We start from the raw sequence: 72,089 nt of genomic DNA on the forward strand, positions 1-72,089 counted from the left end.
ATTTATCTTGATACAGCCTGGTTCCCCACAGAGCTGGTCCCGACTCTCTGGGTGGAGTGAAGAATACACAGAAGGGCATATTCAAGCCATGCAGATAGGCTTACTGAACCCACATTAACAACAGTATACTGCCTTTCGCTCACATAACATGACAGAGGATCCTCTACATCCAGGAGATGGACTAAGTTCAACCAGGTGTGTCTTGTACCAATTAGCAATGACAACAACTAATGTTTGTTGAGCACTACATTTTGCTAAGCATTTTACAATCACTGTTTCATTTGTTATTCACAAAATTCTATAGGGTGAGGATTTTTCTCTGCTTTTTCAATTCTCTAGTCCAGGGTGTGGCATATATTGGGTGAACAATAAATATTGTTAAAGAATAGTATATACACTGTATTATAACCCTCATTTTACTGATAAATTGAGATGTAAAGAAGTTAAATAACTTATTCGAGAGCTATGGACTGAATTATATTCCTCTAAAATTCATAGACTGAAGCCCTAACCTCTAATATGACTGAATTTGAAGATAGGGTTTTTAGGAGGTTATTAAGGTTAAATGAGGTCATAAGAGTCCAATAGGATTGGTGGCCTTATAAGAAGAGGGAGAGAGAGAGAGAGAGCTCTCTCTGTGTGCACATACACAAGAAAAGGCCATCTAAGAACACAGCCATAAAGCAGCCATTTGTAAGCCAGGAAGAGAGTTCTCAACCATGCTAGGGCCCTGATCTCAGATTTCCTCCAGAAAGGTGAGAAAATAAATTTCCATTGTTTAAGCCACCCAATCTATGATATTTTGCTATGGCAGCCCACATTGACTAATACATCAAGTTACACAGGACGATTAGGAAATGGAAGAATCAAGCTTTGAACCTGGATTAACAGATTCCAAAACCTTTACTCAGCTGCTTTGCAACACTTATCAAACTATATGTTGTGATCCTCTAGTTGGCCCTGAATTCAATCTAATGGTTCACGATCAACATTTTTAGGAAATTGAATGGGCAAGTACAGAATAGCGTATAATTGAATAGAATAGAAAAATACCAGAGTGTATCACACGTAAGAAGAATAAGTATTACTTTATAAAACTTTTGTTCCAGGAGTGTTTGGGAAAGTGTGAAGGGGTATATGAATCCCAGTATAAAATGTATTTCTTACTGTGAGTTACAGTCAAAAAATATTTTTTAAAACACCATAGTTTTTGCTATACTACTTCAAAAACAGCCCATTTATCCTATCTCCAGCCAAACCTTCTGATATAAGCACCATGGATGAACCCCAATATTCATATTGTCTATACAATGCTTTAGTCACAGCTCACCCCAGCACAGTATGGTTTGTCACTTAAGCTCTACACATCAGATATATATGTGTCTTTACTCATTTTGTGCCATGGTTTTTCCTTACAATAGGGCATGGAAGCTGGGCCACAGAGTTGACTGTCCATTCTTGCTCCCTGTTTCCTATGTATCTTAACTCACTCCGTATCCTTATGGCTCACTCATCCCAGGGCTTATCCATTATACATGCACACTAAATATATATAAAATAAATTCAATCAATTGATCCCATCAAGTAGATTATATCCATTGGAGAGTCTTCATAGCAGGCACCAGTGACCCATAAAAACCTGGAGACTACAGCAGAAAATTCAGTCTCTAAGGAGTCTAGACTCAGTTACAGAGAGAGAAAGCAAGCACTAGCTCCATTCCTGGAAAACTTGGCTTTTCGAGCCAAGAACCACTCCATCAGTGCATTTGTAAATACCCAAATTTTCTTTCAAGCTCTGTTTTGATCTCTACATGGTGGTCAGGCCCATCGACTATGGTGGGGGAAAAGTGTGGGATGTCCACCCCAGTGAGACAGGCTTGGTAGCACAGATCACAGTCCCCTCAGGGACCATATCTGGGTATGGGCCAGATGGGTAAAACTATTGCCACAGAATGATCTGTCTGGATTCCGAGTAGGGAAGCCAGATATGCTCCAGAAGGAAAGATGTAGGGCGTGCCGTCCATTGGTCAGCACTGTGGACTGTTCTAAAGTGCACCTGTCTGACTTCAGAAAAGCAGAAATCCCTTTGATCTGGAGTCTGTGGCAGCATACCCGGCTTGCTGACTCTCTGGGGTACAGCCAACTCCACAAAGGGTGCCTCAAACTGAGACTGTGCATTCCAGTGTCAGAGACCATCTGACTCTCCACCAAGGAGTTCCCTCTTCCAATTTCTGGAGTTAATGCCTCTTCCTCTGGGTGGATATGATCTCTCATGGGGATGGGGGTGAGGGAGTAGAAGATGAGTTCAGCTTTCCCCCCACTCGTTGATTCAGCACCATCCTTTTCCAAGGTCCTATACCTTCTGTGACCCAGATCTGAACCTAACACAGGTTGGAATTAGGGGAGAGAGTCCCTGGTCTACCTTATGCTAATGTAAAGTGTTTTTGTTAGTTTTCTGACTGCTCAGCATCTATTCCAGCTTAATTTAGTAATAGATCCTAATTTTTGACAAACTACTTCTCTCCCAGTATATTATGTCTATTAGTCAAGAGGCTCCATCATTCCCAGCCAAAGGGGCAGTCATGTGACCCTAACTGGCCAATCAAGTGCTCCCTTCCTAGAGTTTGAATCATGAGAATAATAGTCAAATAGTTAGAACTCTTTAATTACTGGGGCAGCCCTTCACCCTGACAAGACAGTTGGGTAGTTGTTTTTATCCAGAACTTCTGGAGCTACATGCTTCCTGTGTATTCCAAACCTGGTTTTTAGATCTCATGAACAACTTCCATACCTTTCTATAAATAATCCCTTTTGCTTAAATTAGCCAGCATTTCTTTCTATTGCTTATAACCAAAATTGCTAACAGTTTCATGTCATAAGAACAAAGATCAGGTCTGGACTCTTGGGATCAGGAGACAGAGAGTGAGGAAGGTAATAAACCTACAATTGGCAGATAACCAAGCCCAACCAAGAGACCATGAGCCCAGACTCTGTACTACTTATTTCTAAATCCTTACACACTCAGCACACACTTTATACATAGCTGACACTTACTGAAACACAGATAAAACTTACAATACCATGAATATGACTAGGAGAAAGAAAGAAATGGTGCTGAAACATTATTCTGAACAGTAGAAATTTTGGAGGAAAGAAACAGCTCTCAAAAAAGTCTTCGCCTCTCCCTCTCCCTCTATCTCGCTTCCATTCCATGTTCCCCCCACTTTCAACAACAAATAAAAATTTCAAAGCTTCATCCTGGCCCTCTCATTTGTTACGGCAGAAAATGCAGTGTCTGTTATACCATGGAGTAAAGCATCGAAGCAATGTAAAATAAAGCCAATGTAAAATAAAGGCTTTCAAAGAATTCCTAAATTTTGATCCTTTCTGATATTCCCCTGACTCCAGTTAATAAAAATAGCTACAGTTAATAAAACATTCTATCCACTCCTTTTCAATGCTGCCTATTATTCTTGAATGCTCAAAAGCCCCAGGCTCCCAGCCAGGTCAAAAGGTTTCACAAAACATCCACAAATTATTTCGAAGCAGAGAGACTCCCACAGCATGTCTCCCCGGAAGCTGTAAGGCAAGAAAATCCATCCTCTCTTTCTGATCGAAAGCCAGAATTCACTGGAGGAGATATAAAGAAACCACCAGATAAAGGTTTCTTCTCATTTTGCACCTTCAACCTATAATCCCAGGTACACCCCTCACCTAAGTAGGAGCATTCTCTCCCAGGAGAAGAATCCCAACGTACCTTCTACGACAATATATTTTCAACTTCTTTTTATAACAGCTACAAATTTGATTTAAAAAAAAAAAATTCCATTCTCCAGTATGCTGGAGGGCACGAGTAGTTTTTTCTCCCAAGCACTGAAGGGAGAAAATTCTCCCACCTTAGCCCTGTTGCTTTTTCTCTTTCAATCAGACTTTAGCAGTTTCAAGTTGAGCCGGCTAAAGAAGAGCCACTGTTCACTCCCCTGTCAAACCAAACCTTTATGTACAGCCCTTTGGCTTTGCTGGATGTGTCATAATACTGTGGTCCCTGCAAGCAACACAGTATTTACAGCCTGAGAGCCATCTACATTTGATTCCATATCCCAAACCCCATTTCTTCATGGGTGGATTGTGACTTTAGGGTAAGACCCTTAAACCACAAATGCCAGTAGCTGCTAATATATATATTTCTACCCTGATTCAGTCCTGATCCACTGCCAAAATTTGATCCAAGATTGGACCTTATAAATCCTACCAACATTGTCAACAGCAAAAAGGCTTTGAAACTCAGAAAGGTAATACGTTCCAGGGAAGGCCAACAGTGAGATGCAAATCACTCTGCTGTAACATTTGCATTTTTAAAATCAAATTGAACTTTTTGGTAACCAGAATCCACCCCCTCCTAATGAACTCAAAACGTATTAGTATCTTGTCTTTGCTTCTTGCTATGATGTCTTCAACAAATTTATGATAATTTTGCCAGAATCAAGTGTCAGAATCTATTTGTTTTATGGATTCTTATGCAAGTTATTCCTCATCCTGGTCTAGAGAACCTCAAAAGTTGGAGGAGATGGTGGAGTATTTTTGTTTTATTTTATTTCTACTGCATAGTCTTAGTACGTGACAATAAAAAAATAAGTGTAAGCCAAGTAAATATTATAAGTACCACTTCCCAAGCCCGTAACAGTTCACATTTGTTCATTCAAGAAACATCCCTTGAGCACCTATTAGGTCAGGTTTGGTCCTAGGCACAATACAGGAAACAGTAAAGTGGTGATGGATTTTTATATTTTAGCATTTTCAATGTGCCACTGGCCATCTTCACCTTGTAAAACAATCTCCTTCATTAGCTTAAAGTCTCTTTTGTAGAGATTGCTTTGCTGTCCTATTTCTGGGCAAAATTAGAACTTCTGTTAGAGCCTGTATTTCTACTTAGGCTTCTATCAGGCTTGGGTTTTTACAAATTGCGACATTTTATTGCAGCAAAATTGAGTCCTCAGGCCAGATCTTTCTACAGCAATTACAACAAAAAGTTCATTATAACAAGAAAATATTCCAAAGTCCTGCTGATGGCAAATAGAGGCAGGGTTCTATTGACTTCTAAGTGTCCTCCCTCTGGCATAAGAACCACATTAGGTAGCGGGTTTCCATGGCAGATTTTGTTGCTGCTGTCCCCTCTCCCCACGGTTACTATTTGCAGGATTCTCTTCCAGGAGAGGTTTTTACTGTAACTATCATCCTCTATAAGCCCTGCCCCAATTTCTTCCTCAGGGTGATCTAAGACCTCAGGGAACTAAAAATTAGCTCCTTCTTGCCAAAAATAAAGGAGGGCAGTGGTTCTCAACTCTCCACACCCAGCCCAGTTTCCTTCACTGGGTAATCAGCATTCAACTAAATCCTGCCCTAAGCTAGCTTTCTACCTCCCCTTCCTTAATGGGAAATTCTGCTCAACCGCTCAGCTTAGCACCTTCCAAATGGGCCCTGTGCTTCCTCATCATGATTCCTTCACTCAAAACATCCGCCCCACCTAGAATAGCCTTCAAAAATTCTGACTATTCTTGAATACCTAATTCAAACATCACCCCCTCAAAAAAGGCTTCCCTATAACTGATCCAGACTGAAGTCATCATACCCACCTTTTCTCCAGTTACAGTAATTAGGCAGCTGAAAGATACTGAGGGCCTGAGTTAGGACAAGGGCAGCAGGAATGCACAAATAGAATAGATTCAAAATCCCTAAGGGTGATCAAATGGTCAGGGCTACATGGCTGATGGTGGATGTAATTATCAATGCTTCTTTGCCAGAAAATTGATTGGGAATGAGGCCAAGGCCATGGAGAGGACATGAACCTTTTCCCAGACATACAATTTCTACTAAGGTACAATATTTAGAACCTGAGGCAGAAATGACCACTGGTCTGATCTAATGGGAAAATTCTTAAGGTTTTGTATTTTCTCAAAGGAAGAAGAAAGTAAAGAAATATCTCTATACCACAGAGATCTGCTGCTGACTCTAACTACAATAATCTCTCATGGTGAAATTACTCCCCCCCCACCAACTGGTTCTTTCATCACAGACACCCAATTTGAAATCAAAGATGACTGACGTCACTTCTGAGCTTTTATTACTTGAAGTACTGGAAATGAAGGTTATAGCTCTCATGGCCCTTAAGATACATGTGTGTGTCTCAGTCTGTCGTGCCTAAAATAAATTTGCTACAATCACTGTTTTACAATATGCTAAAGATATATTACCAAAATAAGCTTGCTTCTCCACAGACTAAGTGAGCCAAAGGCATTGTGTTCCATCTTTACAATGAAATGCAGATTTCTCATTGAAAGACTAATCTTCAGTTTCAAAAGATTGAACAAAATGGTGCTTAAAAAGAATTATAGCTGGTTAAATATAAGCTGCTAAAAACATCTAAGACAAGAATATTCTTTGAGTATCAAAGCATTTTCATCTGCTTGTGATTTAAACAATTTTTTTTTCAACAGAAGACCTTGTCCTAGTATTTTCTTCTGAGATCAGCAAACAAAAATCAGTAAGTATGCTGACCCAGAGCCTTCTTTATCTAAATGATCTTTTTTCTCCCTTACTGTGTCAATGAGATTACTTCATACTGGGAAGACTGGCCCCTCCCCCAGCCTTGACATCTCACTAGCAGGACTGAAGAGTTAAAATTCCTCTCCCCTGGCCTGGACCTACTTACAGCAGGATTGAGGTGAGCGCTGGTGGGACACTCATGCACCACTTCCTCTCCAGACCACTGCTCATTGACAGAGCGGCCAGTTCAAGGAGACTCTGCTTAAAATTAATTATCCACCCCTTCTTGAGTCTTCTTGGCCCAATAGAGTAGCCTCTATCCCCCAATATAACCCATTCTCCTTTCCCCTCACCACTCTCCAGACTCTTCCCTTGGGTCTTCTAGAACTCATGGCTTGTCAGGACTAACCTCTCTGAATACATTACTTTCTCACTCCAGCTGCTATCTCAAGTAGATCCCAAAGGCACTGCTTTCTCTGCAGCTCCCTCAAGTGGTGGTTGTCTGTTCTCTGATACCATTTGTCTTGAAGGAAGGGGTAGATCTCATTTCTCATTGCCACAGCCAGATGAATACTCCTGATTCTGCCCTGCAAACTTCAGCTTTACCACCCTGCACTTTTCATTTCAATGATCTACTTTCCTCTCTGCCAACTGCAAGAATTTTTCCCTTGCTCACTCTCTTTCTCTCCACTTCTAGTTCTGTAATATTTTTTGGTGGTTTCGATAGCCACATAGATCCTTAATTTTTTTTTTTTGCCGGCCGTTGTAATATTCCATATTCCACCCCAACCACTCACTTTCATGAACACAGCCTCTCTCTTCTCATCACCAATAACTTTCACTTCAAATTTCTGGTTTCAGGTATCTCTTTCGCTAATTATAACCCATGATGTTTTCAGCTCAATTCTTCTTTTACTTCAACCCCAACGCTGTGGCTCCCTTAGGCTATCCAAATCATTGGTCTCACTGCTCTTGTACTGTCCATCAGATTCTCACTTCCCCCCATGCCCCAGCTTAAATTCCATGGTCCATGTCTAAAATCACCCCCTCATAAACTCTCCTGGCTTTCCTGCTCATCTTTCCCACCAGAGACTCAGCTGACAAAATGGCAATCCTGACTAAATTCAGCTTTCTGCCTACTCCAGGCCTACACCCAAACCAACACTAAATGTCAGAGAAAAACCTATAACCCTTCTAACTAAGCCCACTTTAAATCCATGACCACAAACTTCAACTATGTCCTCCACAGTAACCAGGAATTCCAGCATACTGTCCTAGTCAATTCATTCTTCTGCCCTCTGAGACAAGTATATCTCACATGCTCTTCTTCACTTAGAACTCCAACACATCCTGTACATTCTTCTCTCAGGTGGTAACTTCTTATTTTACTGAAAAAAAAAGAAACACTCAAAAGAGAACCTTCTCAACCTGCAGCCAATTGTACATCCTATCTCCTGCTGTGCACACATTTCACCTGCCCTCCTATAACGGTGACTGAACTCTATGTCCTTTCTGAGGCCTCTCCCTCCCCTTAGGCAATGGACCCATCCCCTCTTGCCTGCTCAAGGACTTTGGCACAGCAATTATCTCCAGTCTCTCCTGAGTAAGCATGTTTGGCCGCCTACCAGGTCACACACATCAGCAAACATACTGTAGTACTTTCCTTTTGAAAAAAAGAAGCCCTCCCTTGGCCCTGCATCTTCCCCCTGGTCCTATTAATGCCACTCTCCATTTCTTGGCTCCCATCCACAACAAAATTATTTAAAAGAGTGTGCATGCTCTCTATACCCAATTTCTCACTTCCCATTCTTTCTCGAACCCCTTCCACTCGGGTTAACATCTCCTCTGTGTCACTAAATAAACTCCTTTTAAGGCCCCTAATGAGCTCTGTATTGCCAAACTTGGAAGTCTTTTCTTGGTCTTCATCTAATTTGGCTTTCCAGCATCCTTTGATAGTTTATCACTCTCTCTTTCTTGGAACACTTTTTTTTCCCCTTATACTTGGAACATGATGTTTCTGGTTTTCTTCTTACCTCCCCGTCTGTTACCTCCCACTTTCATTTACTGGATTCCTCACTCTTACCCAAGGCTCAGTCCTCAGACCTCTTCTCTATCAACACTCATACCTCTCAAATGATCTTCTCTTTTCTATTGCTTTCAGTACTATCTATGTGTTATGGCCCCAAATGCATATCTGCATCCTCTGGCTTCTCCCATAAATTCCACATACATCCAACTCTGTACATGACATCTACACTTAGATGTCTAACAGAAATCTCTGCTGACTTCAGAACAATCAAAGAATCTGTGCCATTGAGGACCAATAACCATGAGAAGGTGCTTAACATCACTAGGAATCAGGTTGTGCCAAACAAAAAATAAAACACATTTTTCCCATCACATCATTATTACCAATTATGCTGCCATGAATATTTATGTGCATGCCTTCAGTGCACATGTGCGTGCAATTCTGTTGGGAATTATGGGGTCACAGGGTCTGTAGAAGTTCAACTTGAGATAAAACCAAACTCTTCTAAAGTATTTATATATATATTCTCAGCCGTGTTTCAATTTCCTGTCTTTAACTTCCCTGTGGCCACTGCCAGTCATTTTTGTTTTCAACAGCCTGCTGTGTGTGTAGTGTTGTGACATCATGTTTTTAATTTGCATTTTCTTGATTACTGGTGAGGTTCAACACCTTTTCCCTAGAGGCCAAGCAAACTCAACTGTGATATTTAGGGATGCAAGCTCAGGTGGCTGAACTATAAAGAAAACCAACCGGGCAATTATCATAAAAATCAGGGGGATGGTTACCGTTGAGGGGAATGGAAGATAAACAACTAGAAGAGGGCGTGTAGCAGGTGAGGGGCCTTCAGAACGCTGGGGGTACTGGATCTCTCACCCTGTGCAGTAGTGACATGGAGTTCACTCTGTGATCAGACATTGGCCTATAAAGTCGTGTCTTGTACACTCTTCTGTATTGGTTTTATTTCACAGTAAAAATTTCAAGTAAAAGGTTAAGTAAAAAAATTAATATTATTTGAGTACCTACTATGTGTAGGGTCATATGACAAATATTGGGGATTCAGCGATTAATGAGGAAGGTTCTTTCCCTCGAGGTGACTGTGAATCACACAACTAATAGGTGGGCAGCATGAACTGCTCCTAGAGGACTGAGAACCTGTGAAAGATGTCGAAGAGGAGGGGGATTTGTCATGGGCTGTCAAATGTGAGTAGGATTAGATAAGCAAAGAATAGGAGGCATGATGGACACCTTTCGATTTACGACTGGAGTCAACTCTCGATCTACACACATGCGCACACACACATGCGCACACGCGCACACACACACCGATACTGAGATGCCCGTAGTCATACACGACTCTCTGTTTGCTAGGGCTGCCATAACAAAATCCCACAGACCGGGTGGCTTAAACAACGGAAACATATTGTCCAAAGTTGTGGAAGCTAGAATTTGGAAATCAAGGTGTGGGAAGGGTTGGTTCTTTCTGAGATCTGAGAGGTAGAATCTGTCCTGGCCTGGAGATAGCCATCTTCCCCTTGGATCTCTTCACATTATCTTCCTTCTTTGAGTGTCACTGAGTCAAAAAGCTTCCCATTCATAAGGATACTAGTCATATTGGATTAGGGCCCACCCTAATTACCTTATTTTAATTTGATTACCTCTCTAAAGACCCTATCTCCAAATAAGGTCACATTTAATTGGGACACAATTAAACCCATAACACTTACGTATACATATATACTCACAAATTCATATATACATGTACTCCCATACACACACACAATCACACATACACAAACTCCCATTCACACAGACTCATACACATACCCTTACACACACACGTGTATGAATTGCTCCAGGAGAGCAAACTCTCCAACTTACTCATACACACACCCACATATTCACAAAATACACTGACACACACATACACACCCAGATTATACTTTCCCACACATCCTCATACACACTCACGTGTGAGCATCACATACACACACATACACATGTCATATCTGTAGGGGAGATGCTCTTTCTCCCACTCTGCTCCTCATGGCACCCTGTCTCCTTGGAGAAATCTACCTAAGCCAAGAAAAGCAGAGCCTTCTCCACGGGTAACTCAAATTGGAAGTAAGAGAAGACCACCTCTCTGGTGGCAAATTTGGGAAGGGTACAAGTAGGTACTCCCAGGCTGCTATTGGAAACACTACTTCCGGGTCATCTGTGGAATAAGCCTGTCCACTGGAAGGAAATGAAGGAGACCCATGTGAGAGAAGAAGAAAGGGAGCCTCAATGACCCTTATCCCCAGGTTCCAGTCACCCATCTTGGAGTGAGCTGCATCCTGACTTGCTAACAATTCAGTAACTCCCCTTTACCCCCCAAGTTAGTTTGGGTTGGGTTTCTGTCATTTGTAATGTAAAGAAACCAGATTCCCTATAAGGGCTTTCCAATGGAAGCCTAGGGAGTATGAAGGGTACTTGACGATGGGTGAGTAACCAAAATGGAACTTGTGGCCATAGTTGGATTTTCTTTTCTTTTTGTTCCATTTTGTTTAACTGTTCCAGAGGCATACAGTTCTCCAACCATACTGCCTTCTTTCAATACTTCACCAACCTCTCCCCCAGCAGACTTTGCAAATCTCCCTCTTGCCTTACAGCACGTCTGTTTGTATGTCAGTCTCTCCAAAAGCATAGCCCGCCCACTCTCTGAAAGTCATGTACTTTCATGGGACCCCTAAATCAGAATTTCAATTGTTTTCTCCATAGCACTTTATCACGCTTTGGAATTATTTTGGGTGTTATTTACTTGGGCCTACCTTTCTTCTCCCTTACACTATAAGGCCCCTAAGGAGAGGAATTGGGGGAGTGTTGGTCCCCCTTTTATTTGTGGAACACAGCATCCAGTGTGGTGCACTGCTGGGTGATCCAAGGCCAGTGGGAGAAACAAGGATGAGGCTGATGGATTCTCCATCACTGCAGTAACTGTGGTCTCCAATCCAGGCATTTTGAAAACACTATTTTCAATTGGCAGTTTCACCTTGGATTCCTACGCCTCTTGCTCACTGAGGTTGTACTGCTTTCAACTCCTCCATGACTCTTTCCCTTAGTCTCCCAGGCTTCACCCCACAGAAATCTGCCGCATGACCTGTTTGCTTAAAGGGTGTAGTGCCTGGGCCCCTTATTTTTAGCACGGCCACCACTGGTTCACTTTGTTTTGGTTTTGGCCAAATGAGAAAACATGTTGAGAATTTTAAAGTGACTGGACAAGTTTTAATGTTTTAATTCCGATCCCCCACCTCCATTTTTTTAATTTCTTAACCCCTAAGGCTTCCTTAGAGGGCATGCCACAGGCAATGCTGGATTTCTTGGTACGGAACAGTGAAAAGCAATGTCTTGCTGAGAAACGCGCATGGTGACGTGCAGGCAACTTTCTGTCTGGAGAGCCCTCTTTGGGGCTAGGGAGAGACGACTGCTCTAGAGTCCCTATTCACAAAATCCTGTTCGAGGGAAAACAACTGTTTTTCAAAGTAACACCCCTACGAGAAGTGACCATGGTTTATTAACATTCCAGAGTGTTAGATACCAGAACTCTCATTTACCACAGAGAGTACTCCAGGGGAAAAAATAATTAACTGTGGTGTATTTAACACACCTGAAATCCACATTTCCTCCTCCCTTTCCTTTCAGACACTCCATCTCTGGAAAACCAAACTGACAAGTTATTGGCAATTCAGTACCGTGTTATCGCGTGTCAGAAATCAGTATGGAATGTTACACTTGCTTTGCCTGTAACTTTTTACAGCCTTCATATTGCCATCTCTCTAACTACATTTCTTCAAACAATATTGCCATTTGAGTGGTATCAATCAGACAGGATTGCCCTTGGACATCAAAACTCTCAGAGTCAGCCCTCGTGAATAAATTCTGATTACTCCTGTATTCCAAAGAGAAAATGTATTTTTTCAGATGGCTGTGAGCTGTGAGTGGGCATTTAATAAAAAAAAGTAATATTGACTTCTCATCTGTAGATGTCTGATGCTCAAATTAGGGAATTTTTCTACCACAACCACCCCAGGCCTAGCTCCTTCTTAGCCACGGCCTTAACACTCCGTTGCTTTGCCTAATTCCTAATTCTAAGGAACTCTCATGACCTAGTTTGTTTTGTTGATTAAAAAAACACGTCGGTTTAAACTTCACATTTCAAGTTTGATTGCTGTGGGACGAACTGGCTCATAAATCTTTGCTAGGCTACTAGTAACTAGGGAGAAGTCGCTTTCTTCAGTAAACATCCCCTGCTTCTCAGTAATAGGGTGCCTTCCATCACCCAGAGGTTTTTTCCTTTTAATTGAGTGTTTGTTGAAGCATGACTCTGAGATAGGAGGCCTATTCAGGAATAGAAATTGCAGCCCAAAGTGCCCATTACTTACCTGAGACAGGGCCTGAGACCAGCTACACCCCACAGGGCCAGGATGCCTGGGCCTGCGGATTTGGGCGGCAGGGCCAAACAGCAACATTGACAAACACTGTGGAGGCGCAGGGAGATCAGGGCAGCCTGGGTCTGGGTAGTCTCTCCACCTCCTGCAAAGCTGAGGGTTAAAAAATAATAATGCAATCACTCTATGTTCACTTCCTCCTCACCTCCCACCCCACCCCCCCCAAAAAATTCCTCTCTCCAAATGGAAAATTCAACTTCTCTGCACACCAGAACCACACATCTGTGTTTTTCCCACCCATTTTTCCTCTCTAGAAGTCCGGAGTCTGCTTTCAAAGCTTCCCCTACTCTTTGAAAGGAGAAGAGAATGAATGCTTTTCGAATCTCCATTTTGCTCCCGGCATTCTATTAGCTGCTTTCCAACAAGGCAATTCGCTTGGTCCACAAGTTACAGCTACTGAGAAGACATTTGCTCTCTCTTAGCTCTCCCAGTGTTGATCTCATGGGCCCCATTTTTCATAACCCAGAGTTTTTCTTACACATCAATATGGATAAGGTTTTACTTTAAACTGTTCATTCTTCCAGGAATGACAGATGTCAGATTAAACTGCAAAACTCCCAACTTTACATTCCCTGCATTCACCTCCAATCAATAAATGCATCCTGGTGCTTCTCAGCGGGAAGAACTCCTCATTATGGCCCTCCTCAGCAATGCCAGGGAACTGCTCCTCCAGCCCTTCAGAGCTTACACTATTTTGCTCATACACTTCTCACCCCTGATGTGAAGCTGTATAGTGTCTTCAAATGTGATTATTTGAATTCTAGCAGAAACATTTGAGGTATATCTGGGTAGCCCCCTGTCCTGAGCTGAACCTTGCCGTGCTACAGAAATGGGTTGTTACGGATACCTAAGAATAGCTACAGCTTTTCTCTTGGCTGGGATAAATTACAGTGTGACCCCTCCCTGGTATCCAGCATGTTGTGAGCCCTTCGCCTTCAGACAAAATGGCACCAAAATCACAAATATTTATCTCACAGAAATAACCTGAAGGTTATTCTTCTCTCTACTCTCCAACATAGCAAAATCTCGGCTTTGATACTTGCTTGTCCTCGCTGCCCTATTCCTTAGCCCACACCTTCTCTGTCACTGGGCTCCTCAGAGTCTCTGTTTTCCCTCCCTATCAACTATCCACTCCTCAATAACAGCCTAAAACCCTTCCAAAGAAGGGGACTGGCTGCTGAGCTGGGTTTTCAGAGAACAGGAACATGCAGAGCACTGCAGGTGGGAGAAGCACGTGCGTGCGAATGAGTATATTTAAATACTCATTGGAGATTGAGTCTTTGGGCATCTATGACAATAAAATGTTAACATTTTATTACAATTCAATAAACAACCATCTATGACATGTGTTGGCCACCGTAGTTGTGGTCACAAATTGCAGAAACCAACCTAAACTAACTTAGGCAACAAGTGAGAATGTGTTGGGAATATATTAGAGGATACCTCATCTAAATCATGGAAAGGATAGAGATGTAAGGTGGACAAAAGTCAAGAGGATTCACAGACTCCAAAAGAAGTCTCTCTCATTTTCTCTCCACCTCCCTCCCTATCCGTCTCCCCCTCGCCCTCTTCTTCCCTCTGGCTTTCTCTGTGTTGGTTTTCCCTCACATTTACTCCTGATGGTTTTGACTTAACATCTTTCATCTTGCACCACTAGAGAAGACCTGACTATCTCTCTTGGTTTGACTTCTTAAATCCTGGGATAGGATACTAGTTGACTCAGTTTAGGTCAGATGCCACCTTTGAATCAATAAAGTATCTGGGGATGGGGATGAGCTGTGGAGTTTAAGAACATGGCCTTGCCTACATGTGTGGAGAAGAAAAGCACTTCCTAAAAAAGAAGATATTTAAGTTAGGGTAATGCTAATTACTGGCAACTGATAAACCCCTATATCTCTGTGGTTTAACATGATGAAAGTTTATTTCTTGCTCATGACACAGTTCTGGTCAGATGACTCTTCTCTGCAAGGCGAACAGGAGGAAGAGGAAATGGGTTTTGGTGAAATCGTCCAGTCTCTACTATAAGACGTGTACTATCCCCTAGAAAGGGGGATCGAGGAAATGGTATTCTCGGTCTCCCAAACAATAGGTGTCCATTGTGCTGGACATAACATATCGGTGTGTAACATAGTTGCCAAGGAACAACTATTTATGAAAAAAAACTACAAACAGACAAAAAAGATACAAATACACAACAAAACTGAACATGACATTATGAGAAACCTCAAGGGAAACAGGAAAAATGGAGGTTTTAAGAAAACGTGTCATACTTTCAGATGGACCTTCATGAGGAATGTTCTTGTTTGATTATCCTATGGTCTTACAGAGTACCAGGTTTCTGTTTCCTCCTCCACCGCCCCAGAAAACAATGAAGTCATTTTATTTGTATATATATCCCCACCAGAGATCTTCATTAGTGTCAGAGATTACAATGAGCTAACATAGTAAAAGCTGGAATCAAGACCTTTCCTTGTTCCAATTCCTTGATCCTAGGCTTAACTGCGTTTCCTCATAGGATCTTTATTTGCCACAAAGAGACTGCAGCTGAGTCTTTCCTTTTCCCAGCCCTGACCTCATCATTTCAATTAAGCAGCCTCTTGGAACAAAGCATACTGCAATCTTCATCAGTCTCTTAGTTATGTCCAGGTCAAGAAGCTGCCTTTGACTCCCACCTGCAGTTTTCTATGATGCCTTTGGGCCCTGCTCCCCTTCGTTTTCCTCTTTTCCTTCTCTTCCTCCTGACAGAACATCCACCAGGTCTACCATTTCCCTATGTCACTGGTGAGATCCATCCATACCGTACCCAGGCAGGTGCCTATGGCCGCCTTTATCACCTTCTTTCTCATACCTACGCCAAAGTAATTGTTGGGACAGTCCTTGGGGAGGGGGCAGAGTAAACAGGGCAATCATGGAGGAAGCTAAAAATTGCAGGACAGAAAGAAAATCTACCTAAGCACAATGATAGCTCCAAGGAAGTCTTCAAGATGGGTGAATGGGTCCAAATCTTTGTAATTCAGGGAGAACCTCAAGTCAAACTTTAAACTCACAAAAGCATCCCAAATGAATGCTTCTAAGTCATGGTTCATTTTTAGGACTCAGAACTTGAGTCCAACCTGAAATAGGGCACAACAAGCATCAAATCAGTGTTCCTCCTTTAATCTTCCACATTCCCACAATGCCTTCCCAAAAGAACCTGCCAGATACGTCATCCGCTTGCCTCTCTTTGATTGGAAACATTGAAGCAAGGCAAAGAGTGGAGTGAACCAACTACCACATGACAGAATAGTAGAGAGAGTTCAGGAAATAAAACTGAGGATTTCCTCCCTGGCACCTACCTTAGCATGCAGCCATTCTGCTGCACATGTTTTTCATAATGGACCTCAGGGGTTTGAATTATTGCTGGGTTTTGCTTTTTTAGGTGGATAGGGAGAATTCAGGTGGAGAACACCAGTAAAATGCAAGAAGTTAAAGCATTATCGGTATAACAAATAGAGAATGTTTTGTTCCAGTTGAAAGAGCTCCAATATTTCATCCCAAAGTCATCTTCTGGGAAAACCGAAATGTAAGGAGTCTGACACACACTGAATAAGATTTAGTAGGCACATTTCCAGGGTATGCACAGAGCCCATGTTTTGCTGATTTTACACTTCCTCCTTAACCTTAGGTCTACCTGGCCAAATATCTATAGTGCCTCATGCGAGCAAACTTTCAGGCAATGTAGTCAATAGAGCACAACATTTTTATTATATATTAGTTTCTCTTTTCACATGCTTGTATTTGCAAGACATAAGCCCTGATCATAGTCAACTTTCTCCTCAAATTATACAAAAACAGTTTCAAAGGTATTTTGTTCTATAGGAAAAAGGACTGGAAGAAAAAATTGCCCACATATTAATAACGATTGCTAGATGAAGGTATTATTAGGTGTGGGGTTTTTTTCCACTTCTATTTTCTATTATTTCTGAAATCTCTGCCAGGAGTTTAGATTGCTTTTTATTTATTTATTTATTTTTAAGATTTATTTATTTCGAGAGAGAGAGAGCGAGCACACAAGCGGGGGCAGAGGCAGAGGGAGAGAGAAAAACAAGCAGACTCCGTGCTGAGCCCAATAGGGGGCTGGATCCCACAACTCTGAGATCACGACCTGGGCCAAAGTCAAGAGTCCCACACTCAACCGACTGAACCACCCAGGGTTCCCCAGATTGTTTTTTTAATCAGAAATGAAACAGGGGTGCCTCAGTGGCTCAGTCGGTTGAGCATGGGACTCTTGACTTCCGCTCAGGTCAGGACCTCAGGGTCATGGGATCGAGCCCCTAGTCAGCTCCGCACTCAGCACGGAATCTGCTTGAGATTCTCTTTCTCTCTCCCTCTGCCCCTCCCCTTGCTCACACTCTCTAAATAAATAAATAAATAATAAAATCTAAATTTAAAAAAAAAGACTGGGGCACCTGGGTAGCTCAGATGGTTGAGCATCTGCCTTCGGCTCAGGTCATGATCCCAGGGTCCTGGGATCGAGCCCCGCATCGGGCTCCCTGCTCAGCGGGAAGCCTGCTTCTCCCTCTCCCACTCCCCCTGCTTTGTTCCCTCTCTCACTGCGTCTTGCTCTCTGTCAAATAAATAAAATCTTAAAAAAAAATAAAAAATAAAAAATAAAAAATAAATGAAACGAAGTTACCAGCTATGAAGGAAATGTACAGTTCCAAGTTTGCCCGTGTCACCTCCAAGGACAGGCCCAAGCCCTCGAGCGGCAGGTGAGGAGCTGTTGGAGGCTGCCAGAAGAGGCACGGTGACATAGGGTCAACCTGAGCGCCTGGCTTTGTAGCCCAGCGCAGCTTCTAGCTAGTTGTTTGGCCTTGGACTGATTGCATCATACCTCGGTGCTTCACGTTTCTCCTTGCTCATCTGGAAATCCATTAGAGCAGGCAGTTAGGTTCTGACAGGGTACCCGGAGGTCAGCATGAGGAAGTCAGGCCAGCTATGGGGAAGGTCAGGGGTCTGTCCTGGCTGCACTTGACAAGAAGCCGCGTCAAACCAGACAGGACCAAGTTGGTGGATGCCACGCCGGGAAACCCCTGACCAAATTAGGAAGAAAAAGCGCGAAAGCCAGCTTCCCGCCCCAAGCAATGAATATTCTGCTGCCTACTTAGCAACTGTCAATAAAAGATAGAAACCAAGCCCCAGGGCGCTGGGCTCTCTCAAGCTTACGGGTTCTCACATCTCCTGAGAGTGTAGTTTTCGCTTTAATAAACTTTCCCGCTTGTGTCACTTGTCCACGGTGCTGCGTGTCTATCCTTGAATTCGTTCTCGTCACAAGACCAAGAACCTTCCACGACTCCTTTGGGTTTGGCTGGGTCAAGGCCCCAGGGCCCATGGTCTCCCCAGTTCACCCGGCAACAAATCAGGCTAAATAATCATAATAACTATGAAAGGGAGAAGCCAAAGGGACCTCGTGAGAGAAAAAGCTGTGTTTGGGGGTTGGTTTGTTTGTTTCCCTTCGCTTCTTATCCGGCTTCTCTTCTTGCTAGGACCTGCACCTGCCCTCCACTCTACACATGCCTCCGAATGCAAATAGTGTCTGTCCTTGTCAGCGACAAGGAGTTAATGGTTTCTCCAGAATAGACAACATCTGAGGAAGGACCAGGTGAGAATGACCGGTGAAGCTATCGTACGTGTATTGCAGCCCACTGTTAAACATCTCGAGGCCAAGACCCCTGGCTTCAGGGAATAAATGACTTATGGTGGACAGCTGGACCTTGTCCTCGTTCTGACCAGTTCCTGGAAGCCCAAGAGGACACATGCACCAGATCACAATCGTCAGTAAAAACCCTCAATCCTGGAACAAAGCCAAGACCCATGCTCCTTTCCTTTCCGAGTCTCCCAGATGATGGTCCATCTGTATCTGCTCTCTGTGTCTTTAATAAACTCTGCTTTCACCTCCTGCTGGCTTGCTTTTGATTTCCATCCAGTGTGAAGCCAAGGACCCTCTTGGCTGGTCCTGCAGGACCCCCTCTGGGTATTCGGAACCGGCCTGCCTGCATCAAAATCTCTTTATAAGCTAAAAGGCACAGGAGCCAGCAAGATGTAGTTTCCTCCAATGTAGGTCAGGGCTTAGAAGGGCAGGGAATAAAGTTGAAAGCAAATGGGCAAATGATTGGCATAGCTCTTATCCTTATTGCCAAGAAATAGCTCTTCAAATGCACTTCAAATTTGCTTAAAACCACATTAGGTAGTATTCCATACTGTTACCTTTTTTAGCTTCATCCAAAGCAAACTTCGGGAATACACTAACCTCAGGGTCAGGTCCGGTGACTAGCCCCAGAGAATAGTCTTCCATCCCACACCAAGACTCAAGCCTGTGATTCTCTTGAAGTGCTGCAAAGGACACTGACTCACTTCTGGGAGAGTGTTCATAATGGGTTCCTGATTTCTTCCAGTGCCCTTCAAGGCATGAGCAACACAGACATTCTTATGCATATGGAGACTTCCTGTACTTCAGTTTCCATATCTTTGGCATGGAATGCTATTACCTATCATATCCTGAAGCCCAATTTTCGCAAAGTACCTTATAAGCTGTGAAGTGCTTTACACAAATGACTTCATTATCTTTTGATTCCTGTTCTTTTTTGCTACCCCATGCCACTCCTTTTACCAGGGACAACTTGGTCCTCCTGACATGTTAAAAGACATCCTGAACATGTATCAAAAAAAGCAGTCACCTGGGGTGCCTGGGTGGCTCAGCCGGTTAAGCGACTGCCTTCGGCTCAGGTCATGATCCTGGAGTCCCGGGATCGAGTCCCACATCGGGCTCCCTGCTCAGCGGGGAGTCTGCTTCTCCCTCTGACCCTCCTCCCTCTCGTGCTCTCTCTCATTCTCTCTCTCGCAAATAAATAAATAAATAAATAAAAATTAAAAAAAAAAAAAGCAGTCACCAAATAGAATAGCTTCTGCTAAATTTCCATGTGATCCCAAACCAAATCAGCCTTAGGCATGCTGATACAGAAAATGAACTTGCTCACATATTAGAGTTCTCAGCCAGCCTGACGACACAGATGCATACACGTTCAGGGTCATCTTCCCAAATATGACAATTGATGGATCTACAAGCATGCTCTTGTTATCTCAAAAGCATATTTGAGCACATTTTAAAACACAAGGTATTGAGCAAACAGAAAATCTAAGTCAGCCCTGAAACAGAGTCACAAACACTGCCGCCTTATGGAATGTCTGCTCCATGGTAGGCATAGCACAGACGTCATTTCATTTTATCCTCCCAGCATCCTGCAGGATGAGCATTATTATCCCCATTTTACTGATGGGGAAACTGAGGTTCAGAGATCTAAAGCATCTTTCACAAGGCCATTCGGCTAAAAGTTGGACCAATAATAATGCCCTGGCATTCTACCCACTCACAGCATTGCATCCTAACAATAGAATGTGTATGTCTTCAGAGATCTCTGTTTTCCCTTCATTTCCCTTTTGGCCATGCCAAATGCAGACTATGACCCTGGCAGCTCCGCTCCACACCATGTGGCCCGCACACAGGAAGAGCTCCAAGCGGGCTTCCCTGACCACGACAATGCGCCCCTCAGATCTCTGCTGCTGCGGGCAAGGTGCAAAAATGAGCAATGGTCTAGCGGCTGCTCTCAGAAATCCATCACCGCATTCACACGGAAGCCATGCTTCCCACTGCCTGCTCCCAGCTCCCAGCGGACCACAGCAGGTAAAGCAGGCCATTCCTGGAAGAGAGGGCACTCCTCTGAGAGGTTCCCCAGTGGCCTAAGATTCTTCCACCGAACTTTCCTTCCCTCTCTCATTCACTCAGGTCAGACCAGGCTCACGGTCTGCTGGCTCTCCTGCGTGCCCTCATAAACATTTCCTCTAGTCAGTCTCTGGTTTGTCCAATCCAGTCTGGGGTCTGTTCCTAAGAGGACCCAGACTAAACAGCATCTCTTACTTAGTTCTAGTTCTTTCTCTCCCCTTATGCCTCCCGGTCTCCTGTTCCAGGCCTCAGGGCCCCAGCATCCAACTTCGGCATCAGCGCACCCAGCCAATCCATCCATCCCACCCACACCACTACTCCCAGGCCCCAAACTGGGGGAGGGACTAAACGTTTTCCCCATTTTCAATACCTCTCACCGCAAGCATCAATTCAATCCTCCTTTGCTGCTTGAATGGCCCCTCATCAGACAAGAAGAAGAATGTTATAAATCTACTGCCGCTAAGGTGTAAATATTAACAGCTTAATGTGCTATCTCCCCAGGGAGTCTGCATTTTAAAGAGGCCAAATGAGAGGGCAATCACTTAACCCAAAGAAATGAATAAATCTACAGATATTTCTTGAGTAGCCAAGTCAGGGAGCTCAAGAGAAGCTGAATTCAAATTTAAAGAGTGTAGCTCCTGCATGGAATTTAAATAATGCTGCCCCTTGGCTGGGAGACCTTTTTCTCACCAGAGCAACTTACCCTGCTCCACAACACTTCGAAGATCATCCTAGATAAAACCTTCTCTCCTCCAAAGTGTTTTTCTCTTAAAGGTCAACCTGGACAAGATCTTGTTCCTACAGGGGATAGAGGAGTTTCAGTCCAGCCCGAGACTATCCAAACTCCAGCAGGTGAGGAGAGTCAGGATAATTTTCTACTCTTGTCTTCCCCTGGTTCCTTCAAGTTACAGCCTTTTAGTTACAACAAGCTGGAGAACTCTACCATGACATGTTTTATCACAGAGGGGACGCCATCCTGGGTCTTACAAAGCACTAGCCAGGCTCTTCACTGAGCACCGGGGGCAGGCTGTTTCATTTACAAAGGCTTGCTCCCCTGAACATAATAAGCAACACCGTCACCTTCCTTAAAGCTGAGAGTGAAGAATAAGTTAATACTTTCGAATACTTTAAGATATATGACACAGTAAATAACTTCTTTTGTTGGCTAGAAAGTGTCATGGGTGCTTGAATATTAAAACAAAATAAATACCCTCAAAGCACTTAATAGGGTGAGTAATTATGCAGTCATTCAAATGAATGCCCTCAGTGTAGAGTCTCCAAGTCAAGCATATTACATGCACACAGACCTCTTTTTGCACTCAAAAAAAAAAAACCTCACACACACATGCACATACATATAAAAGCAACAAAAAAACATGTAATGCAAATTAATGCATCATTATTTTTTCTGCATGTTAAACACAGAAGTCTAGAAACTTGCAGTTATTATAAGTCAAGGTCTTTGGCTCCAGGCCAGCTAGCACAGGGTAATGAACAATGACCCCCAAGTTGTTAATCTGCAGATCTGCTCCCACTTCAGTCATCAGCTTACCATGGGACACTAGCAAAGCATTTACCCAACCTGTGTCTCCATTTTCCCATCTATAAAAGTAGAACAATACATTTAAATGATTTCAAGTTGGCTATTAGCTTCACAGGAAGGTTGTGAATATTCAAGAGATGTGGCTCAAAATTCTTTTTTACCCTTAGAACAAAAATCTCACTGGGAACTGAAGACATTCCAAAACTATAGGGATGCCATGTCCCCTGAAATAATTCTCCCTGAGTTATTGGAGTCAGACTGCTGAAGAACATTGGTTGAATAGAAAAGGACATTCCAACCAGGAAAGAAAGAACTGAGCCAAGAAAGGGCTTAGGCTGATGACCACGACCCTCCCAGTAATGGGACCCAGGGCTACAGCAGCCTGAGCTGCTCACAAGGGCCTTTGACAGTTTTAAGTAGGCTTATTCAAAAGCAAAGAGGCTGCACCTTCCCTCCCCCACCCACACCCCTACACTATAGGAGAGTTACCTTAAAATATGATCTCAATAAGAGAGAATTCTCCAGTGGACTCTCAGTGCAGTTCAATCATCACCTCCTCCTGAGAGTCTTCCCTGATCACAACTGTCCCTTTTCTAGTTCCCCCATTAGATAGCCTATGTTCCAATGATACCTTTTGTGCTGTAAATACTGGCTTTGCTATGTATCTTCCTGTAACTGATGAGTTCCTTGACAGTAAAAGGTTATAGGGAAGGAAAAATAATTTTCCCTCTACCTCTGAGTTTTTGGCTGAAACCCCTCCAATAAAAAACAGATTAATAACAGAAAACAAGTAGACACTGATTAACAGCTATACCCCATGTTCACATGGGAGACACATAGGGGAAAATGAATAACTCAAAGAAGTGGCTTAGAATTCAGGCCTAAAAACCATCTTAATATGGAAAGGGGAGGGGAGCTTATAGGCAATTTAGAGGACAGTGAATGGTTTTTAGGGAAGATGAACAGGCCTTCAGAAAAATAATTAGAAGGTGTGGTAGTTTGTGACAAAGTTTGTCTGGGTGTGGTGTTAACTTCCAGTCTCCTCTCCTGTGACAAGAGGCAATCTTCCCTGGTTGATGAAACTCTTAAGAGGCCATTAATGACAATTGAGCTCTTTTTGGAGGAACTATCTTTGGGCAGATAAGGGATGTTCAGAGAAAGGCCCTCCCTGCATTTGCGACTTTTCAAGTATCTACAGCTCAGTATAATCAATATGCCAAAGTAGCATACTTTGGGGTAGCATATTTTGGGGTGATATAACTTTTAGGATTATACTCTTTAATAGGGGCCTAGTACAGTTCCGGACACATAGTAAGTGCTCAATAAATTTCTAATGGATAAGTGAATGAATGAGATTACAAAGGGGGATAAAGTACAGTTGTGCCCTTAAATAGCTAAAAATCCAGAAAAGGTGAATAAGACTAGAAACCAAAAATTTAGGACAAAGCAGAATATTAAAAGGTGTAACTAAAACTCAATATGAATTTAAATGAAGAAACCATCTCAGGAGTGAAGGAAAAACACAAGGCTTTAAACAGGGTCTTAAACAGGGAATGACATCTAAGAAGCGGCAGGACCCCTGCAGTCCTTACCGTGGCCCCCAAGGCCCCCAACCACATCTCCTACCAAACCCCTCATTCCCTACACACCGGCCACACTGGCCTCTTGCCTTTCTCTCAAGCTCACCGGCAATTCTCTACCTCCGGGCATTTGCACGTGTGATTCCCTCTATTTGGAATGCTTTTCCTGCAGATACTCACATGGCAAACTCCCTCACTTCGGTCCCATCTTTGCTTAAATGTTACCTGCTCTAACCTCCCTGCTCTAAACTGAAACCTGCTAACACCCACTCATGCTGCCAGTGCTTTTACCCTTCTCTGTTTTTGGTTTTTCTGTTTTTTAACAATAGGTCTCATTAAACGAATGCAAAGCAACTTTTTAGGCTACTTAATTGTAAACTTGGGCCCAAGTGTTATTTCAAACTTGCCACAAGGGAAAGGGCCCCTGAGAAAGCCAATTCCAAGATTTCTCTCTTGTGAGACACATTTCTAGCCAGGGAAAGTGGTTAGATAATATTGTTAGACTAGGTACAATAACGGATGTCTGGTTAAAAGTTATTAGGCCTGTCACAAGACAGATGATTAGCCGAGCAGATAAATCTAACTTTCCAAAAAGGAACCTTAGTCTCATTCAAGTGCAGTGACATAACTAGCATATTTAACACTCAGAGCAGATCATTTTTTCTCTCTCCTCCCTACAATAGAATTCGTTTTAGAAATAATCATGAGATTAATAATAATAATGACCAGAGGAGAATCAGAAACTGTGAATATTTTCTTTCATCGATCTTTCTATCCATATGCATACCAGTAATACAACTTAACAATGAACAAAGAAGAAATAAATATCACTGTACAAAAAAAGGAATGAAAGCAATGGGTTAATAACTTCATCACATTTATGCACTTTTGGAAAAAAAAGAGAAAAATTATACCCACATAATGTTTCCCTCAGAAATGAATAAATTCCAGTTTAATGCAAGTGATAAGAATTTTCTAGAAAATGAGGCGGGCATTGGAAATCGCCTGAGTGCAGTGATGGCACATCTGCAAGTGAGGGGCAGCGTGGACAACCCACACCTTCTGACCACCTGACCCCCAGGATTTGACCTGGATTTCCTGTCGGTCAGTGACTGAGACCAGAGCACAGGATCCTTCCTTTGGATCACCACACCATAAAGATGAGAGACAGAAAAAAATAAATAAATAAGAATTTTCTAAAAACAAATTTCTATTTTAAAGATACTATTCACACGTGGCAGAATATCTCACATATGAACTAAAGTTTTCACTTAGCAAGCAAAAACATGCCGCTTCACTATTCACGCTCTGTTTCATCGTTTTAAATTGCAAACACAGAGAAAATCTTCAAGTGGTCCTAAGGAAGGACAGAACTGATACAACCAGAGTTCTATTTCTTTGTCTCAACCATCGCTCAGCTCTTGTTGTTTACGTCAAACCTACTATTTACACACAAGCCCGTAGACTAAGCTGGGGATAGAAGATAAAAGCACACCCTAATAATTCTGCATTTCCTTGTTCAGGAGGGCAGGGCAGGACACTTTACAAGTAGGAATTGTCTACATTAATTTCCATGTACAATACAATGTCTATTAAAGAATAGGTAGTGAGGGGCTGCTGGGTGGCTCATTTCGTTAAGCGTCTGCCTCTGGCTCAGGTCATAATCCCGGGATGCTAGGACTGAGCCCTTGCTCCAGGGGCTCCCTGCTCAGCGGGGAGTCTGCTTCGCCCTCACCCTCTTGCCCAACTCCCCCAACCCCTGCTCCCAGGCTCATGCTCTCTCTCAAATAAAAAAGTAAAATCTTAAAAAAAAAGAATAGGTAGTGAGTATGTGCTCCTTGGAGCTTACATGTATATTAACACTGAACAGTAACCATATTAATTGTTTAGAACTTAGATCAACAAAAGGTTTTTCTCAAAGAAGAATATCCTGGGTTGCTGGCATTGTTTCAAAGTCCCAGTCTATGCTGATCATTAGAAGCAGACCAGCTTTTTGTCCGTTCCATCACTGTGTCCATCAGCTCTCGTCTAGCAAAGTATTCTGGAAGCATTTTATCAGAGATCTAAAAAGTTGGGTTGCAGATCATTCTCTTTCCCATGTAATAGGTAATTTACTTAATTATTTTGTTTATTGCTCATCTCCTCCATAAGGGCAGGGATACATGTCGGTTTTACTCATTGTTATGTTCCAAACATCTAGAACAGCATCTGGCACAAAGGAAGTGCTCGACGTTTATTTGATTAAATTGAAAAATCTCCCCTAATTCTCAGCTACCATTAAGTTATGGATAGATTCTCATCTGTGTTGAATTAACTATCTTTCTCTCCAAAGAACGATGCCAAAGATCCAGCAAGCAAACTGCTTCCTCAGTTTTTGGAGTATGGTGATTAAGAGTTCCTGTCCCCAATCACGCAGGCCCAGTGTCCCTTCCCAGAATTGTGGAGCTGTGTCAGCTAATCCTCCAAGTTTGTTCTGAGGACACTAATTCTGGGAGGTAGTAATGCTGTTCTGCAGGAAGGAGCAAGGGAAAGTGGCCCCAGGATCAAATTATTTTAGGAAATTTTTGATTTAACAAAATTAAGGAAAGATTATTGTGGTGTTTTGTTTTGTTTTGTTCACTGCAACACTTTTCAGGGCTTATATTATATTGTCATTGTGACTCTCCAGTATTATATAATAAGCAGGACTTCCAAAACTTATTTGATCATAATTATGAGAATTTCTGAAAAATTCTGTACTTCACTAAAGTGATCGATCGCCTGACCTCTTAGCACTGTGGGCTCTTACTCCAAACATGAATATGATAAAAGTGGCTGCCACATGGAACAGTTGTGAGAAAAAACGAACCCACAGGCAGCACACTGAGCCATTGAACGGTGCCTGACACATGATCAACACGCAGTGAATGTCAGCTATTGCTCATATAATTTCGTGTGGTTACCTTAATCTAAGGAACCATAGTGTTTTTCTGGTTGCGTTTTATAAATGGACAAACCAAGGCAGAGAAAAAAACTGGCTTAAAAATCAAAAAACTCAAATCCGTTGCCAGTAAGATAACTTTAAGCATAATTAATTAATTAGGCAATGGAAATCATAAACAATGACGATACGAGTGTTTCCTCAAACTTAACGTAATACTTTACAGTCTTGTTTATCACCTTAGTGTTCCCATCAACCAGGGAAATGTGACAGAATGCCAGGCTAAACAGGGTTCTTGTTCTTTGGAGTATCCATTTTGTGTCAAGATTTGGGGATAAAAAAGTGAATTAGGGGCGCCTGGGTGGCTCAGTCGGTTAAGCGTCTGCCTTCAGCTCAGGTCGTGATCACAGGGTCCTGGGCTGGAGCCCCGAGTCAGACTCCCTGCTCAGTGGGAGAGTCTGCTTCTCCCTCTGCCCCTCACCCTGCTCATGATCTCTCTCTCTGTCTCTCTCTTTCTCTCTCACTCTCTCTCTCAAATAAATAAACCAGATTTCTCTTAAAAAGTGAATTGATTTAACTAGAAACTTTAAATATATGTATTTTTAAATAGGACTATTTCAGAATTGAATGCAAACTCCGGGGAAATTTGAAGAAAAATATGAACATGCAAGGAAATATTTCCTGCCTGCAGGAGGCGGCGTTGAGCAAAACCCCAGAGCGCTCGAGCCATCTTCCTCCCTCCTCAGACATGAGGGATACTGACTGCCACGGCAGCCCTTGGTCGCACTGCCCAGTACTGAGCCCTATGCGTAAACGAAGCAAAGAGAAAAGAACATATGCTATCAAATGTGATTCACGATTCAAATACATTGTAATTTCTTATTCTTTTCACACTCTGAGAAACCATCTGATAATGTGCTTGTTTTGTAAAAGAGTAAAACTCTTCGGATAATATAAAGATTTTATAGCTACTGCACAGATTTAATAAGCAAAAAACTTGCTAGCATGAACCAAGTTCAAGCCAAACCACTGTACAATTTAATTCAGCACAATATTCCTCTGTTTAAAGTGCATGTAATTGCCAATTTATATAGTCACCAAGACCAAAGGTTTGCTAAATAGAGTTCTGCAAACAAACATAGTATGGAAAGCTTTATCCCCAAGTACCATACACCAAGAATGAATGAAGCTAATCATTAATCAATCATGCATCTAATTCATTCCAAGGGCTTCTTTCAACTGCACAATTATATCAATGAATAAAATCAAACCCACCTATGTTAACATTTCTCTAGATCTTATCACCATAGAGTTTTAAAAAATCCTCACAAACTCAACAGAACATGTAAAATGAAAGTGACATTATCTTAAACAGTATTAGATCATTATTTTCCCTCCATTATAAAGATTTCCTTTATGGAGAGTTATTCTTAAATAGCACTGATCTTTCTGAAACTTAATCCAGGAGCTCTCTTCTAAACTTAAATAAGTTTCAATTTAATGACTGAACAAGAAATAGTTGTGGGTGTGTATTTCAAGTAAGTACGTCATACTATAAAAATTCATTCAGCAACTTTCTTTTTTGCATCATGTTTTGATTTTTGAGATGCATAATGCTGCATATAATAGACAGATTTATTTGCACTGACTAGAAGAAAATACTCAACATTCATGACAGAGGTTTTTTTTCTCTGGGGAGCTGGGGAGGAGAATAAGACAACAGGAATGCGAACTTTACAATTTTATTTATTGTATTAAATATTGAAGTAAATCTGACAAAATGGCAACAATTGTTAATTGTGTGTGATGTGTACCTGGGTGATTTCCTTGTGCTTTTCTGCCATTTTTTGACTTCTTAAAATTAAGTAAATATATTAAGGGTTTGAAAATATATTCTTATTTTCTCACTTAAGTAAACAAAAACAAATTTTCTTCTATTTATAAGAAAATCTGGGTTTACAAGATGGCAGAGTCCTTGACTTTGCTCCCTCCTTCCCTCCTTGTCTCCATTCCTTTAGAAACTACTTTTTAAGGGCCTGCTATATGGCGGACACTGTCCTAGACCCTGGGAATATAGTAGTGAAGAGATGACGAGCCATCCTCAGAGTTGACAGTCTTACAAAAGAGTGGGTAGATAGACAATGAACAAATTAAATAAGTAATTGCCTGGTATATTAAAGGGTGATAAACACCATGGAAAGTAATAGATACAGAGTGCCAGGGGTGGGAGTGGTCAAGAAGCTGTCACTGCAAAGGTGACATCTGAGCAGGTGGAAGGAAGAGAAGGTGTGAGTCACATGGCTGTCTAGGGATGAAAGCATTCCAGGCAGAAGAGAAAGCAAGTGCAAAGACCCCAAGGTAGGATCATGCATGGAGTGCTCAAAAAACAGCAAGGAGGCCAGCTCCTTGGAATGGAGTAAGCAAGGGGTGTGTAGCAGGAAATTATGTCAAATGTGTAATACGAGGCATGAGGGGGAGGTGGCTAGAAGGAAGCCCAATTGCATGGGAAATTGTAAAGTTTACTCTAACGTCTATGTCAATGCTAGTTAACATGTAATCAGCAGATCAGCAGCATCAGCATCACCTGGGAGTTTAGAAGAAATGCAAATTCTTGGATGTCACCCAGACCTACCAAATCAAAATATGTGGGGATATTTGAACTCTCCATGTGATTCTTATTTATGATAAACCCTGAGAAACACTCTGTCATAAAAAGAAGAACCCACCAATCTTAGCTTCGAAACTCCTGAGCTGAAAATCCAATTCTGTCCCTTACGAATCATCTAGCATTAGACTAATTGCACAATCTGTCCAGACCTCAGCTTCCCCATCTGTAAAGCAGACAAATTCATGTCTGCCTCCCTTTTCATCAAGAGATTTTCTTTAAAAAAAAATTTTTTTAAATCATATTTGATGGTAAATGTTAAAGAAATGTGATGACTGTAAATCTTTTGACAAATGTCTTTATTATTATGAACATGAGCCCCTAAGCCCATCCAGTCTCAGGGGTTTGCTCCTTCCTGTGCCCTGCCCCCCCATGCTGTTGGGCTGGTTAAGATACGTGCGTGAAAGGCCTACAGTGAGTCTGGTTTGGTTTCGTTAAACTTGGCATAGAGCCTCAACATTTGAGACTGCAGCTGGTGTGGTGCCATTATGATGTATATGGTACCTGGCCTCACTTTGGCAGGCAAGACCCGCTCAGCCAAGCATTTCAGACTAGGATAATGGGACAACAGAGATGCTGTGGGATGCTTAGCCCAAAATGCTTCCATCACTCTTTCTACCCCAAAGTATTTGTTATGTTTTATGCAAACAGCACTTGTTTGCTGTGACTTGGTATATGCAGTGCAGAAGACGCTGAGATTTGGAGTGCGAAGAGAATGGCTCAAGCCCCCAGGCTGACTATTTATAAGCTCGATGACCCAGAGAGCTCACATCACCATGATAGTCTGCCTTACTTCTCTGCCCCCACCCCAAGTTGGTGGGAGGTGAAGCAAGATGATGTGCATGAAAGCTCTCTGTAAAAAATAAAGCAGCACATAGGAGAATAGGACATTGCCATCTCCAGTTTCTCAGTCAGGGAGTCAATAAACATTCAACAAACATGTACTGAGACCACAACATGCCTGGCTCTGTGCTAGGCTCCAGGATGCAGCAGTGACTAAGAGAGAATAAAATCACACCCCGTGTGGCACTTACATCCTAGCATGGGAACAGAGAGAACATGGGGCATGAGGGGGAGGTGGCTAGAAGGAAGAAAAAATACATGGGGCAGAACAAATACACACTACAGTTTGTCAAATGGTGAGAAGTGAATTAGAGAAAACTAAAGGAAAAAAAATGGGCAGAGGGAGCATTGAGAGGAGGGGGTTACAAATCAGAGAGGGTGGCCAGGGAAGGCCTCCTCAGTGAGAAGGCGAATTTGACCAAAAACCTGAAGGACGGGATAAAGTCCACCTTCCACCTTGTTCAGACCAATTCTAGAAGCAGCTGGTTTTTACACAGCTGTGATCCAAAATACTTGCAGAAATTTCCTTCTTTGCTAATACTTCTCCCCTATTATATCACCTCTGGGGGAGTCAGCTGAGTATTAATCTGTGCCATGGGCAGCACAAAGACACAAACTTGAGCCATGTGAACATCTTATCGGAGAACATTTTGTTTACTGAGGTGTCTGGAACAGTGCACGGTTGTTGAATGAGCTCCTCTTCCGCCGACCCCAGAATCCAGCAACCTTCCCTCGATGTCAGCATAGGAACCACACACTCTGTAGACTAGAGACAAACTCCATGTCTGCCTTGTTTTTATTGTTAATATTATTGTTTTCATTCTATGATTAGCTCTCATTTTCTGAGCATCTACTGTAGGCTTAGTATTTTGCAGTTGTAAAGAGTAGAGGACCAACTACTGTTTTATAGAAGAAAGGACTGCAGCACTTTTACATAGGAAAGGAAGGACAGGCCTTCATTATGGGGTAGATGGATTCCTAGGTGCATTTTTAGATTCCAGAGCCCCCTGTAAAATGGGAGTATTAAATGCACTACATAATCAAGTGAGAAAATGCTCTTGCTTTCCAGTGGCAGATGTGGAGATGGGGATTTAGGAGACCTGGAAATATGAGTATCTGAAAAAAGGTGGAAGGGACCATGGGAGTGGACCCCAAGAGATGAGGGGCTACCAAAGTTGAAGAAGCAAGACAGCAAATGGGAATTCCCTGGGCCAGAATGGGCAGGGAGTTTGAGACCAGTAAAAACAAATATTTCATTTGAAATATATTTCCTATTCCATGCTGTAGCTCTGCCCCATGACCCAAACCTTCAGTAAAATCTGGAGGCGTGTGGTATTACCTTTAGGGAAAGAAGGAGAAAGGACTATATCTGTAACAGCAGCTGTGGAAAAGAAGATGGCAGACAAGGTCCTAGCAGGAACCAGAATTGAAAGCAGGAGACAACCAGGCAAATGTGAGTCCCCACCAACCACCCCAGAGAATCCTAGGAAACATGAGAAAGGAGTTGGTCTTGCCTCAGTCCAAGGGATGGTAGCTCCAGTCGTTTTCTGTTTACCTTGAAGTTAAGGTAGATCTCGGATAACTGGAGGGTGTGGGGACCAGAATTTCATCGCACAACTCTAGAAGGCACCGTTTGTATCACAGTCTGTGTCCAAGATGGCAGCCTTATTGGAGACACGTATACATCATCTCATTTAATCTTGGAAGAAAGGCATTATTTTTTTTTTAAGATTTTTATTTATTTATTTGACAGAGAGAGACACAGCAAGAGAGGGAACACAAGCAAGGGGAGTGGGAGAGGGAGAAGCAGACTCCCTGCCAAGCAGGGAGCCCGATGCGGGGCTCGATCCCAGGACCCTGGGATCACGACCTGAGCTGAAAGCAGTCGCTTAACCAACTGAGCCACCCAGGCGCCCTGAAGAAAGGCATTATTATCCCTGTCTTACAGATGAGGAAACTGACACTCTAAGAAAAAGTCATTTGTCCAAGTTATCATGTGTCTAAAAAGTAGGTGGAATCAGTGTTGAAATTCAGTTTATTCCAACACCCAAGTTCATTCTAATTCCATACGTCCCCTGCTTCCACGAAATGATGAATGCAAGAGGGTCTTCTACACACAGTGCCTTGCTGCCACTTTAGAACTATACTCCTCAACCTAAAGTAGAGCAGCAAGGACCAAAAAAAAAAAAAAAAAAATCCACAAATTTTTAATCACAGCACCCTGGCTAATGCAAATTTGTGCAACTATGTACACATAGATCTGAATAAAAAACAGGCAAAGTTAATGCCAGAAGTGTAGAGGAGTTAACAAATGAAGGGAAATTGTGGCATATGAAACACCCCACTTGCTGCTTCTACCTTATTCCTAAATCTAAACATCACTCCATTTTAAATATATAATGCAGTTTCCTAAGACAACTCCAAAGGATCAGTACATTCTCCTGTCTTCTTTTCCCCTAAGAAAGCTACTAATGCCACTTATTTTAAATGTCACCCAAGTGTTAGACTGACCTTAGCCAATCAAACCCCAGCACCAGGCGAGGAGTCCTGAAAGCAAGTCAAGTCTTATTTCCCCGGAGCTTTTCCCCTTCTCCATTATCTTCTTTCACCAATAACATCCTGATAGCTTCCATTTTGCTCACAGTCAGCACGCCTGTCTCTGTACACCTCCATGCCAAGCCTTCTCTGCATTTCCATTTTCTTGGTTATATCTTCATTTTCATCCAGTCTTTAGATACCTCTCTATGTGACTCAACCTTCAATCAGACAAACTCTTCTCTGCTTCTTTGATGTTGTGAGTCCAGAGGAAATCCAGTGGCAACAGAGAAGTGTTCTACATTTGTCACTCTAGTTAGCCAACAAGAATTTAGGTTTGTGACAAGTTGATCTCTTAGGACAAATCAAATTATGTCATACTCTGGAGCACTCACTCTGCTGGACACTGTGACCCAGGTTCTGGAGAAGCTTATCATGATCCGGGAGACTTCACCAAAGGAAAACAGGGGGCGCTATTCATGGTAACTGGGAAGAGGGCATCCCTTCTTCCTAGGCTAACTCCTGGCCGTTCCTAGCCACTCAAATAGAAGTCTGAAATCTTACAGAAATTCTGATGCCTATCTCTGGGGCGAAAATCTGTTCTTGATAATTTAAGTTTCCCCAGTTTATTTTTTGCAGTAAGCTTTTTGCAATATTTGCAACATCAAAACAAATGTAAAAGGAAGTAACTGGGAGGACAAAAGAGATGTGTTTCTTTTCTTTCATACAACTGTTGTTGACAATCTAGGTGTTTCTCTGCTATAATAATCCAAGCCATGAAGCTCCTCCCACACCATGGGGACATATCTGCAGGGGCTGACACCTAGATCACCAGCACAGATCTTTTCTATTTTAGTTCAATTTGACAGAGAAGTCATTATATCCCTTCTCTGACTATTCTCCACTGGAGCTGCATAGTGAAAGATACAAGAAGCACTTTGGACACTGAGAGAATGCCTGTCTCTGACATTCACTAGCCCTCTATTCTGTGAGGTGCAATCAGGAGCCCTGGTAGGTGGATCTGTCAAGAACCAAAATGTTTGAGACAAAAAGGAAATGTATAGGTTCATGTCAGTGAAAAGCTACAAGGACTGGCAAGGCTGGATTCAGGTGCTCCAACACTGTCGTCAGAAAGCTGCCTCTTTCAATGCCATCCGCCCCGCACTGAATAGCAAGCAGCTTGTCAGCAAGTCCACATCCATTTTCTATCATCCCATAACCCACTTGGAGGGACTCCTCCAAGAAGCTCAGATGCAAACCTTAGGATTGTACATCATTGCCATAACCCAGGGGGGTAAAATGGCTAGAGCATGAGCCCACCCCCGGAGCTGACAGTGAGGTTATAAGCCGAACCACATAAACTGTGAAATGGTCCCAAATGAAATCAAGTTGTTGTTACCAGAAAAAAAGTGAGCAAATACTGGACAAAGACAATAATTCCCTACAGGGAGATGGATGAAGGTGGACAGCCCACCCACAGGCATTTACCCATTTCCAGCTGACCCTCGGATTTGTCAAGGATCCCATACTCAGTGTTCTGGAGGATCTGCAGAATCTGTTGGTAAAGAGAGGAAGGAAACTGTACACTGCCCAGCTGTGCTAGAAAAGGATCGATTTTCCTTGATGAGGAGCACGATCACACCCTCAGCCCCAAAGACCGCCACCATTCCTAGAAAATCAAATGGAACAACTACTCTTCCTTTTCCGGCCCAACTTCCTCACCCTAGAGCTGCAGAATCAGGCTTTTTTGTTGCTACTTTCTTTTCCCTTCCAAGTTGTCCTTGATGATCATCAAATCTAATATTCTTTTAATGTAAATCCCCTCTTTATTGATGGGGGGTCAACAAGACCACAGGCAAGCTCAGCTATGCCAATAACTAACTGAATTTTAAATTCAGAACTATAGAATAAACATCTGAAACCAGTCATGTCAAAACAAATTCTTATATACAGCAGCACCAGAGCAAAGATCAAAACTCAATTGATGAGCCAGAAGTCTCACTGTATAAAATTGGGGAATGCAGAAAGAAACACCACAGTTTGCTGCAGATGTTATGCCTCCTTATAGAAGATTTTAGGCTCCACACTCTGGGGGGGAGAGAATAGCCCCAATGTCCACCACTTATTAAATAAGGATCAAAATATGATTCCAATTATATGCTTGTTGAATGGTTATTAAGAGACCCAAAGCCTAAATTGACAGAAAGTAGACTTGACAATTATGGTGAATATTCCAGGTACCTTAAGCAGTCAGGGAGGAAGAGCTATTTTAGGGGTGCTCAAGGTGATCAGGGAAGGTCTGTCATGTGGATATGGGATGGAGGTCAGTGTTACCAGTTCTATCTGATAGGATTCTTTGGTTACAAACTATTGAAAGTCACCCTGGCTAGCTCAACCAAAAAGGGGATTTATCGCAAAGCTACGGTGTGGCTCACAGAATTGAAAGAGTAGCTTAAGAATTGATGCACAAGGTCGCCTGGGTGGCTCAGTCATTAAGCGTCTGCCTTCAGCTCAGGTCATGATCCCAGGGTCCTGGGATCGAGTCCTGCATCGGGCTCTTTGCTCGGCAGGGAGCCTGCTTCTCCTTCTCCCACTCCCCCTGCTTGTGTTCCCTCTCTCGCTGTGTCTCTCTCTGTCAAATAAATAAATAAAATCTTTTTTAAAAAAAGAAAAGAATGGATGCAGAAGGGGCAGAAGTAAAGGTTGCTCTGGGGATCAAGACAGCAGCAGCAAATTGATATCCTGACAGGACACAGCTTGGATAAATCATCCCCAGCTGCTTTTCCACCCAGGTACCATTCTCCCATGGTTTAGTGTCTTAAGAGAAAAACTGATTGGCCCAGACTGGGTCACACATCACTGGAGGGCTGGAGCAAGTGACAGCATGGGCGAAGGGGTAGAAGGGCCCTCGATTGACTATTTCACCAATGCTGCATCCAATGTGGGGGAAGGAATTCTGAATGCCAACAGGGAACTAACTGTTAGCTACAAAAAAAGGCAATAGTGTTTAGTAGAGAAAGAAGAGAGAGAGAGAGGAGGAGGAGGAGGGAGGGAGAGAAGGAAAGAGAGGAGAAAGGGAAGAAGGGAGGGGAGAAGGAGAAAAAGGAAAGGGAGGGAGAAAGGAAGGAAGGGAGGGAGGAGAGAGGGGAGGAGAGACAGAACAAGAGAGTGGGGAGAAGAGAAGGAAAAAAAAAAAACCCTCTACCATACTATAGTCCTTATTCCTGCAGATCATCTCCTTGCATTTTTCCCACCTCTGTAACATAGAGATAGTCATAGTACCAACCTCCCAAAGTATTGCAGCATTAAATGAGATCATGTCTGGCATGTAGTAAGAACCCTATAAATGCTAGCTCTTTTTATACTATCGTTACTATTAGTTATCTCTGCCACATGAAGTTCAAGCCACCAGTGAGCAAAGCCTTGAAGGAGGGGGGAATAGGGGAAGGCACGTGAAAGGGGAACCCTCGGAGCGGAGGCACAGAGGCAGGAACATGCACAGTGTGTGCGGAGAGCCAGGAGGATGGTCATCTAGCTACCGGGCAGGGGTGATCAGGGGACCAGAATCCTTTGCCCTTCAAAGTGATGGATGCTGTTGAGCATTTTTGCCTCTATTTAAATCCTCTGGGTGACCTTAGGGGCCTCCAGAGCCATCAGACCACACATGAGGAAAACACTATCTGAATCAGGTTTTGCCTAAAATGGCTCCATTGCATCATGGTCAACAGAACGAGCTTGGGAGTCAAAGTTCAGCTTGAATCCCAGCTCTACCTCTAGATGGGTGTGCATCCTCAGGGAAATTGCCAAATGTCCCTCATCCTCAGTTACCTCAACTGTCAAATGTAAGAAAAGGAAGAGTGCCTTTCCCATTGGTTATTAATTAAACGGGATAATGCAGAAGTGACATTAGCTGTGATGACTAGATCAGCTCTCATTATGAAGAAGCTAGGAACCCCTAGCCAACCCTTAGAATGGAGCAGGGGTAGAAGAATCACAAACGTATCTAAAACCCATGTTGGGAACTCCAAGTGCCACTGAATTTGCTATTCTTCCATTTGCCCTGAGATATTGTGATTCTTCACTTTAATTTGCCTTCTGGTCCATTCACCACATATTTATTACCTTCTATAAGTCACACGCAGGCCTGGGCACTGGGGATTCAAGGATAAACAAGACATACTCTTTGCCCTCAGGTAGCTCTTATTCTTTCAGAGTAGCATGTAACTGAAAAATTCGAAAGGCATGCTAAGTATTCAGACAGAAATGAAGGGAAACCCAGAGGAGGAGCAAAAATCAGGCCCAATTTGAGAAGCTCCACCATAGGAAAAGACCCCTGAGCTGAGTGTCAAGGCAAGAATGAAAGTTGGCCAGGTACAAACTCCGGGGAAAGGTGTTTCAGCCAGGAGAAGCAAAGCCCAGGCCATGGAGAAGTGAAACGGCATAGGGTCTGGGGAATCACAAGCAGTTAAGCATCGCGTCAAGTGCAAAGCACCGCATCCGGAGCCAGGGGAGACCGGATGCATCCTTCCTGAAGACGCTTTTATGCCTCCAAGAGATCTGTTTCTGCTCATGTCCAGCTCACATCTCTCATCGCTTCCCCTCCACTCAGTGCACAAAGTGACCTGCTTTGTAGTATTGAACACAGCACATGCATTCCCCCCACATGGCCTTGGCCTTTGCAGTTCGCTCCTTCTTCCCACAAACTGGTGTGTCTGGCTCCTTCTCATTATGGTCCAAGTTCAAATGCCATCTCCTGAGAGATATCTCCTCTAACCACCCTACCTACTCATTCTCTTTCTACCAGGTGCTCAAGGTTTTTATACTGGTTTTTTATACTTTCTTATTCCTATTTAAAATTATCTTGTTTGTTTGTTTGATGTCTGACCTCCCCCGTACCCCTAGGATGAAAGCTCCATGAGATATTTGACCTATTTTAGGTGTAACTCTAACAGCTAAATCAGAATCCAAATATTTGTTGTGCCTGACAAATGCCCTGCCAAGGAGCTCAAGTAGGGGTTAAGAACTCAGACCCCAAGGTCAAAATGCTTAGATTTAACTCCTTCTCTACCATTCACAGCTGTGTGACCTTAAACAAGTCACTTAACCTCTCTACGGCCTAGTTTCCTTTCTGTAAATGGAGATAATCACTGCATCTACTTCATAGGAGTGTTTTGAGGACCATGTGAAAGGCTTAGCATAGTGCCTGAAACATAGTAAATGCTCAATAAAGTTTAAGCATGTGTTTTATATGAAAAGCCACTTAAGGAACTATTATCAAAAAGAAATAGGAAACCATCTGCTCCTCCAAAATAACTGCTAAATTCTCTGTATAGACTTAACTTACTTAAAGTAATCAAGTGATCCATCATCCAAGATAACAGCGGAGCAACGGAAAGAGACACTAATGTCCTCAAAACGGAAAAAACTCAGGAGTGCCTAGGCATGGAAGGAACGACACTTGACAGGATGCTGTCTAACCATGAAAGTGGGATAGCTATCCTTAAGGTCTGCACCTGAGTTTTCAGCAAGCATTTTAAGGCAGAGGTGAAGACTCAGGCCAGATGAAAAGTCCCAGATGACTGACATCTTGGATACATCCAATGAGCAGGTGCACGCTTCATCACCACAGCCTCTGCACCGTCCCTTAACGCACCTTCCCTCCGCTACACCAGCACACATTCCCCAGGTCTGTCACGCTTGGCTTCTGCTTCAGTCTGCTCCGAATGATGGCAATCAGGGTCCCACGCTGCTTGGCAATCCCTTCTGCACAGCTGACCCAAAGGAAACCTCCAGCAGAGTGGAGGTGTTATCAGAGTCGAACCAGCTCCCAGTCTGCTCTGTTCTTAAATGCCAATTACGCACAACCCAGAGTCAATTTTGACCAGGGGGAAAGAAAGGATATTTGAGGTAAGAACGCTGAAATAAAAACAACCTCCAACGAAGCAAGCTGTCCTGCTAGGAACTGTGTCCCTATTCTGGTACATCTGCTACACAGACTGCCAACTAGCTAGCCTCTTCTCCGCACAAACATATGCATATACATAATAGCAGTGAGTTTCTGATGTGCATTTCTCAGCCAGCAAGTGTATTATTGAAAAAATAGAGATTTGGGTTGTGGGGAAATGGGAAAGGGGGAGGCATCCCCATCAGCCTGCTACGTTTTCATCGCTAGTATCAGCTGCTCTGTTCCATCCTAAAAGGGAACTGCTCTCTTCCTCATCATCATGTCATTTTTATTATGCCAACAAATGATAAGGCGAAAACCCATCATCACAAACCAACCTGTGAAAAACCAACTAACAATATGAAGTTGAAAATGAAGAAGAAAGTCTTGCATTTCCTTTTACCTGTAGGGGGAAAAGTGATGAAGCCCACGGCCAGCCCCCATCACCATTCAGCAGTCCATCTTACTTTAAAATATACAGCACACAGGCTGAACAGGAAGATTTCTGCTATGCATGGCAATTGTTCCATTTTCTGTATTTCATAACCTGCAATTTTGAAGGCATGCCTGGTACACACGCTTGTAAAATAGTCATATCAGATAAAAGCAGAGGGATGCTAAACTATTGGAAAATAAATCAAATTCTCAGCAAGCAGTTATATCCATCATGTTGCAGCAAGCACACGTATAGTTTAAGCTCTGCGCGCACAGTCTATCCATTGTAATGATTTGGGGTCAGGATCCTGCCACATGCATTTAGCATTCACTAAGAAGTAAGCCCAGGAGTGTAGCAGGAAGGAGTGCAGAGCTGTAGCTCATGGTCCTGGAAGTTGCCCTTGGTGCATTCGTTCTGAGTCCAGCCATTGTATCTAAGTAGCAAGGCAGAGAAGAATTAACACACACATAGAACTTGACCATTTACAAGGTGCTTACATGAGCATTATCTCACCTGATCCTTAAAAGAACCTCAGGAGACAAATGGAAAAAAGCATTCATGTGTTAGAGCAGCAGAAGACATTTGGGAACATCCATAAAATGTTGAGAAAGAATTCTGAAAACACATCCACCGTCACTCCCCTTCAAAATCGCGGGGGGAAGGGTGGGAAGGATATGTTTCAGCAACATCTTGTCCTGGATCCAACAGATGCACATTCAACTAAATGAATCTTCCATGGCTTTGACTTTTTTCCTTATAATACAAATAGCTAGTTTATTAAATTAATTAAATAAGGCTAGTTTATTAGACAACCACACAGGACTTTGAGATGCCTCATTTAAGCACCAAATAGGAAAGTTATTCAGAGAGAGGATCCAAAGCTTAGAAATACCATTAAAAAAAGAACCTCACATCACACAGTGTCCTATTACAGGGTCCTAAAAACTATTTCATAATGTACTAATGTAAAAAATAGAGAAATCGAAAAGCCATGGGTTTTACTTGGAAAAATGAAGCAAACATAAAGCTTCAAATTCCAAACATGAATATCACAGGAAAGCCTCATGACCTCATCTAAACCTAAGTATTGCCCAAAGGCCCCATCTCTAAATACCATCATATTGAGAGTTAGGGCTTCAACATATGAAGGGGTGGGGGTGGGGGGAGAGACACAATTCAGTCCATAGCAGCCCTATTTCTAATTCCTTTTTTTTTAAGATTTTATTTATTTATTTGACAGAGAGAGACACAGCGAGAGAGGGAACACAAGCAGGGAGAGTGTGAGAGGGAGAAGCAGGCTTCCCCCTGAGCAGGGAGCCCGATGTGGGGCTCGATCTCAGGACCCCGGGATCATGACCAGAGCCGAAGGCAGACGCTTAATGGCTGAGCCACCCAGGAGCCCCTGCCCTATTTCTAATTCTTGATGTACATCCTCTTCAGGACCTTCAAGGCTCAATAGGAATTCTTTTACAGATTCTTATCACACCCCATCTCTTAAATTTATATATGAAACCGAAGAGTTGACCTGGTCATAGCTGAGGTTATATAAGAATAATGCACTAGTACACTTGTATAAAACCATCAAAAAACAAGAGCTGATGTATTAAAGAGCCCACATAACGAATCCTTTTAATGATCCTGAAAACCCCTTTCAGGTGTTCTTCTAAAGTTTTAAAAATTCCCTGCTAATTAAAATCCTTTTTCCCAACATGTAGCAATTAATATAAATAAATATTGGTTTCTTTTTCAATCTTTACATTTTTAGTCTTATTTGTTATTTCAGTAATTGTGTTCTCTACTTTTCAATATAAGTGTACAGTATTTTAGGTGCATTATAGATGAAAATAGCTCTATGGAAAACTCACCATATTTACGATATTTCTCTGGGAAAAGTGCTTTCTGAGTTCCAAATAAGCATTTAAAAAATAAAGAAATAAACTTATATGGAAGAAATAATCTGTAAGTTGAAGACTATCCCGCAGAAGACATCACATTTATCAACATAATATTTAAGTTTGAGGCAATGGGGCACCTGGGTGGCTCAGTTGGTTGAGTGTCTGACTCTTGGTTTTGGTGCAGGTCATGATCTCAGAGTCATGGGATCAAGTCCCACATTGGGCTCCGAACTCAGTGAGGAGTCTGCTTGGGATTCTCTCTCTCCTTTTACCCCTCCCCCCGTTCATACTTGTGTGCACTCTCTCTCTCAAATAAATAAATAAATAAAATCTTTAAAAAAAAAAGATTTGAGGCAATATAATAAAATTTAGAAAATATATTTTCATATTTAATGAAAGGGAGGGAAATATAGCCAAGAGTCGGTGACAGCAAGTACCAATGAATAATTATTGACTCTTATGAAAGTGATTGTAATACCAGGGTTGCCAAATATGAATTGAAGAATAAATCTGTCCAACTTATTAGAAAAGTTGACACTTGCTCAAAACAATTAAAAAAAAAAAGTGTTTTAGGAACCAACATTATTTCCGTAGCATTTAGAACCAAGGGCAATCAACCAAAATGAAATCAACCGGAGAGATCTAGAGATGAACTTTCCCTAAAGAGTAGATGTGGTCTGCTCAAAACCCCCCAGTTCTCAGTCTGAAACTATAAGGCAATTCCAAGGACTCCCACCCAGTCTCTTCTAGGCTTAGAGCGGACCTTCCGCTGCCCAGGAGTAGCCAAGATATGTCATGGACCCACTGGTCACATTAAGAAATTAAAGGACACATCAGGTCCTGCTGAAGAGGATGTTCAAATAAATCTATTACTGTTTCCCACACCCTACTCCTTCCAACCCCACCTTTGAGTTCTAAAAAACTACTAGCAGATCTAAGATCATCTTTGGTGGAAATGCCCAGCACTGATGAACAAGTTATACATGACCTACACAATTGCTACTCACCGTGTCTTCTGTTTCTACAAAATCAACTCCAACCTCTACAAAGAAGCAGACCCAGGGTATGGGCACCATGAACTGAATCTTCTCAGGATCCTGATGAATTTTTATCCCCCATTTTTGAAATCATCTTTCCCAAAACCCTCACATATAAATCAAACAAGGTCACTGAACTGGGAAGAGAGCAAGTTGAAAGGAAAACCCTGTGATATAGGACAAACAGGGGATGTCTAAACCCTTTGCGTTACTCCATCATTTGAAAGCACTGCCCCACTGGGATAGTTGCACTCCCCCTTCCTGGAACTTTTGATCCAGTATCTAAGAGGGTGAGAGTCACTTATCACTGCCCTTTTTAAAAAGACATCGGGGATGGCAATGTTAGTGACATTAATAAAGTAGTTTATATAGCAACTGTAGTCCAATGGGTTGTAGGATCATATTACAAGTCTTTGGATTTTAGAATTTTGGGATTTCAAATTTATCCTCTTTACAGGTTTTCATTCAAATGTGAAGTGTAATGCCTACACACTAAAAATGTGCCGTATAAGTTATGTTAAAATTTACAGTAAATATTCATACTGGAAGGAAAAATCTGTTCTCCAAGAAATTAATGCCTGAAACTTAGTAGAGACTCAATAAATACATCTCAAATGCATGAATGAAGGGTTATTTAAAGGGCATTAAGTTGTGCTAAACCTAATGCTGTGTCCATGCACATTATCCCATCAGTCAGGTATTGTTCTTATTTTATGAACGAGGAAAGAGTGTCATGCCCAAAGACACAGAGCTGATAAATGGTAACACCGGGCCTTGGGGAGACACTGTGTGTAGTTCGAAAGTCAACACAGGGCCAGGGTCCCCGAACCTAGGTTCTCATTCTGGCCATGCCTCCAATATTCTGTGACCTTGTGTATGGGGTCTTAACTCATCTTGTCCTCAGTTTCCCTAGATGAGGTTCTCTTCCAGTTCTCAAATACTACGATTCCATGAATGCATGCCATCCTGCACCTGCATTCCAGTTAAAGATCCTTTCAGACAAGTGGCTGGATGAAACTCTCCCAGATGCGATGTGAACCCACGCAGTTCTTCTATCGTGCAACACTCTGTGTTAGTCATGCCTTGAGTGCACTACCTCCATTTTCTAATCCATGCAACTGCTTAATTTGTTGTATGTAATTTGTTCTCTTTCAAGTTAATATCCCTGTATTATAAAAATCAATAAACACACATTGAAAATAATTACAAAGATATAAACCTCTTACTTTGCAAAAATACGTGGTAATGCATGCATTTTTCTACTCAGCAACATTTACTATGTGTTAAAATGATGCTCGGTGCAATCTTAGGCAGAAGAAAATGTTTCCTAGGGAAATTTCAAACATCTACATGAAAAAAGAGAATACACATAATCAACATAACGATCTCAAGAATGGAATCAACAGAAATAAAATCGCCTCCTTTGGTTCTTCGGGGAGAATAGCTAGTTAAAGATAAAAATCAATGCTAGCAAGAGGGGTGGCTTCGCTAGCCAGCATCAACTTACTGCTGTTCAGTGGGCACACTTGTTTATGGCTTCGCTACAAAAGCATTGCAGGATCAATGAAGTTGTTTGCGGGCCCTGGATTTCCGACTCTGTAGAACTCGAGTGCCAACGCCATGCGGGCTAGCGAGGTAGGCAGCTGGGCAACACAGACCCACACGGTGGAAGCTTGTTTCCTGGGCTCTGACCGCTGAGGCTGAGGAAGCCGTGAAGCCAGACTCCAGTGGATTCGGCATTTTCAAGAGTGTGTTTCATAAGACACTCATTCAGGTCAATTAAATGTGAGGACTATTGCATCTCAATTCCTTTTTGAAGAGCCAGGAGGCACATTAGCATATTAAGGTCTCTAAGAAGCCCTTTGTAAGGACAGATGCTTACATTGGTTCAGGTCGCAATCTCCAAATTTATTTGCCCATAGGACCCCTGCCACCCTGATATTGTATTAACACCTCACGGAGCATTCCAGGGAACACACTCTTTGTAGCCACTTCTCGAGCAACTGATTCTCTGACATGAAGACTGAACAAGGGAGGGAAGAGGGACCTGATTCCTGGATAACCTACTGTGGGCCCAGTTTTCCCCTCTGGGCTTTGCCTGCCCAGTTTCACTTCATCCTCACAACAATCCTGTGAAATAATATCTTAACCCCACCTGACAAATAAGGGAACTGAAAATTATATGTAAGATTGACTAAGAGGGATGCTCACAAAGAAGTTTTAAAAAAACAGATTAAAAAATACATACACATATATATATATTAAGACAGATAGAGAGAAATGGGGGAGGGGCAGAGGGACAGAGGGACAGAGGAGAATCTTTTTGTTTGTTTTTATTTTTTTATTTAAATCCAATTAATTACCATATAGTGTATTATTAGTTTCAGAGGTAGAGGTCAGTGATTCATCAGTCTTACATAACACCAACGCTCATTACATCACATGCCCTCCTTAATGTCCATCACCCAGTTACCCCATCCCCCCAACTCCCTGCCCTCCAGCAACCCTCAGTTTGTTTCCTATGATTAACAGTCTCTTATAGTTTGTCTCCCAAGGAGAGAGAATCTTAAAAGGGCTCCACACCCAGCACGGAGCCCCACGTGGGGCTCCATCTCACAACCCTGAGATCATGACCTGAGCCGAAATAAGAGTCAGGTGCTCAACAGACTGAACCACCTGGGTGCCCCCAAAATATATATTGTTAAATATATGCATATATTCATTATATATAATGCAAAGATTAACTAGCATCCTATAGGGGTTTTTTTAATTAGAAAAAGATTAGAAAAAATCCAAGAGATTTCAAATTTAAGAAAAAAATCGGAATTTTTAGCAATGAGAGGCTACTTCCTCTGGGTAATGTTCTGTTGATGTAAAGTAGTAGCTGCTCCTTTAGGAAAGGCCCACAGTCTTCACTTCCCCAGATCCCACCGACTGACTTGCCTCATATATGTGAGCTGTCTCGTCCATACAGACATTCAAGTATGTGATGTCTGGTCTAGAATGATATATACCAAAATGCTCTTGAATAAAGAGTACCGTAATTCGTCCTAGGTTACAACCAATCAGAACATCTCCTGCCTTCTTAAAACTCATACTCCAGCAGGAAAGACAGACAATTAAACAAGGAATTTCTTAATTGTTTGGAAAGTATTAAAAGATAAGAAAACCAAGGGGGACCTTGAGAGCTCAAGATAGGAGCACACAGAGGAAGTGATTTTTAAGCAGAGAACTGAAAGATTAATAGGCAGTGTCCAAGAAAACAAATAGGAGGTAAAGAGTATTACAGGAAGACCCCATCAGAAAGCACCTACTGAGCCACTTCTAGGAGCTGATAATCGTGTGGGGAGATAAGACGACTAGGCCATCAAAAAGACACACAGGATGTTAATGATTGGTATCAGGGTTAAAAATTTGAGCTGGGTCCTGAGGCAAGGACGTGTTCTTTCACAACAAAGTCACTGAGACTGGCAAGAAGAAGGCTGAGACAAGAATATGATATGGTCATAAGAGCAGCGTGTCCCCAAGTGCATTGCAGACTCCGGTCTCTGTCACACACGGGATCCCTGTATACAAGCCCCACATCCATAGGGATCCCCCAAGCTGAACTTGCACAGAAGGAATGTGTTAAGTGAGCATATACAGGGGAGGTCAAACCGCTGTGGGAACAGGGAGACCAGGGAAGTTAGATATGTCAGCAAGGGATATGTCTGTCGCACCGCAGCTCCTGAAAAGTTGAATCCTCAGACTTTGCAGTCTTGCCAGGACTTATCTTCCCAACCAAAAATAAGGTTTGGGCCTTACGAACACTTATAATGTTTCAGGAAATATGCCTGGCAATTTAAATTTATATATACACACACACACATATACATAATTTTATTTATATATTTATACATCTATTCAAATGCTTTTATATTTATATGTGTTCTCATTTAATCCAATTTATTTTTTTTTAATTTTTTTTTTTAAGATTTTATTTATTTATTTGCGAGAGAGACAATGAGAGACAGAGAGCATGAGAGGGAGGAGGGTCAGAGGGAGAAGCAGACTCCCCGCCGAGCAGGGAGCCCGATGCGGGACTCGATCCTGGGACTCCAGGATCATGACCTGAGCCGAAGGCAGTGGCTTAACCAACTGAGCCACCCAGGTGCCCCACATTTAATCCAATTTAATTACAAAATAAGTAATTATTATCCCATTTTATAGAAGATGTAACTGAGGCTCACTGGTTATACATCTTACTGAATGTTACACAACAGTAGTAGTAAGTGGAGGGGCCAGGAATGAACTTGGGCATTCCAACCCCAAAGCTTACACCCTAAGTCAGGGTTTTGCAAACTATAGGTTAAGATCCATTACTGGGTCATAACATCTACTTAGGGGCTTGCAGTAAGTGTTTTTAACTGAAATAAAGTGAAATAAAAAACAGTCATGCTTCACACATAGTAACCCTAAGTATTGTTTCATGAAGTTTTTGTGTCTGGTTGATGTGTCTACTAGGTCCTAATGTAAAATTATTTCCTACTATATATCACGGTTAGAAGAGTTTTAAAGTTGTTGTTCTAAGATCTTACGAAGGTATATAAAAAGCAAGTCACATCTACATTTACATTTCATAATTGACCCCTTTTGAAAGGATAAAATTACCTGAGATGAGGTCTGCTCTGAAAAATTAGTGGATTTATAATCACTAAGTAGAGGAGGGGTTGGAGATAAAGATTTAGGAATTGTATTAGTTGGAATGGTAGGCTATGGTGTGGTGACAAACACCCAGCTTAAAATCACAAAGGTTTACTTTTCAAAATCACTACATGCCCACGTGTTCTGTGTCATACTCCCTAGGACCCTTGGCTGAAGAAGGCTGTGCCTCAGTATTTTCACAATCCCTTTGTCACTGAGGAGGAAATGTGGAGAATAACATAAGCTCTCTTAAGCTTCTACACTGAAGTTACACATGTCACTTCTTGGATTTTATTAGCAAAGCAAGCCACATGGTCACACCTAATTTCAAAAATGCAGCAAGTACATCCTACCATATGTCTGGGAAGCAGAAACCCAAAATATTGGATGACCAGCACTGATGACTGCCATAGGAATCACTGTCATGTAAACAATAGCTGAAACTATAAAAATGAATGAGATCTTCTACTCCCAAGAAGGAAATAATTACAAAATATATTTTAATAATATCACCCCTAGACTCTTATTTCCAAAGACCCTACTGGTAGCTTAAGCTCAAGATGTCCTAAATCAAACTCATTATCCTCCCTACAGAGTGAGTTCCTTTTACTGGGATCTCCATTTTGATTAATATCATCACCATTCACTTAGTTGCCCAAGTGAGTCACCTTGGAGTCATCTTCAACTCCTCCTTTGCCTTCAGTGGCATAGCGAATCAATCACAGCCTTACCTCCAATAAATACTCACAAATCCACCCTTACTTCACTATTCCCTCTCTCCTGCCTTGATACCAGTCCCCATCATCTCAACTAAGGCTAGCTATCTGAATAAGGCTCTATTCCTTTTATGTAATATCAAATTGGAAATCTGTCTTTTTAAAATTGACTTGTTCTTATGCCATATAGAGTTTCTATGATTTTTCTTTTTTTTTTCTTTTTGGAATTTTGCAAATATTTTTTGTTGAAAATTCCCCCTATTATGGAAAAATCCAGGTCTGGATATGATTAAAGAAGAAGAAAACATTTAGAGAAAACTTAGAAGAAAAACAGGGAAAGAGGAATAAGAGTCAGGGATACATACATAGCTACCCTTCCTCAAAAGAAAGTCACTTTTTAAAGTTCTTCTCTTTGCCTCTAATTTGGAGGGTTTATAGTTTTAGAGAGAGAAGGTGATTCCTTGTGGAGAATCTTCTATCGTGTTCCAGGAGTTGAACTGGTGAGACTGAGCAAAATCTCCAAGGGAGAAAATGGCACAAAAGAACAGAAATATAAGGAGTAAACTTTGGGATGTGCATATGCTGATGAGTGAGAAATGAAAAGAAAGCAAAGCAGAGAAAGACAGGAAAGAAATGGACAGAAGTGGGGTAGAAATAAGACAATGAAGTGTGCACCAAAAAGATAATCAACTGCTAAATGCACGTGCAGTCCAGGAGCAAGACAATTCCAAGAGCTTTTGAGCTGGTCATTGGGTGGTTGTGTCCTTGGAGTCGACAGATGCAGTTGGAGTGTGAAGAGGGGAGCTAGAATGCAGGCAGTAGAAATAAGGGGATGGTCCTGTGGCGGCAAAGGTAACACACCCCACCAAAAAGTTTGCTAGTGAGGTCAGAAAGAAAGACAGTTCCATGAGACAATGAGACGAAAGAAGGATGTTGTCCAAGACAAGGAAGACATGAACATTATGATTTTTTTTGACCAAAGGGAAAGAGAGAACAGGATGAGATTGAGAATGGTAGAGAGAAAGGGTACCTAATGGAAAAATATTCATTTCCTCTAGTCTACCCAGCCACAACATAACCCATTAGTAGAACAGCAGCTAAGGAGGAGTAAAATAGTATTTTTATCATTCCATTTTTTTTCTGCCATAGCTGTTTAAATGTGCCCATTACTGTACATAAAATTTTTTGTATAATAACTTAAAAAAAAAAGACTTATCCACATTGACAAGAAATTTTCTAAGTGGTATTTTTGGTAAGGTTTTAAACTCTGTCCCCCTCCTGCCCCCCCAAAAATCTCCACTGTTTTATGATATATAGATATGGCTTGAAATAATAATATTATTAGCTAACATTTATTTCATCCTATCTTGCATCAAGACTCTTACTAATTCTCAACACAAACTTACGAAGTGGTTACCATGCCCATTTCCTGAATGAGAAAACTGAGGTCAGAGTTGTTAAGTGACTTGCTGAGGTCATATTTACTCCACTGTCTAGGGTTTTCATCCACTGTGGTATAATGACTAAGTTAGCAATTCATCATCATACAGAAGAGCTAATAAAAACTTGGGAATTTTACTGGTTTCAAAATATTAAAAAATTCAAGAGGAAGGTATAGAGTTTCTTTTCTTAGCCATCGAGACGAGAATCAAATAGAAGTTACAATATTTGTATTCATCTTCCCCCAGCAATTGATGAGATTCCCTATGATTTCATCAACACGGTGTGTCATCGAACATATGGAATTTTGCCAGTCTGAAGTTAAGAAATGTCATCTCAGAGCAGATTTAATTTGCATTTTTCTGTGCACAAAGTCTAGGATGTTTTTATATGTTGGAGGGCCATTGGGGATTTCACTTTCTGTAGTCTACATGTATCCTTTTTCCATTTTTGACTGTATCACTGGCCTGTTTCTTATCCATTTCTTACTCTTATATATTAGAGTGATTAACCCTTTATAAGTTGAAAAATTTTGCAACTTATATTGTCTTGTGACTTTGATTATGGTGTTTTATGCATGCAAAAGTTTTTTTTTTTTTTAATTTATTTGACACAGAGAGAGACAGCGAGAGAGGGAACACAAGCAGGGGGAATGGGAGAGAGAGAGAAGCAGGCTCCCCGCCAAGCAGGGAGCCCGACGCAGGGCTCGATCCCAGGATCCTGGGATCATGACCTGAGCTGAAGGCAGTCGCTTAACCGACTGAGCCACCCAAGTGCCCCAAAAGTTTTTTTTTTTAATGTAGTCAAATTCATCATGCTTTTCTTTTCAATTTTATGTTATTGTCAGGAAGATTTTCCATTCTAAGGACTTCAAGGAATTTCCTTTGCCCTCATGTTTTCTTCTAGTACTGTCAAGACTTCCTTTCTTGACGGAAATCTTTGATCCATTTGGAATGTATTCTACCATAATGGTTGAGAAGAGCTAACTTTTTTTAAAGATGTCTATACAGTTGAAACACTAATTTTTGAATAGTCTACTTCCACCGTGTACTACATTATCATATATATTGAGGTTTATTTTTGTAGATATCTGACTACTTTGTGATTTTCTGCTTTGTTTCATTCATCTCTTTCTATTCATTTACCTACCACACTGTTTCATCTCTTTAAGCTTTAAAATATGTGTTGATATATGGTATCACCTGACTCATTTCCTCTCCCCGCCCCACCACCATTGTTCTTCCTTCTCAGAGTTTTGTTGGCAGTCTTAATTTTCAATGTGAACTTTGAAATTGAACTATCTAGTTTCAAAAACCAAATTCTTATTTTTATTAGAATTAACTTCGGAAAAAATGACATCTTTATGATGTTAAGTATTTCTATCAACTTGTTCAAGGCTTTCCAGCAGACTTCTTTCAATTTCCTGAGGAGTGTTTTAAAGCTTGTTGTTATTTTTATTGTCATTTTAACATTTTAACATAGATTCTTAGGTATTTAATATCATGACTTGCTACTATATGGGGTATTTTTTTCCATCCTCTCTTCTGTTTGTATATGAAAGCTATTAATTTCTTTGTACTAATTTTGTTCCCACTAATTATTGAATTCTCTATTTGAAATATTTTTTCAACTAATTCTGTTGGAAATTCCAGGTAAGATTATATATTATCTACAAATAATGTTAGTTTTATTTCCTCCTTTTCATGTACTTGCTTTGGCTAGTACTTCTCAAGTAATGTTAAGCAATATTAGTAATAGCAGACATCCCTAACTTTTTCTTATCTTTAAAAGGAATGCCTCTGCTGTTTGCCATTCAACTTGATTCTGGCATTTCCACTGAGCCAAATATATTTTATCATATTAAGGAAATATTAATCTATTCTTATATTATTGAGTAACTGCTTTTTTAGACTGAAATTTGAATCCTTTAACACTGTGGCAGATTTAAAACATGAGCACAAATTCTTTGACACTCCTTCCTCTACCTTCCTCTAGGGAAGTGGGGTCTCTGCCTCCTATCTTGAGTCTGGGTGGACCTGTGGCTACTTTAGCCCTTAGACCACAATAAAAGTGATGCTACGTGACTCTGGGGCTAACTCAGCAGGGGCCAGGCAGCTTTCTCCTTGTTTCTGGAAACACTTGCTCTTGGATTACCAATGCAAGAAGTGTGGTGATCCCGAAGCCGCCATGCTGTACGGAAGCACAGGCAACATGGAGATAATTACACTTTAGGGCTCTGGTCGAGTCCCAGCTGAACCCAGCCTTGGATCATTTCAGCCCATAAGCCAACCATGTGAGTGAAGAATCTCCCAGATGTTTCTAGTCCCCAGCCATTCAGATGAGGCCCCAGATATTGTGCAGCAGAGATAAGTCACCTTGGCTGTTTTCTTACTCACTCTCTTTTTCTTTGTCCTCCTCCTCATTTCTCTTTCCCCTCCATCACCCAGAGATATATTATTATTTTTCTACTTGTTATCTTTGTACTGCTAAATAAGCATTTTACCTTTATTACTTCTCTCTCAGCTTTAAATAAAATAATTTGTCAGTTATTACCCATAAAGACTCAGCAAAGTTATTCTGCATTTCAGCTCATCTTTCATGTTTTCCATTGACTCCCCACCTCCCTTCTGTGTTCTTCTATTTCTGCTTTGTGGTCTTCATTCATCAGGGTAATTGCTTCATTGAGTCTATTTTTATTTTAATTCATGGAAAATTGTTAGGACAAGATTTTTATCTACTTAGGAGTGTTCTCCATCTGCTGGTTAGTCTTGTTGCTTTTTCCCACTTTTTTTTCATTATAGGATCTTTCTATCAATGCCTTTTCCTTTTTAACTTATCATCAGTGAATGAGTTACAATTTCCCAAATCAGCTATTTTCAAGAGGTTCTTTTCCCTGGGAGGGGCCACGATGGCCTTCCAGACTTCATTATCCTTCTCTGCTGCCCTAGAATTGGGCTGTTCTCTGCAAATACAGCTCATCTTCGGATTCTTTGTTCAGCCTTTTACTGTATTTCTCAGAGCCAAAGCAGGAGAGGAGCACTCCCGCACCAGCCCTGCTAACCTGAATTCCTCAACCATTCTGTTAACCTTAGCACTTCTTCAAGTGAGCCCTTCCCCATCAGGAAGAGTATTTTTGCCGGCACTCCCTGCATTCTGCCGTCCCTGGGATGTCTCGCCGCCATCTGTGCCGGTTCTTTTTGTTTCCTCCTCTACAGCTACTACACAGTATCAGCTTCTCTTGGCAGCTCTCACAGGTGTTGCAGTCTGTGGTTTATATTTGTCTCCTGGTTGAAAACGACAGAGGCTCTTCCTTTTCTGTTTTGGTTTTTTGTTTTTTGTTTTTTTTTCCTTTTGTATGATCCCTAAGACAAGAAGGGGAAAAGTGCGGCCACGCGTCCAGCCGCATGCGCCCCAGAGGTCTGACAACATTATTCAGGATATATAATGAGAAGCTTTATGCCTCCCATTTTATCATGGTTGACTTTGGTTTTGTTGCTCTGGTTTTAATGAATTTACCCTCGATAAAAGTAGTTCACGTTCTTCTCGCTCAGGGTGTGTATAAAACTTGTTTAGTCCATCGGAGGCTTTCTTAGCTAGAGTAAACCATCTCATCTGGGAAAGCATAAAAATAATGTAAAGGGAATAAGCCCAGACGCAATAGAATTCTTCCACTCAGTCAATCCTGAAATGGAAGCAGGATTATTGCAAACCAACTTCTGATGCCTTACCAGCTGCTGAATTGGATCCTGCTTTAACTCTGCAAAATGACAGTATGAACTTATTTTCTTTCATGTAATGAAACCAGGATCTTTCATGGTCAGTAAGAGTGTGGAAGCATCTGGATTCATTGACTGCAACAGACCTTAATAGTGTGTAACTCGCTGAGGGAAAATTGTGTGTATCATATTGTCATTTTGCATCTGTTACTCTGATTAGGATCATTGTAATACATTCAAATTCATTAATGGTGGCTACTTTGGATCCCCAAATAATTAATGGAATCATAGGTGTCTCCCTGGGCAACAACCCGATGGCACTGTGTATTAGGCAGTGCTGTGAGCTCTGAATAAACAGCCCTGACACGGCTGCATCTGTTTCTCCAGGCACCTCCTCTTGCACAGGCTTTCTCAGCCAAGCCTGCAAAAATGGGCAGAGCCAAGAGTAGAAACCAAGGGAGAAGGAGAGCAGACCCTGTGCATCCTCATGGTTTTAGACATAGGCTGCCAGGCCCCAACGCATCCAGTGACTGACTCTCTGGGATTCGGCATTTTAATAGCTACCCCAGTGATTCTTATGTGCCCTAAAGACCGAGAAGCTCTAGATAGAGATCTTTTGCCCGGGAAAAAAAAGTTAGCGAGATGAGGAAAACATGTTGTGAATCTTAGTCCACTGGGCTGCTATCACATTGAACGTGATTTTTCCTTACCCCCGCCTCACAGGGTTTCAGGTCTTGAAGGAAAAGAATTTCTCCTACTTCCTACTTACAAAAAAATCTCTGCCTCCTCCACCTGATTTTGTCATTTGCTCTCCCCAGTTCAGCCCATACTCTGAGGATAAATAGTTGACCACATGCAAAGCCATAATGTTAATATTCTGAGATTTTGTTCTGAGAGTGAATTTAAAGGTGTAAAAAGAAAAGCCAATTTATTAGGCCATGATTAAAAACGCACACACAATTAACTATGGAAGTGCTTGTTTCCCAGTATCCCGAGGACAATGATTCTTCGCAGATTTTTCAATTTATCTGCATTTCATCAAAGTAGAAGACTACAAATAAATGGCCCTGGCAAATCCTGGGGCTCTGCAGAGGTCATGAAAGATCTCTAATCTACACAAATTGCAAAAGTTAATAAAGATAATGCCCGAGTCGGGAACTGTGGAGTTAATGTGTATTTGTAAATGTCTCAAAGACTAGATGGAAAGAGGAGGAAGAGAGAGAGAATTGAAAGTAGAAAGTGAAGGTGGGGGAGAGGAGGGAAAGAAGGAATCAAGGAACTCTGAAGCAATTTTTTTTTTTTAAAGATTTTATTTATTTATTTGAGAGAGAGAATGAGATAGAGAGCATGAGAGAGGGGAGGGTCAGAGAGGCAGACTCCCTGCTGAGCAGGGAGCCCAACGTGGGACTCGATCCTGGGACTCCAGGATCATGACCTGAGCCGAAGGCAGTCGCTTAACCAACTGAGCCACCCAGTTACCCCAAGAACTCTGAAGCAATTTACATGCCCCAAATCACCGTGATCCTGTGGAAGGAAGCCAGCATAGGTTAGCCTTCCTCAAGGTTGCACTTCCAGATGCCCTCCAGAAAGTAGCCAGAGATGAGCCCAGGAGCCCCACTCATGCTTACCACTAGAAAATCAAACAATTAGCAGCATATCAAAGTAGTCAAAGGGAGCCAGAAAATTCTTGCTGACTCCAGTTGTCCAAGTTACTACTCACACTGCAAAATGTCATGGGCATATGAAGCTAATACATGGCAGGCAAGAGACATCACTTGCAAATGGAAAGGAGTATTGAGAGAAGAACAAATTTTAGCAAAATGTTACTGGTTGGCCACCATTTGTCAGGCCTTAAGTGTCACGCATTAATTTATTTAAATGTCATCCTCACTGCGAACTTTCCAGATTACACTCATTTTACTGATGAGAGAACTAAATATGTAGTAAGGACATTCGTCTTGTGAGTGGTGGAACCAGTCATATACAACTAACTGCAAAGCCTATGCTTTCACCCACAATCCTACTACAGAAGATGCTGGATCCCTTCAGTGGGTTAGGCTTGAAAACTGCCCCTCTGGGAAGATACACAGGAGGAAGAGTCTACATCTATGGGTTTACACTCAATTTGGCTAGATGAGAGATGCCGAGAGAACTAGGGAAACTAACCTGGCTTTGGACATGGGCAGCACAGCTGACTTTCTGGATGAGAACCAAGAAGAGAAGTCAAGAATTTCTGGTTCCGTCGGATTACAACTTCCATGTAGTGGATATCCATTAAATAAGTTACTTTATTTTTACTTTGCCAATCTGTATTCCCAGTGCTGAACACACTATTGCCTGGCACACGGTAAATGTCCCATAGATGCATGATGAATGAGTCAGTAAATACACGAACTGCTGAATGAATGAATGAGTGTATGAAGAACTAAACATATCCATACTTACCCGTAGTAAATCACTGCACATAGACCAACACACCAACCCTACCATCATCAGTCCTTTTTGTAGACCTTGGTCCCCAAGCTCTACACAAGTGAAGTATGGTCATCGTCATAGCTGTCTATATAACAGACTGTGCCAAGAGCAGGAATAAATGAGGCTTAAGCTACTAGCATTTCCAGGCTAATGACACACACCACCAAGGTTTTTGTCCAAACACATGCTTTTTTAGCATTTCCTTGCACTGCCCTTTTACACAAGAATCAATCTGGACTTTTAATCACTTGCTCTTTGACCTAAAGCGTATAGATTTACAGCATACTTTCCAGGGCTATGGGATCTTTATCTTGGATTTTCGCAGTTTAAAAATCAATCTTAGCAATCAGAGCTAATTAGAGATCAACGAAACCTTCCAATCTCTATCTAGGACCTATGGAAGTATTTTAAAACCTATACCATTTCCAACTGAGTCGAAGTTCATTTCATGGGCAAGTACAGGAAGAACCCATATTTAGCAAATAGTTCTTTAGTTGTACAGCTTTTAATTAACAGATGCCTTCGTGATGGAAAAAGACAAAGGACAAGAAGTTAGACCTCCTAAGTTTGAAACATGTTTTCACCACTATTAGGTGTGACCTTGAACAAATCACTAAGCCACACTAGAGCTGTTTGCCCCCCCTGAGAAATGAAGTGTTGATCTCTCTGCTAGTTCTATAAACACACAGTATTATTTATTATAGTCCATCTCATTCAGTAAAGTTTGCCTTGTTTCTCAACAAGATTGTGAATAACTTGAGGATGTGAAATAAACTTTCTTCTTCCATCTCTTCCATTGCTTCCAGAACAGTTAAACACAAAAAGAGGATCAACGGTCAACTGGATTGAAGTAAGTCAAGGTTCCGCATGTTTGCCTAAAAAGAATATGAAAACCTTCCCAAGTTCATGTAAAGAAAGCACTTCAGTAATCAGAACAGTATGCTGCATTGCGGGGGGTGGGGGGGGTTCTTTTTTATTTCTCACATATGTGTGATCCCGTGTGTGTGTGTTTAAAACAATCCATGCTTTTTTTCACCCTTGTTTAAAAATTTTAATGGTTTTGTACATGATTTCCCCAAGTGAAATTTCCATAAAATGGAAAATACTCAATTTCTGTTTGCACTAAGTGGTTTAAAATGCATGACAATTAACAAATGAGTCACAGGCAGCCTCTTCCTGTAACTAATGCGCTGCAAGCCAGATTCATCAATTACGGCAAGGATACAATATCCACCTTCCAAAACAGCCAGGTTTCTTAGACCTTGTGCCTTTCTATTTGTTTGTTTGCCTTCCTATTCTCTTTCTCTCTGCTCTATTCATAAATTGTCTCCAGCAAATTAGAGCAAAGGTGTCTCTCTTCTCTATTGCCATTTTGCAATCTATACTTAACTGCGGGGTAAGAGCAATGAAAGCTGTAACTAACAGCGCCAACCCCAGCTTTCTAAATCTGCAACTACAGCTTGGGAAGAATCTTGTATCAGGGTGTTACATGCTAGATTTAATGTGGATGTTGTAGTCTGAAGCGAAAATTATTTGTACAGCTGGAATATAGCATTTGCATAAGTTACAATTAAAAGGGAAAATATAATTACAAATTTTCAACTTAATTTGAATGGTTTTTAAAATGCTCATTTGGCGTAGGCAACAGCTTGCAGGCAAACAGAACGCACTCTCAGAGTTGCGTCCCTTTGTCTGAGTAGCAGTAGTGAACTCATTCTGAAGGGTTTGCTTTAATCCCTGAATCCCGACATAACCAGCAATGAGAACCTCAGGTACAAGGCACTGTTTTGTTTTCAAAACAGGCTTACAACATACGCAGCAATTCACAAATATTTGCATCTTTTAATTGTTTCTAAAACTGAAGTGGCAAGTGGCATCGAACAGGAATGTTCTTTCTCTTGTGGAGTGAATGAGCAGTGGAATTTTAACTAGTTTCATTTCCTTTCAGCTCTCAGATCTGAGATCTGTGGTCACATCTCCTGTACAATGTGTTCCTCATATCACAGTCTCTTTAATGGCTCCAGTTTCTGATTTTTTTCCCCCTCCTTAATTACATGTCTTTTCCTTGTAGCTACTTCATGCTGAAGGCATGTCATTCTTCCCAGACGCAGGCTCGGGTAGGTGTCCGTGCACTGAGTCCGTTTGTTCGTTTGTTTTCAGGGTTTCTTTCTAAGAAGCAAAGGAATCCTTTTATTCTCCTCAAACATGAGAATCAAAATTTTCATAAAATCCTTTGTACAGCATGTGTACTTGAAACCCTGCTTCCCCAAAGTCATGGTAACTGTGATTATTATGTAACATGCATTGTGTCGCATCAATAGTTTTGAAAAGGGAGAAAAAGGAGAAAATTATTCCATTCAGTCTTTCTCAGAAGAAAAAAATGCATCCAAAAAGACCTATGAACAGGAAAAATTTGCTATTATTATGAATTACACAATTAACTATGCCTTTCTATGTTTTTAATCCTAGTTTTCACAGCAATCTCCAAATAATGAGACACCAGAACATACTCTTGGAAAAAAACAAATTATAAAAACCGATCCTTTGTTCTATTTGCCCTGGAATCTGAAAAGGAAATTCTATGGCAAACAGAAAAATATAAAGTAATAATATAATCTTACTGTATCTTTTTCCTGAGAAACTACAAAGGTGCTCCATTGATTGAGAGTATTATTAAGTAGCGTGATTTTTTTTTTAATCACAGAACCCTGTCTATTTATGGGATAACAAATACAGGACGATGAGAGGACCATCACACCACCTTCAGGACAATGAGTTGCTATGTGGAAGGACCGGCTGAAACTAACAAGGAAATTACCTAAATGATGCTCTCGTGCAGTCAACTTCTGTGCCATAGACTTGGAATAACTTTATCATTTAAAATTGGGGTACGAATTGAAAAAATATATATACATATATATTTTATTTATGTTGAATACACATACATTTTATTTATATTGAAAAAATTCCAGGATTTTAATAAATTTTATACTGGGTCCGATCGGTTCCTGGCAACCTCCCAGTCCACCAGCTTTACCATTTCTTTTCTCGTTGGTGCATAGTGGGAAATTGTACCAGACCCTAAGTTTATATTCAAAGTCATAAGCCAGAAGCAGACCATTTACTAGAATGAATGGAATTTCCCAAATGGTAGAACATTTACCACTGGAGGGATCATTTTAGTTGCCTCACATCCAAATATTTTCATTGTTATCTATTTATTTTTCTAAACTATAACATCACATCAAACGCTTGATTTCACCTGTTTTATTACTTAGAATTATTGCCTTTTAAATTGATTTAAAGAAAAATGTGGAGAAAAATATCACAGGTGGTATGTAAGCATAGCAAAGTCATGAAAGAGAAATAGAAATGACAAGTTTAAGAAACAGTATCCTAGAAAATCACTCTCCATCAGGGCTGAGTTCTTAATTTTTAAAAAGAAAGGCATTTCTTACAAAAATTTTCAAAGAAAATTAAAACCTCAAGAAAGGACAAACTATTTTAATTTTTACTTTTCTCCTGGATGCATGGAAAACATTTCTCAAAAAGAGGAAAAGCACCACAGCACAGTGATTTTCCTTGAATGCTGAGAGTAGATTCGGAGCAGACATTCTCAGGAAGATAGGGGAATTTTTCCAGAAGGTACCTCACAAGAAGCCAAGAAAGGCAAGGATAAAGAAGAGCTTTGGCCAAGTGGTAGACATGGTACCTAGTAGCTCAGCAGGTCACATCAGGGCAGGATTGGGCTGATGCTGACCATCAGGTGAGGGCCACCCACAAGGAGATTCTGGATGGAGGTCCCAGAGGTAGAAGCAAATGAAGGTGCCTGAACAGGCCAGTCATCCTCCTCTCCCCATGCTTCATGCCCTCCACATCTTGTGCTTCCCCTCCCTGCCCTTCTACCCTCCTCCTGTCTTTTTTCCTTTTTTTAAGATTTATTTATTTGAGAGGAGGCAGGGAGGGGCAGAGGGGGAGGGAGAGAGAATCTAAGCAGACTCCACACTGAGCTGGGAGCCCAACGCAGGGCTCGATTTCACAAGCCTGAGATCAGGACCTGAGCTAAAGCCAAGAGTCAGAGGCTCAACCAACTGTGCCACCCAGGACCCCGCTCCTCCTGTCTTTCACCAACTGAACTGACTACAGCAGCATAGAAATCTATTATTTCATTATTTACTCTCTTTATATAAAGTTTTTTGTTTTTTCTTCCAAGTTTGAAATGCAGATGATTTTAAAGCTTTATATTTCCAGTTCTCCAAAAAGGCAGGATTAGTCTAAGAATAACCCTAAGTTGGTTTTCACTTGTATATGGTTCTAGGATATATATTCTGTATGATTCAGTGCCTCTCCCACCCCCAAGACTGAAAATAGAGCAATAATTAGTGCTGGAGCAAAGGGACCCTTTCCTCCTCTTGGTGGGAAGAGTAATAAAGGTAATATAAGAATAACTAATGGACTGGAAGAAGACAAAGACCTACAGGAGGGATGCTTCTGAGAACCACTGCATTTTGGTGTTCTTTGCAGTATTTTGAAGAAGTCATGGCATTTCAAATGGTAATCAAGGGAACTCTAGAGTAATTAACTGTGATGAGAAAATAGACCATTCTTAGAATGCTTCTTTAAACCCTTTTCCATGTGAGCTATACCTCCTAGAGCAAATGTTGGAATGAATGGATGGGATAGAGCCGGGATACTCACATCAAATTCTTCAGAGCCCTGCAGGAGCTGGAGGTGGGGGGAGGGGGAACTGTGGGGTAAGGAAAAAGGCATTATGGGACAAGCTCCGGAGACTCCACCATCTCCCCTCCTCCCCCCACCCCCACCCCCGACCACAGCAACTCCATCGTTCCCTGTTTTCTGTATATGGGAATCACTGAAGATTCCATTTTTTAAATAAAAGGATCCCCCTGTTTTTAAAACTTGGAAAATCAGGGGAATAGAAAAATTCATGTTCCTGGATTGACCCTGGGAAAACAGAACAACTCTAAGGATGGTGAATATTTCTTCCAAGACTGATCATTTCTTTTTGATTCCTCAAAAGGCTCATTAAGTTATATCCTGCTCCTCTGTGACCTTGGAAATCACTTCCCACTCCCCATACCCCCTGCTCCTTGCAAGGTGGAAGGGACACATAGATCAGATTGATTGGGTTACTCTCCCTACAATTTTATGTAAATTTGCCAAAGAACTAAGATCTCTGTTCTGACGAGAGTCAGGCAAGTTTAAATAGTTCTCACAGAGCTGACAAAATTCACAAGTAGTTTGGGTACAAGAGACTCATTAATTTCAAATGGGCGTTTGATTCCCAAAAGGAAGACATATTTCATCAGTTGGAGCATTGTGATGTCACAGAGGAGCTTCATTAGTGTGCCAGTTAGAAGGTAGTCACGAGAGTAAGTAAAATGAATTGTAAATAACTGCCTAATTAGGTGTCCATGAAAACTGAAGAGCCTCCAAAGTCGTTAGAGATGACCGTGCAAGGCAGGCAGCTACTCAGACTAAGAAATAGTGCTTTTATAACCTTCACAGCAGGAAGGTAGCTGGAGGATTCCACATAAGTCCCCAGAAGCCTCGTTAACCTGGATGAAGCGATTCAAGGCAATCAGGTGTGACATCATCCACATGGTTGAGGTCCTCTATAGCAGTAGTTCTAGAACTTCTTGGGGCCATTCTAGTAGAATAGAATACTCAGGGGCATCTGGGTGGTTCAGCCAGTTAAGCATCTGCCTTCAGCTCAGGTCATGATCCCAGGGTCCTGGGATCGAGTTCAGCATCGGGCTCCTTGATCAGCGGGGAGCCTGCTTCTCCCTCTGCCCCTCCTCCCCACACTCTTTTGCACTCGCTCTCAAATAAATAAAAAAAAAATCTTTAAAAAAAAATAAAAAGAATAGAATACTCAGGAATCACCTCCATGCCTGACAAGGCGGGGGTGGGAGCAGGAATAATGAGAGGAAATTTTATCAAAAGGAATGAGTAAAATGTAACTGATTTTGACAAAGGGCATTGCAAGTATTTAGTTCACATTAGAACCATGCAGATACAGTCTTGTGCCAATCAATATTACAAAAGTTAACCCACAGACCAAACAGACATCAAGTAGACTTTAAACCGTAAGTTGAAACCTTCCACTCAACTGGAACATTAGAGAGCTCTTTTCTCCTGGACTCGGGTGTTAAAGCTGTTGCTACTTCTCCCATCTTTCCACCCCCATCCTTGTCTACAAAATAATGTCCAAAGTTCCTAGCATGCATCGAGGCCCCTTCCAGATCTCCTTTCCCTGCCTTACCTCTCACCATGTCTTAGGCTGGTCCCTTATACATCTTGCAGTCTGTGCTTAGTCTAGTTATGCCCTTTTATCCAAAGTCTCTGAATGGCAAAATCATATTTATCTTTTAGAGTTTAGTTCAAATTTCACTTCTTTCCCTGAAGAGTTCATGATTCTTCCATTGTGTTACAGACACATTTCAAGCATCTACTTTAGCATCTTATTCGACCAAGGGTGTGGGGAGAGCAGTTCTCCCTTGTGCCTATGGTCAGATGTATTGGCAAAGATCTAGAAATCAATGGTGTGCAACCAGGAATTGTGCACGCGGGGCATTGAGAGGGGTCACTGAGTAGGTAGCAAGCCCCGGGATGATGGGAAGGGAGGATCAGAGGACAGTGTGGGGTTGGCCTCCTGCATCTATCCCCAGCCTACCCCCATGGATACATGTCTAGGTCATATCGACTGAACTTGAGAGTGTGAATTCTAAAGCTCAGTGCCTGCATTCAAATTTCAATTCTGTTACATACTAGTTGCCTTGAGTGAGTCAGTTAACCTCTGTAGCTTCAGTGGAGATGGTAATAATAGCATTCCTGCCTCATGGTTCTGTCATGAGAATTATACAAGTTAATGAATACAAAGCTCCCCAACAGTGCCTGTCACACAATAAGCATCATATAATAAGCATCAGCTATTATACTTAGGAAGAGAGATGACAGTTAAGTAAGAAACTGAAATGCTATAAGGCCTTGGGGCACATGCAGCACTAACTTGGAACCACTAAGTTGAGAGAAAACAAAAAATAGGTGTTCTTCCCACCTCTACCATTGACTGGAAGCAGCACGGCACTTTGAAATGGTGGCCTCCAGTGGGAGAGGAAGCCGAAGGCTCCAGGGCTTGGCAGGGGCAGCGGCAATCAGAGAGATCGATTATCAGCAGCGACAGCAGCAGTGACCATCAGGAGCCGTGGCCATCTCTGCGTGGCCTTTGTGGTACCCAGAGGTGAGGTGGCAAGACGTCCAAGGGGTCCAGTGAGTGCAGAGCAATGTAAGTGACAGAGGAGCCTGGTTGAAGTGAAGCCACCCGGGGGACATGGTAACTGTCAGCAAAGGCAGTGATGGCAGCATAAGAAGGGTCAGTACTCAGTGGACACCACAGGGTAAGACACCGGACTTACCCACATGCCTATGAGAAGTATTCCCTGGGTCAACCAGAAATACTTGGGAGGTGGGGTTTTGCCAGGACACAGAGGTCCTCTAGGGGTCCAATGTGCTCAATTCCTCAGATTATCATGGGTGTGACTTTATGTTTACAGAAAGGGAATACTGAGACATCATTAAAAGCACAAGCTTTGGTTTCAGACAGGCTTGTACTTCAACTCAAAGTATTTACTAGGCATCTGTCCTGTGCCTCAGGCTCTGCTCTAGTCGGTGGAAGTACCACAGTGAACAAGGCAAATACGATTCCTCCTCACATGGAGCTACCTTATAGAGCGGGCACAGACAATAAGCAAGTAAGAAAACAAATCAATGGGATCTTGCCTGTTTAAGAGCTATGAAGGCAATAAGACAGGTGATATGGTTTACAGATGGCGTAGAGAGTGCTACTTAAATATGGCAGCCAAGTTGAAGTCTCTCATTCACAGTGAGGGCTAATAGCCAGGGAAGATCTGGGAACAGAGTGTGGGACCCTAAGGTAGGAAGACTTGGCATATTAGAGGAACAAAGGAAGGAGAGTAAGTCCAAACAATGATCAGCAAGTGATGGCACAGGGGCCAAATCCAGCCTGCTACCTGTTTATTAAATAAAGTTTTATTAGAACACAGCCACCCTCATCCATTTGTCTACAGCATGCTATAAAGCAGAGTTCCCACAGAGCCTGTATGGCCGGAAAAACCTGTGAGAGTTACTACCTGGCCCTCTACAGGGAGCGTGCCCACCTCTGGTCTAAAGGCTGGTGAGCAGGCTGAGTGAAAGCAGCAGGAACTGAGTGGAAGGGGTGTTGGCAGGCGGCAAACTGCAGACACTGCAAACTTGCATTATGTCCCCATGTGATGGAGAGTCCCTGGAAGGGCCCAGGCAAGGGAGACGCGTGATCTGCTTCATGTCCTCCACTCGGGGAGCCATGTGGAGACAGGCGGCGGGGGCCAAGTGGCAGCAGGGACACCAATTAGACAGACGCTGCTGAGCCCAGTGAGAGGCGAAGGTGCCTCGGAGGAGGATGCCATCAACGCAGATGGGGACAAGTAGTCAAGACGTAATGTCCCCAGGTATAATGGGCGTGAGAATCCCAACTCGGCCGGCAAATGGCCGGCAAGTGACTCTGATGCTCTCAGCCTCAGTTTCTCTTCAGTAAAACCCTCAGACCGCTGTTGTGTGGATTAAATGACAAACGCACCTGAGGTATCTGTCAGAAAGTAAGTGTTCAGTAGACGTTGGCTGTTATTGTTCTGCTGTCGAGCCGCTGATGTTGACTGGTGAGGCCCATGGAGCGCTAGGCCCCACCATGGCCCTCGCTGGGCTGGTTCGTGGCAAGCTTCTCTCCCTGACTAGATCCGTGAGTCCCCTGGAGACAAGGAAGCTCTTATTCATCTTTCTATCCCCCAAACGGTGCCTGGCACATGGTAGATGGTTAATAAATGTTTATTGATTAAACTATCAAGTTGTTGTGTTTTGTTTTGTTTTGTTTTGTTTCGAAAAAAGGAAAGGTATTATTCATTCTGCCATTTTCACCAGAAGTGTTTTGTTTTTAGGGTTGATATAGCATTTTTTTTTTAAAGATTTTATTTATTTATTTGAGAGAGAGAATGACATAGAGATAGCATGAGAGGGGGGAGGGTCAGAGGGAGAAGCAGGCTCCTTGCTGAGCAGGGAGCCTGATGTGGGACTCGATCCCGGGACTCCAGGATCATGACCTGAGCCGAAGGCAGTCGCCTAACCGACTGAGCCCCCCAGGCGCCCGATATAGCATATTTTGATGACACAGAACATTCTGGATACAGAGGTAGTTGTCTGGATACAGTATCTCTGGATACAGAGATACAGAGGTAGTTGTCTCTAAGGAGAACTAGTACCCAGCATCCTCTCTGGTGCAAAGGGAAACCCAGATACTGCTCCCCAAGAACCTCTAAGCTGACAAAGTATGTCAACGATCATAATTATATATTAAATCCGTACTAAAAAGTCACCATGCACAAGAAATTCAATCATATCAGAACATCTACATATCAAAAAATCTCTGCCACAAAGTGGACCCAACAAAAATCAAAAAACCATTGTTCTAAGTGTCAAGTTGTTTTCTGACTTTTACTTCAAACCAGTTGGACATCCCGACGCCTGTCCAGCCATATCAAAGGAGCCCCCTTTTTACATGATTACCTTGTTTCTTGTATGGATTCATTTTTCTGCCTATAAAACTAAAAGGATCTCTCCCAAAATTGAAATTTCAGAATTTTTGGTCAACTTTCTTGTTCTTTGACACACCACTTAAAAGAAAGACTGGAAATCTACCCACCACAAAGGAGTTAAGTTTTCCCGTCATGAAATGATCAGTGCTGTCTAAACAATTGTTTCAAATGAAATTAAGTCTGACATACACATTCTCAGATGAAATATGATATTCATAAAGTAGATACATACTTTGTGACATTTTTATTTTTTAAAAAGGGGTCAAATACCACAATCGTTGTAAAATACATATTTCAAAACCCTGAAAGGGCCAGCCCAAATTAACCGTTACTAGGCATATCACACTTACTGCTCTATCTAAAAAATTAAGTAGAATTCCTTAAAAATCAAAGTGAAATGGAGAGGATGTCTCAGTAATGATCACCAAATCTGGCAGTGCTGTGCAAACTTATTAATTTAGCCAACAAACTCCGAAAGTGTAGGAAACTGAAAATAAGAAAAATATTTAAAATAACAGAATATTAAAATGAGAATCCCCAACAGTAGTAAAGGAAAAGGTGGAATCCTTGAAACATCAGTGAGTAGCCATGAGGAGGGAGTTGTTTTTTTTTAACACGAAGCCGGGCATCTCACAAATAACGTATGTTCCATATTATGTGGCAGTTGCTATAGTAACAACCTTTATTTTCTGAAACAGTACACAGATGTGTACAACATACTAACTTGCTGGTTATAAATTACGGCTTTTCCCATAGTTCAATAACTTAAGAATTCTACATTTTTGAAATCTCAGAAGTTCTGTTGTTATTAAATTTCTTTTATGAGATAATTTTCCTTGTACTTTCAAAATGAGAGTGTTCCCAAACAGGCCAAAAGAAAGGAGGGATGAGAAAATGGGGTATTTCAGAGAGTAGCAGCAGACTGAGGACTGTTTTCTACAGAGCCTGGATGAAACCCACTAAAATGAGAACATTATTTTAATGAATTAGGCGTCATGTACAATAGTGATGAGAAATCAGTCGCTGGCAAAATGATGTTACAAATCAAGTTATGAATTGATTTTTTATTACAAGATGCCATATTTACAGTTTTAAAATAAATGAAGATTATTTCTTAGAAATGTTATGAAGTTGGGGCGCCTGGGTGGCTCAGTCGTTAAGCGTCTGCCTTCGGCTCAGGTCATGATTCCAGGTCCTGGGATCGAGCCCCACATCGGGCTCCCTGCTCCGCGGGAAGCCTGCTTCTCCCTCTCTCACTCCCCCTGCTTGTGTTCCCTCTCTCACTGTATCTCTCTCTGTCAAATAAATAAAATCTTTAAAAAAAAAAAGAAATGTTACAAAGATTAATATAATTTTACAAGCGACAACAGTGTGGGAGAGTGAATTAGGCTGGTTACTTGACTTCAAATTAAGTTTTTTTGAATCTTAAGAAGGCCTGAGTCTGGGAAAAATGTCTATTCCTATATTTAATAACAGATTAGCATCCCTTTGTCAGGCTACAAAACAGAAGAGAGTTTTACTGATTGGGATATTTTTCTTTTTATATTTTAACCTTAATCAACAAATATTTATCAAGTGCCTTCCATGTGCAGGGAGCTAACTGTCCATGCCTAGATGCATATAGATATGTGTAGAAACATAAATTACAGGAAAACTGAGTTCTGTAGATGTTTTTTTCCTGTTCTGAAAATTTACATATGTTTTCCATGTGCTGGATCTGAATACTTTCTTAATAGACGGTTCACATTGTAGATTTATAAACCTTGTCAAAAAGAGTCATCTCTGCAGCATTTATCAGGCTAAAGTTTATCACCTGGGAAACACATTTGAAAATAAGGTTATACATTTAGCATTTACAGTTAAAAGTCAACTTTCCAAAATGGTGTGTGTGTGTATATACACATATCTATATTTCATATACATATACATTTATACATATATATACATATATATATATGTATATATATTTCTAGATATAAGGAAGGGTGCAAGTATCCTTCCGTAGAAAGTAACAAAGTAACAAAGCACCCCTGATTTAGAAAGTCCCGCAATTACAATGCTAATAGATTTACCTAACAAACACAAAACACTTGGAAATGCTATTTCAAGTGACAATACAGTTAAATTCAAATTCAAAATTGTCTTATAGCAGCAATGACAGGATGAGAAACAACTGAATACCGTGCAGACAAGAACAAATCATTCTGAAAAGCTTGCACCATTAAGTGGTTGTTTAAAATTTTTGCTAATGCTTTCCACACACACACTCCTTTCTGTAGCATTCTGAGATATATTAAAAACAGGACCATGACTAATCCATTCAAGTCCTGACGTTATCAGAGAGAGAGAGAGAGAAAGATTTAAGTTATCACCTAATGGGGGCTTAGAGGCTAGAACTCGGAACCCAAAAGAAAAAGAGTACTTCACTGTTAGATGCATTTTAAAAGTATTACTTAAATTACATTTAAGTCATCAGATAATTATGAACTTTCTTCTCTTTTATATTTATATGGCATATTTATTGAATTGCACAGTATGCTTTTACAATAAAGTGCTTTTTACGTTGCCGCCTTTGTTCATCCAAAATAAAACTGACAGTTATCCTTTTATAAGCTATTCCGAGAACATTTTCTCTTCTTTGAAGCTGATTGATGCACTACTTTAAATGTTCCTGCAAATATCTTTTCAATTCAAGTTTTTGCATAATGTAATAAGAAGATAAAAGAATTCTATACTTCAACAAGAGACATTACAAAGCAAGTAGAGACATTATCAAGGGCATTAACATGCTCCTAATAGCAATAAAACCTTTTAACTGTCTGATGTAGAACATGCTCCCACCAAACCACCACATATTATGGTAATTGGCTCCAATTTCTGAATCTTACGTTGTAAAGTTACAAAGAGTTAGGTAGAACTAAAAAACAAATCCAGGATGCTCATCTTGTTAGCGTTCCGGCTATAAGATGTTTGCCTGCTACCTTGAATGAGGACTGGTCTGGTCTGTGGAGCTGTGCTTCCCTGTGCTATCATATTTTTGCATCCTGTCTCATTTTTATTCCTCCTGACTCTGATATAAATACACATTTTTCCCGCAAATAACCCTTTTCTAACTCCAAAACATCATAGTAACACAAACAGCATTTTTCTCGGAATTTCAGTGTAACAAATGGGTTCTCTGTTCATGCCTGTGTCACCTCCCATTCACTTTATGTGTTCTCTCATCACAGGAAGATGCAATCGGGGAAAATATTCCATGAGGATGCTTTGATTTTTCTTTACAACACACTACTAAATTACGTGAGTAGCCTCTCCATTGTGGCCGAGAGGAAATATAATTTCCAACTAAAGTTGAGCCCAGATTCTGTTAAATTAAATAGCACAGAAAAGAAAGTTCTTGGCTTTATTCCTCTTAGATGGGAAGCAGGGCAGTGGAGAATTGACACGAGTCGGTCCGTGGTGATTAACCTGCAGTTTATGGTTGTGTTTCCAGGTGACGTGCCCATCGCGCGCAGGAAGGTTCTTGGAGGCTGTGGAGAGCAGCCTGTCTGCTTTGAGAAGTGCAGATCTATCAGGATCCAGAATCGGGCTCTGAAAAAGCTGTCATTTCATGTCTCTAAAACAGCCTCTGATCGAATGTACAAGATGTCAAGAAGTAAAGGACAATAAAATAAAAGCCAAAAAGGAGAACTATTTCAATTAAGAGGCATTTCTATACCAATTCTTGGAAATCACGTAAAATAAAAACTGTCAGAATCAATCTGTGTTTAAAAGGTTGATTTTTGTGGTGCTTACACAGAAACTGCAAGACAGAAAAAAATACAAATTATTAACAGAGCAATTGAACCTTAAAAAATTCCTTTCTCACTAGATAGATATTTGGTTATTAAATTTCCCTAAGGGACCCAGGGAAAGCATTTGTATAGCAGGTGCTGGGAGTTGGGAGAGAGAAGGAAAGAAATAAACCCTCATACAGAAAAAAGTAACAAATGTAAGCTGCAGTCCTATAAGAAGGAGTTTCATGCATTTCCAAGAATTGAATATTTTGATTGTCAATAATTAGAAGCCGCATATAAGACTTTAGGAATTTACCTTTTATTGTCATGATTTTCCAATGGTGTTTGTCCTTTTCAGAGAAAGATAAATATTTCTTCAAGGACTGCCCTGCCACCCCAGTAATCAAATATCTTAAAGGTGAATTGAGAAAAAAAATCTTGATGAAATTTGGGGCAAACTTTTAGCTAAGAGTATAATAATAATAATAAAGATATAAGCATCGCCAAAAAATAAATAAAATTCTACCAAATGTGACTTCCTATGGAAGACACAAATTTATTATTTTCATTTCTTTTAAAAATATGCTGTTTAAGAAACATGCATTATAACTCCATCCTCCTCCTGTCCTTAGAATTTTTATGATGTTATCCTTTTTATTCCGCATTTTCTATTGAAAGAGAGATTGGGCAGGGAAAGAAGAGGTGAATTCACTTGCTGTCCCCAGTTGATATGTACATTTCAGGGAGATGCCCCTTTCCACAGTCTATTTCTGGTTCCTTTATTTAAAAAAAAAAAAAATCAAGTTTCTCTGAAGGGAATACTTTCCAGAAGGAAATTCACTCCCTTCTCATCAAATCAAGAACTTTTCTTAAAGTAACTCTACCACAAGCAATAAGAGGAGCAGGCTAAGTACTGCCTCCAATCACAAGAAGAAAAATAACAAAATCAGCTCACTCATGATTTCCTTAATATACTTAAAAGAGATACAATCCCACTGAAGCCTCTAAAAATAAAAATGAGGAAAGGGCAACTTTATTGATTCCCTGCAAACCAAAGAACGTGTAACTTATTGATAATACTAAACACTATCTAAGCCTTTAGTGATTTCCAACCAGAAGTCTGCCTCTGAATGAAGGTTTAAATCGTCGTATTAATATATTAGGGGGGAAATTATCATGGGAGACACTTGGAAATTAATTAAAAACCCGGCACTCAGTTTGTTTGTGAGAGGAGATAAATATCACACATGGGAAATGATGCCTGACAACCGCCATAGTTTTCAGATCCAAAATTAGACCCTGACAGCTACGTCTTTGTATGACTCTCCTTGGGGTATAATATGCAGAGATATAGAATGAGAAGATTTCTGAGAGAAGTATTTATTACTGACACTTCCGAAACATTCCACGGGTGGCATCAGCAAAAGCAAAAGCACCTTAGACAGAAATGTCAGGTTTTCTTCCAAGATTTTTTTTCTATTCTTCTTCCCCCCTTCCCATCCCTCCCTCCCCATGCACCACCAACCCCCTTCTTCTCCAAAATATTATATTTTTTTAGAAGTTCAACAGCAGCCCCTGGTGGAACTCAGCAGTTGTTTCAGCCTGAGCACAGTTGTTTAAGAAACTCCATCCCTCCTGTCAATAAAAAGAAAAGTCTGTCCATGTGTAGATCACCACATCTGAATGCTGTTACTACAGGTCAGAGATCAGAATGCAACCCCGAATGTACAAAAGCTGTGCTTTGTGATGGTAATTTTGGCCAATTTCAGTAGCTGGAGTTTTGAAAAAAAAAAAAAAAATATATATATATATATATATATATATGTAACAAACAATAAACATCTGTCTCAAATGTCACATTCATTTTATGCATAAAGACCAATAATGAACTGCTCGTGAATAATGCTTACCAGGGTGCATGGAAATGAAGAGATCCCTCACGCATGAGCCAGTGGTCACCATTTTGTTTGGCTCATGTTGTGACAGAATCAGCTTTGTCACTTAGCAAAATGAGCTATACAAAATGACAATTCTATGCAAAGAAGGGTGTTCTCTGGGTCACAGCTCAGAAAGCACCACAGAATGCCACTATCTAGCCCCATCAAAACAGCAAGCTAGACTTAACAAGAAAACCTACCAAAATGCTCTTCAGAGAGACCATGACTATTCCTTTTCCTGCTTAGTTGGCAGCAACAGATTATCAGTTGAGGACAAGGAGGGAATGTGTTGCTCTTTGCATCAGGCACGGTAAGTCTGTGCCCTTCATAAAGGTGCCAATCCAGCTTCCCTGCCTATGGGGCCATCTGCCTAGAGGGCAGTCACCTTTGTCTTAGCACAAAGTCATGGTTCTGTTGCTAAACCCTGTGCCTTTGGGCCTGCATCACTGCAGAGGAGTTGCTTTTTCCTCGTTCACACAAAGGTGCCATATAGGCTAGAGGTAGCCTTGGTCCTAGACAAGGAAAGAAGCTTGCTTCCCTGATCCTCAAGTGTGCCAGGGTTGGGGGACACGGTAGGCACTCACCCTCCATGAGGCTCATGCTAAGACAAAGGAACAATTGGCAATTTACTCAAAATACCCAAGGTTTACTTGAGTAAATTTACTTACCATCTTTCACTTGTGTGTTTTGACTTTCCTCTTCTTAAATGATGCAGTTTATTAAAAGGAAAAGAAAATAGAACTTTTAAAGCTCTAAATAGCTTTATGATAAATACTAGAATAGCATTTATATGTAAAAGTGGGGGTTTTTTTAATTTTGCAAGTATTACACTTTACATTAGCCCTTCCCTTGCCCCTGAATTCCCTTACATCTCTTGACTAATCTCACGGGAAACCCAATCAGTGAGTTGATGTGTTAAGATCAGAGATAATCCCATGACAGGCTGCTTACTGAGAAGCTCATGGGCACTGTATCTGACACAGGGGAATACGAGGTATAAAAAGAAATAATACTGGTCTCCAGTGAGTTACAATCTAATGGAGGAACTATATCTATCTGGATAATTTTAATATAATGTGGTAGCAGCAAGCAGAGTCCTAACAGACACAATGAGGCCCTTAGCTGGACTTCTGTAGGGATAACACTTGCACAAAGTCGTAAAGAAACTATAAAGGAGCTATAGAAAAGAAAGGTAGAGGGCAAGATAGGAGGAGAATCCCTAGGACCCAAGGGTGAGGGTGTAACACTATGTGGTATATCTGAAGAACTTTGGGCAGTTTGATCCTGCCAGAGCATAAAGGACAGGATGGCACATGTGAGTAGAGGCTATCAAGGTGGGTCGGGCCAGTCATGGAGAGCCCACCTGCCCTCTGAAGGAGATTGGGATTGTCCTTTAAGCCATGGGGAGCAATGAAAATACTTCTGTTAAGGAGTGGCACAGATGGGGATGGACTGAGACTGAAGG

Source organism: Mirounga leonina, unplaced genomic scaffold (genome assembly GCF_011800145.1).
Source record: "Mirounga leonina isolate KUSES-001 unplaced genomic scaffold, KU_Mleo_1.0 Mir_173, whole genome shotgun sequence".
Lineage (NCBI taxonomy): Eukaryota > Metazoa > Chordata > Mammalia > Carnivora > Phocidae > Mirounga > Mirounga leonina.